The following is a 72,089-nucleotide window of genomic DNA, read 5'->3' as shown; positions in this document are numbered from 1 at the left end:
TCTCAAACCCGTGAGCTTAGGCAATCCACCTGCCTCGGCCTCCCAGAGTGCTAGGATTATAGGTGTGAGCCACTGCACCACTGCCTTACATGTCAACATTATTTCTTGTCACTCCAATGTCAGATATTTACTTACATAGCTTTTTCTTTTGAGGATCTTACTCCTTAATCTATGAACTGAAGCTATGGCTACCTATTTGTGGATTCTATTTAATTATGTGCAAATTATCTGTATGTATTTTTCCAAGAAGAATATCAAATGGATGTATCGGATTCATTAAAGGTCATTGATTATAACAGAAACAATTGCTCTTCTGAACATTTTGAGATTGATATTTAAATCTTATTCTGGAACATTTTGTAAACTGTTTAAGGTCAGATATTCTTTTATTATGTGTGTTTAAAAAATCCTCATTTACAATCACATTTATCTATCTTTATCTTTTTTGCTTTTATAGTCATACTTCAGAGATATTGTGGGTTCAGTTTTAGACCACTACAGTAGAGTGAATTTGAAAGGGGTCATACAAAATTTTTGTTTTCCTAATGCATATAATGTTATATTTATATGATACTATAGTCCATTAAGTGTGACATAGCATTATATTTTTAAAACTGCATAATGAATAAATACTTACTTCCTAAAAAAGTTGCCAACTATCCTCTGAGCATTGAGTCATGATTTTTTTTTTTTTTTTTTTGCTAATGGAGGATCTCAGCTTGATATTGATGGCCAGTGACTTATCAGGGTGGTAGTTGCTAAAGATTGGGTTGGGTCTGAGTATTTTTTAACATAAAATAACAATGAAGAATAGCTAATGGTAATTAACTTTTTCTTCACAAAAGATTTCTCTGTGGCATACATTGCTATTTGATAACATTTTACCCAGAGTAAAACTTCTTTCAAAATTGGAATCATTCCTTTCAAATTCTGTCACTGCTTTATCAACTAAGTTTATGGAATATTCTAATACTTTGTTATTTCATCAGTGTTCACTGCATTTTTACCAGGAGTAGATTTTGTATTAAAAAACTACTTTCTTTGCTCATTTATCAGAAGACACTTCTCATTCATTCAAATTTTATCAAATTATGTTCCAGAGAACTTAATCCTATTAAGAACAGAAAAAATGAATATAAGTAGACATAAGAAGTGGGGGGAAATGGAGAAATCAAGGCATAAGCAGAAGGACTTATTTGAGATAATTAGAGAAATTGTAGAGGAATGATATTTTTATCCAATCTCTTGAAATATATCTTTTCTAGTTAATAGTTAAATTTCATTTAACCTTGATTACATTTTTCTATTACTATTTTCTAAAAGAATTTTAATTTCAGCTAAATATATTAGCCTCATACCCTCACAATGGATAATCTCAAATGAATTTATTCTATAACCCATGTTCAAACTTACTTTTATTTATAAAACATGATTGTACTTTTGCCTTACTAGTTTAAAAAGATATAATACAACCTCAATGAGAAGAGATTTTATACATTCTGCAAATATACTCACAATATTTTCCAAAGGTCATGTGCATATATCATGCCCAATGTCAATCACTCATATCCCTAATGCATCAAACATTAAGCAACAATCCTGGTGCCATATGGAAGTTTGTTCTCTCTGGATCCAACGTGAAAAGAGTTCTGTTTTATTTCACTTTTTTCCTGAACTTTAAAATCATAAAGGAATACTTAATGAACTGGAGTAATATTAAAAAGTAAATAAATAATATTAAAGCACACATTGTACTTTATAAAAAGAGGTGGATTTGGTTAGTTTGTATCCTAAAAATGTTATTTATTTTACAAATTTATGGTAGAGTAATATTGGTCATATTTATTCTCTTCCCTCCTTTGGAAGAGAATAAGTATGATCAATTCTGTATGAAAGGACAGTAGACTCGGCCATATGCATTAATGGAATGTGAAAGGAAATGATGAGTGCCACCTCTGGGCACACAAGCTTTAAGAGCTGATATATTTTTTTCTTTTCAATTTGTGCCCCAGATTAAAGAATATGTGGAGTAGAGACATGACCAACTCTTAATAGATATGTAGCTTGATTGAATCTTTATTGTTTTAAGTCACTGTAAATTTCATTTTATATTTATTACAACACAACCTAAGCTACCGTGAATTATAGTCATATCATTATTCTATCCTCTCAACTTTTCCCTCATGGGTACAGCATTCTCATGTCCTCCACTTCAGTAATTTATTCATGAATACTAACTCTGATATATGCCTAGTGTTAAATGCTACAGCCCACAGTTAACGCTGAAGGAAATGGTTTAATGGTGGTGGTTATCTAAGTCCTTGTTGTATAGTACAAATATGTACTGAGCAATTTCCCTCCTGCAAATAATAACTGTTGGTTGTTAACTGAATGCTTTGGGTACTATGGACATTTTAAAAATGTTGATTCTTCCCAACCATGAACAGGAGTAGATTTTTGGTCTTCCATTTGTCGACATCTTCTGTTATTTCTTTTCTTAGGGTTTCATAGTTCTCTTTATAGAGATCATTCACATCCTTTGTTAGATATATTCCCAGGTATTTCATCTGCTTTGACACTACTTTAAAAGGAATAGAGTCTTGCATTATATTCTTGGCTTGACTACTGTTGGTATATATAAAGGCTACTGATTTGTAGGTATTGATTTTGTATCCCGAGACACTGCTATATTCCTTGATCACTTCTAAGAGCTTTGTAGTTGAGTCCTTGGGGTTCTCCAGGTATAATATCACGTCATCCACAAAAAGCTAGATTTTGACCTTCTCTATCCCCATTTGAATACCCTTGATCTCCTTCTCTTGCCTGATTGTGATGGCTCAGACTTCTGGTACTATGTTGAATAGCAGGGGTGACTATGGACGTCCTTGTCTAGTTACAGATCTGAGTGAAAAATGCTTTCAGGTTTACTCCATTCAATTTTGGCTATTGGTTTTCTGTAGATGACCTCTTTAAGTTTAAGAAATGTCCCATGTAAGCCTTAAATGTTCTCCTCATGAAAGGATACTGGATATTATCAAAGGTTTTTCTGTGTTAATTGAGAGAATCATATGGTATTTGTGTTAGATTTTATTGACGTGGTGTATTATATTTATAGATTTATGTGTATTGCACCAACCTTGTAATCCAGGGATAAAATCAACTTGATCATGATGTAGATGTTTTTGATGTGTCATTGAATTCTGTTTGGTGGAATCTTATTAAATATTTTTGCATTGATATTAATAAATGATACTGTTCTATAGTTTTCTTTCTTTGTTGAGTCCTTTTCTGGTTTTGGGATCAGGGTGATATTCATCTCATACAGTGTTAGGGAGAATTCCTTCATTATCTATTTTTTGGAATAGATTATGTAATGAAGGTACTAGTTCCTCTTTGAAGGTTTGGTATAATTCTGTTGTGAAACCATCTGGTCTCAGGCTTTCCTTTTTGGGGAGTTTTTTTATAGTTGATGCTATTTCAGTGCTTGATATAGGTCTATCAAAAATTTCTAATTCTTTATGGTTGAGTTTAGGAAGGTGGCATGCTTCCAGATATTGGTCAGTTTCCTCCACATTTTTGAGAATAGAGTTTTTTGTAGAAGTTGACAATTGATGAACACATAGAGAAGTTTTTGTATCTATATAGTATCTGTTGTTATTTTCCCTTTATCATTTCTGATTGATCACTAGAGATTTTTCTTTTCTGTTTCTGGTTAGTCTAGCCAAATGTGGAGGCACCATGGTACCAGACTTCAGATTATACTACAAATCTATAGTGATCAAAATAGCATGGTACTGGCACAAAAACTGAGATATAGATTTATGGAATAGAATAGAGAATCTGGAGATGAACCCAGCCACATAACTCATTTGATCTTTGCAGTTTTTGGCTGGAGCTGAGTTTGAACCCACCACCTCCAGCATATGGGGCTGGTGCCCTACCCCTTTGAGCCACCGGCTCCTCATTTAATCTTTGATAAGCCTAACAAAAACATGCATTTGGGAAAAGAATCCTTATTTAACAAATGGTGCTGGGAGAACTAGTTAGAAGACTGTAGAAGACAGAAACTGGATCCACATCTGTCACTACTAATAAAAATTTATTCTCTCTGGATAAGACATTTAAATTTAAGACATGAAACTATAAAAATACTAGAAGAGAATGCAGGGAATATATTTGAAGATATTGGCCTGAGAAAATGTTTTATGAGGAAGACCATCATGGCTATTGCAGCAACACCAAAAATAAATAAGTGGGATTTCATCAAGCTAAAAATCTCCTGCATAGCTAAGGGCACCACAACCAAAACAAATAGCCTTTGGAATGAGAGAAATTTTTTGCATGTTATGATTCTGAAAAAGGTCTGATAAGTAGAATCTACAAGGAACTAAAATTAATCAATAAGAAAAGAGCAAACAACTCCATTTCTTTGTGGGCAAAATATTTGAACAAAAAATTCTTTGAAGATGACAGATGAATGGCCAATAAACACATAAAAAACCGCTCACTGTCTGTAATCATCAGTGAAATACAAATCAAAACCACTTTGAGATATTACTTAACTCCAGAATGATTAGCCTACATCACAAAGTCCCCCAAACTGCAGATGTTGGTGTGGATGTGAAGAGAAGGGAACACTTCTACACTGCTTGTGGTATTGCAAATATAACCTTTATGGAAAGAAGTATGGAGAATCCTTAAAGAACTAAAAGTTGACCTTTCATTTGATCTTGCAATTCCATTACTAGGTATCTACCCAGAAAGACAAAAATCATTTCACCACCAAGACATTTGTACCAGAAAGTTTTTTGCAGCCCAATTCAATAATTACCAAGTCATGAAAGCAACTCAAATCCCCATCAACCCATGAAGGGATTAACCATTGTGGAATAGGTGGACCATGGAGTACTATTCAGCCATAAAAAGATGGTGACTTTATATCTTTTATGTTTACCTGGATGGAGTTTGAACACATTTTTTTAGTAAAGTATCTCAAAAAATAGGAAAAAAGTATTCAATGTACTCAATACTATTACTAAACCAATATATAAATACTTATATACTCATATGAATGATAAAAACAAATATAGTCATGAGTGGTGCCTGTGGCTCAACAGAGTAGGGCGCCAGCCCCATATGTTGGAGGTGGTGGGGTCAAACCCAGCCCTAGCCCAAAACTGCAAAAAACAAAAAACAAATGAACAACAACAAAAAGAAAGTGTAAAACAAACAAACAAACAACAACAACAACAAAAAAAAAACAAATATAGTCTTGCAAGGGGAAGGGGTGAGGACAGGAGAGGTGTAATGGGGAGGGAGATTGGTGGGAGGAGGGAGGGAATTTGGGGGTATCTCATGTAATGTGCACAATGCAAGGGTTTATTTCAAAATATCTAAGAGTAAATTGTAAATGACTTGCCACAAAAAATAAGTAAGTGAAGTGATGGCTACATTAATCAATTTGATTTAAGCATTCCACATTGTATATCAAATCATCACATTGTATCCCATAAATGTATAAAGTTATGATTTTAATTGAAAATTGATAAGAAAAAAATAGAATTTCCAAATTATCCTAAAATTTAATATTCCAAGTTGTCCTTAAAGTATATTGCAAGAAAAAGTACATATTTTTTTCTTTTTTTGTGTTTTGACCCTTCTATCATCATGTCTAGTATTCAAGAAGAAATACGACCTAAAGGACTGATTATGGATAATCAGTTTTTCACATGAAACTTCTGATTTTCAAAGACTGTCATTAAGCCTTCTTTTTATGATCACAATTTACAGTTTTTTACATGAAAAACTAGCATTTATTTTGTCATTTGGACTTGTAAATTCTGACCTAGAATAGTATTAATAGATGTTTTAATGCTTATGGTTATACCCTTAGTAAAGGTTTTATTTTCAGTCTAATCTCATTCAGCTTCATTAAAAATTCCAATAACAACTGTCATTAATACAGAGAAATAAAAAAAATCACTTATACTACATTAGAAAGTTACTATTATATGTAGATTAATAAGGGATAAATCAAAGGCAAATAGACTCTAAAACCTTCTATGAAGTTTATTTTCATAAATCCAGCTAAGAACGTATATTTAAATTACAGTATGATAAGTCTGATACACTGTTGGAATATAAAGTCCATTGGGTTGAGATCTGATTGACTTTCCTCTCTGCAGGATGCTACAAAAGAGTGTATGTCATATAACTGCTTAGTAAATAGTCATTGAAAGAATGAATAAAATGGTCTTTACTTAAAAAAGTTATTATTATATGTGGCAAAAAGCATCCCTATACAAAGAAGGAATAACACATCTTTACAACACTTAGATAAATGAAAATTAAAAAATAAAGGTGAGGTTGGGTGCAGTGTCTGTACCTGTAATCCTAGCACCCTGGGTAACTGAAGCAGGAGGATTACTTGAGGTCAGGAGTTCAGAGACCAGCCTGAGCAAGAGTGAGACTCCATTTCTATTAAAAATAGAAAAAGGTAACCAGCAGTTGTGGTGGCCACCTATGGAGGTGGAGGCAAGAGGATAGCTTGAGCCCAGGAGTTTGAGATTGCTGTGAGCTGTGATGATGTCCCTGCACTCTAGCCTATCTCTATGAAAAGAGAAGATAATATTAAATATATAAATAAATAAAAATGAACAAAAGAATTTATCTCAAGAATTAGTTAAGGTCCATGTGCAATTGAGACGTGGTGCTAGTGGAACGATGAGGCTGTAAAGATGACCTTTAAATGCCCTGTATAAGTGAATGTCATGAGTGGGGTCTTACAGCAAGAACCTGTGTGGGGAGTTATACTGGGGTATTCAGCACTGGAAAAACTCAGAGTGAAATGTAAGCCAAAACAGAGGATATTGCAAAATGCTGGTGAGGACATTAAAAATTATAAAGATTGAAAGGCAGAATCAAAATCAAGCTGGGAGTCAGGGCAAGACTTCAGGATTATAACAATGAAAGTGCAGTGATAAGAGCAGTCCAGGAAGACCTGAGGAAAGTTTAGATCAAACGCTAAAAATAGCATGAGAGATTTCATAATTTCCTCCTGGTGGTTGTTAAATGGTCAGTCATCCAGGGCTAGATTATGAACTATTTTGTTGCCAGATTATGGAATTTGCATTTTACCTGAAGTACTATAGAAATTTTAGCTGGAGAGTGACATGATTATTTTTGTGTTTTATAAAGGTCACTCTGATATCTGTGCGGAGCATATAATTAAGAGTGGTAACAAACTTGGAAAGAGAATTCAGACTTTACTGGAATAATTAAATTAAACCTTTTAAATGATCAAAACACTATTAACGTCCAGATAAATATATAAAACTTAATCAACAAAAAGTACAAGAATACCAGCTGTAGAAATCGAATCAACAGGCTTGTTAATGTAAGCAGTTTCAGTGTACATTTAAAATCAGTAATGCATACATAACTTTATTCTATCTTTGGCTTACCCTAATTCCAACTCTGACTTACAAATAGCTTTCAAGTTGTATGCAAAATTAATACTATGGAAGATGGTCTGAGAATTTGTTTCACAGATATTCAAGCCCTTTTAATATACATATATCTCAAATTTAGGCTTATATAACTGAAGTGTCAAGGACTCCAAACCATCCATGGAGAAACGGCCTCATTTCAAAAATTACTGAGTTTTCTCTTATATTAACACAAGAATGGCTTTCTTTTGCTTTTATCTACTTCTTCTTAGTTCTTGGGCTAGTATTTTAAAAATACTACTTTACAAATGAATCTGTTGCTTTCTTCAAAGAAGATAAAATACTTATTTTTATGTTTAAATAATGTCTAGTGCTTATAAGCCCCTAGCTGACCTATATATTTAAATATGTCAGAAATAATTCCCAGTCACAATGCATAATAGTAACAGAGGGAATAAGGAGTTAGGTAACAAAAAGTGTTTATTTCTGATCTCTATGACTGCAAGCAGTACAATTTTCAAAAGTTTTATAGTGGAGAAACAAGTGTTCATGCTGATCTCAACAAATCTTAATTAAAAGTTTATCACATTAACTTCTTCTTTAATTCTATAAGAAACTGTGACATTATAACATATCCCACTTAGACAATAAATGGGTATAAGCCAGTTATTTAAAATAAGCTATGTTATTTAAAAAATAGAAATAAAGCACCTGACTTTCAAAGGAAATATTTTACTCTTTTTGTTGTAAACAATAACAAAAATTTCAGTAAAGTAAGTGAAATATTAATACATATGTCATAATTTAAGCTCTTATTTTTATCTTTAATTCCAACATCAAAACCTCCTTGTGTACTATAAAAATAAGAATGGACCTCATGTTCAAAGCTAAAAATGAGAATTGCTACCATGCCTTTTCCATAAAATCAATATGTGTATTTGTTAGGGGTGTCGTTAAAGTCACAGTAGTTCTTGTCTGAAAGCTGAGTTAAATAAGGCCACAGCTTACTCATTCTAATTGTATAAATGTTAGAAAAAGCAATAATTGCCCACTTTGAGAAATTTCTTTTAAAGTTCACATTTAGAAAACTTAATTCACTTTTCAATAGAGTTCTACAGTAAATTGAAACTATCTCATTTGAAAATACAATTTGCACAGGTTTGCTTCATTTCTCCAAAAAGATCTTTCAATACATTATTCCATTCAGTAATAGAGGAGATAATAGGGTAATAAAACAATTGAAATTTAATGAAAATCTATGAGCAAGTTCTCTAATGCCATGGAATATTTTCTGCTTCCAACAATACAATTTATAGTGTTATAATCAGTGTTTTTATGATTCAATGACTAACATGAGTTAATAACAAATTTAATAAACACAAAATAAAAATGTGCCATTTTTAACTTTCAATGGAATTATGTGTATTAATAATGAAGTGAAAAAATATTCATTTTACTATTGGATATGAAATTCTAAATACACATACATTATTTTAGGACACATTTTGAGCTTAACATTTAAGATTGTGAACTATGTGAAATGACTTGTATTGATCTAAGTAGAAATGAAATAATGACAAACTTAATACCAAAGTTGAGGACCAAAGACAGAATATGATGTATTTTTCTTCTTAGTATTGCTTGCATTATTTCAAGAGAAAAACTCTTCAAAGACTCATTCATTTTTCTTAAGTTTTTTTGGGGGGATGAATAAAAAATCTGTGTGAATAAAAAAATGAAAAATTTATGTTATTAAAGAAAAAGACTAGTTACATAAGAATGCAGGATGCTGTAAATAATATACTCTGAATTATTTATCTTGGCCAACACTATGGTTGAGTTCTAAGCTCTGTTAAATCATGACTAAGATAGATCCCAGGTGGGTTCATCTACTTGGGTAGTTTCTGTCTTTGGTTGGAGCATATAGATATTTATTTTTATGAGAATTATTAATATGTTAGTGCTTAAGTCCACCTGTTACTGTCTTCCTTTTGTTTTATTTCCCATTCTCTCTTCTTGCTTTCCTGTGGGTTTCTTAAAAATTTTTCCCCAGATATTATATTGATTTGATTTGATAGATGTTTTGAGTGTTATCTCTTTGTGTAGTTTTTGTACAGTTTTTTATGACTATTGCAAGATACATATGTCACTGTTTTCAAAAGTAGTTACTACTTCAGTAAAAGGATAAGATAAAATATTTAAAAGTTAGTGAGGTAAAGAAATCAAAACCACAATGAGATATCACCTAAATCCAGTAAAAATGACTTTTTTTTTCTTTTTTGAGACATTATATGATGACTGAGCCATATGTTGATATGTTTCATGGACAACCATTTTTTTTTCTTTAAATGTAAAAGTAGCTCAGTCTGCATGCATTGTATCATGACAGGGTAACTCTTATATGAACAGTTCCAAATACTTTCTCCAGTCCCTGCTACTTAACTCAGCAATTTGTCAATTGTGGAAACTTGTTATTATGAACATGTCCTACTAAATAGCCCACATGTTAATAAGTCATAAGTTATTCGGTTTTCTTAAATCTAAATCTTATACAGAGGAAAAGAAATACTTTTACATGTCCCAATTTATTTGAAATTTCAATTTATTTTTTAAATTATTTGGACTCAATCTGATGCCATAACTTTGATCTAAATCTTCTGGGTTATCCAGAAGCAGAAATGTTACAATCTTTATGTGTTTTAACACATAGATTTTATCACTTTAATATGATAATGGGTCATTCTCCACTCAACCACTGGCAAACCATGACATTTTTACAACCCTATTACCTCTGCAATACACTTAAATTTGATTTATGGGTACTGTTTTATGGCATGTTTGTCCTTAGGAGGCACTGAGCAATGAGAAAAAGAATATTAATGTGATTGGCTTTCAGAATAAGAAAATCTCAGCATTCATAATCTGTAGATGTGATACTGACAGCACAAGAAAATTATCAAATTGTAAAGCAAGAGAAAATCAGCATTTAGCTCATTCAGAAATGTAAATAAAAATGGCTAACAGAAACAAAGTGAAAAGATTGATGATTTAGACATAGCATTTTTATAAATAAAAATTAGAAATACATAATAAAATTATATATGACAGAAATCTCATATAAAGTCAATGTGCTGCATAACGACATTTTGGTCAATAACATACCATATACCATAACAGTCCCATAAGACTATAATGTAGTAGTTTCACTTTATCTTTTATATTTTTAGATACACAAATATGTACTCAACATTATGACTCAATTACCTACAGTACTGAGTACAGTAACTGTAACCTAGAAGCAGCAGGTTATACTGCCTAGGTGTGTAGCATGGTATACCATCTCGGCTTGTGTAAGTGTACTCTAAGTTCACACAATGACAAAATCACAATGTCTTTATTTTAAAGGGAATAATTTATTGTGGAATGTCTCTATCCCTTTAAAATGTAAGATGAATTTGAAAAACTTTATATGAATATCCATAGATACATTCTGTGTATGTATACACAGACAGAAATGGTACATATAGGTATATCCCTACAAACTTTAAAAATTAAAATTTTAATTATATTTTATCCGTGTGATTATGTAATTGATTTTTGTCTTCCAAACAGGACTAACATCACAAAGATAACAAACATCTATAACTTGCTTGGAACTTTATCTCAGCAGATTACCTCAAACCTGCTAGCATTCAATGAACACCTGATAACTGAGCAAATGAGATGAATGAATGTTCACATATATGGTTGGCAGTATATGAAACAGATTTAGAAAACAAAAAAGAGATAGATCTTTTTCTACTACATCTTTCTGTTTGTTTAAATAGGACTAGTTAAAAATGAATTTTAGAAATTAGAGATCATGAGAAGCACCTGTGGTTCAGTGGGTAGAGTGCTAGCCCCATATACCGAGGGTGGCAGGTGTGAACCTGGTCCCAGCAAAACTGTCACAAAAAAATAGCTGGATGTTGTGGCAGGTGCCTGTAGTCCCAGCTACCTGGGAAGCTGAGGCAAGAGAACCACTTAAGCCCAGGAGTTGGAGGTTGCTGTGAGCCGTGATGTCACAGCACTCTACCGAGGGCAATAAAGTGAGACTCTGTTTCTATAAAAAAAACAAAAAAAAGGAGAGAGAAAGAGAAATTGGAGATCATTTCTATGAAGTGTTTTGTTTCATTTAACAAGGTGTGAGTACGTGTGTGATAGTGCGTACATGTGAGTAGATATATGTATATTGGTGTAGATCACGGTGTAGACTTAAAGAAAGAAATGTGTACCCATATGTACCTACACACACACATACAGGTAAGTATGTATGTGCGTATATGTGTGTATGTGTATTTTTTCTTCAAGGTTACACAAACAATAAAACTGACCACGTCTACTTTGTCTTTTTTTATACTTTGTTTGCAGAAAGCTCAAAAGAAATAACAGGATCCAAATACAAAATTGCCATCAGGATGTATAACCTAAATCTGTGTGACTCTCTGCCCCTCGAATTTTTGTCCGTATTCTACTTTTACTTCCCCATCTGTTTAAATTTTAAAATATTATGTGCATACACATATATACATGTAATAATGATTTAACAGTCAAGTAGAAATAAATGCTCTCTTGTTTCAGTTACATTTTACCCACAATAAGAGTGGAAATCACCAAGATAGAGATGATAGAATGTAGACTGCTGTCATCCCTTCTGCTGTGAACCTATTTAACTGCTATTGTCAATATTTTTTAAAAAATAACTACATGTATATTCATACTAATGATTTATGTTGTTTAAGTATTAAAATTTCCTGGAAATCCTGATTTCAATGAAAATACAAACTACTCTTCTTTTTAATACCATTCAGGGTCCCAATTTAGAAAATGTTGCATTAAGAAAATATATTATTTTTATTTCATTTTTTATTAAATCATAGCTGTGTAAATTAAGGCAAGTATGGGGTACAATGTGCTGGTTTTATATACAATTTGAAATACTTTCATCAAACTGGTTAACTAGCCTTCACCTCATTTTCTTAGTTATTGTGTAAAGACATTTATATTCTACACTTAGTTGATTTAATATGTACCTTTATAAAATGCACCACAGGTGTGGTCCCATCAATTAACCTCCCTCCAGCCATTCTTTCCCTTCCTCTCCTCTCCCTCTCCTCTTTCCCTTTCATCTTGGGCCATAGTTGGGTTATAGCTTTCATATGGAAGTGTGGGTGTTTATAAATTTGTTTCATAGTAGGACTTAGTACATTGGATACTTTTTCTTCCATTCTCCACTTTGCTAAAAAGAATATGTTCCAACTCCATTCATGTAAATATAAAAGAGGTAAAGTCTCCATCTTTTTTAAGGTTGCATAATATTCCATGGTGTACATATACAATTTATTAATCCGTTCGTGGGTCAATGGACACTTGGGATTCTTCCACAACTTAGCAATTCTGAATTGGGCTGCAATAAATATTCTGGTGCAAATATCTTTGTTATAAAGTGATTTTCAGTCTTCTGGATATATACCTAGTAGAGAAATTGCAGGATTGAATGGCAGGTCTATTTTTAAATCCCTAAGTGTTCTCCAAACTTCTTTCCAAAAGGAACATATTAGTTTGCCTTCCCACCAGCAGTGCAGAAGTGTTCCCTTTTTTCCACATTCATGCCAACAACTATGGTTATTGGATTTTGTGATGTGGACTAATCTTACTGGAGTTAGATGATATCTCAAAGTAGTTTTGACTTGCATTTCTCTGATGATTAAGGATGATGAGCATTTTTTCATATGTCTGTAGGCTGTGCACCCGTCTTCTTCAGAAAAGTTTCCATTCAAGTCCCTTGCCACCCTGAGATGGGATTACTTTTTTTTTTCTTGTTAGTACATTTGAGTTTTCTGTGGATTCTGGTTATTAAACCTTTGTCAGAGACATAACCTGCAAATATCTTCTCCCATTCTGAGGGCTGTCTGCTTTCTTTGTTTTGTTTCTATGTTTTTGGCTGTGCAGAAGCTTTTTAGTTTGATGAGGTCCCAGTAGTGTATTTTTGATGCTGCTTCAATTGCCTGAGGGGAGGGGGGGTTCCTCCTAAAATATTTCCCCAGGCCAATTTCTTCAAGGGTTTTCGCTGTACTCTCTTCTAGTATTTTTATAGTTTCATGTCTTAAGTTTAAATTTTTAATCCAGTGAGAGTCTATCTTAGTTAATGGTGAAAAGTGTGGCTCCAGTTTCAGTCTTCTACCGGTGGCCAGCCAGTTCACCCAGCACCATTTGTTAAATGGGGAGTCTTTTCTCCACTGACTCTTTTTGATTGGCTTATTGAAGATCAAATGATAGTAAGTAGCTGGATTCATCTCTTGGTTCTCTATTCTGTTCCATACATCTACATCTCTGTTTTTGTGCCCGTATCATGCTGTTTTGATCACTACTGATTTATAGTATAATCTGAGGTCTGGTATCGTGATTCCTCCTAATTTGTTTTTATTTCTGAGTAATGTATTTGCTATTTGAGTTTTTTTTTCTGCTTCCATATAAAATGAAGTATTTTTTTGAGGTCTTTAAAGTATGACAGTGGTGCTTTAATAGGGATTGCATTAAAATTGTATATTGCTTTGGGTAGTATGGACATTTTAACAATGTTGATTCTTCCCATCCATGAGCATGGTATGTTTTCCATTTGTTAACATCTTCAGCTATTTCTTTTCTCAGAGTTTCATAGTTCTCTTTATAGAGACCTTTCACGTCCTTTGTTAGGTAAACTCCAAAATATTTCATCTTCTTTGGCACTACTATAAAAGGAACAGAGTCCTTGACTATTTTTTTAGCTTGACTATTGTTGGAAAGACTACAGATTTGTCAGTATTGGTTTTGTAACCTGAGACATTGCTGTATTCCTTGATCACTTCTAAGAGTTGAATCCCTGGGGTTTTCCAGATATACAATCATATCACCTGTGAAGAGTGAAAGTTTGATCAAGATTTGCACAAGAAACTCTGGGTTTATGCCTCTTCTTGCTACTAAATACTTGTTTTGCTTTGTATGACTAATTGTATGGTCACATTATTTACAATAATTACTATTTATTTTATGCCTTAAATCTGTCATTCTATATTTTCTTGCTAATACATCCAGATTTTGTAGAAAATTAAGCAGCAAAACTAGGAAAATTCTCCTTTCAAAGCTACTTTTTCTTAGGGGACACGTTTGTACCTCATCACACAAGTACATTTTTCTTCCAGAATAATATGTCTATATCTATGTCTACCTTTCAGGGATTCTGAGGTTACAATGTAGCCACAGATAGCACTGACTTTCACTGGATCCAGAAGCATTTTTTATTACTGTCATAAAATAATGGTATAATGTGAGCCAAAATTATTTAAAACTCTTATATATGTTTTAAAATTAGATCTAATAATATTACTGTTTTGTCATACATAAACACAACAACTTTTTTTGGTCACAAGGAAAGTGTAACAGTTTTTTAGCTTATATGAAGCTATTGTACTCTAGCCTGGGGGACAGTGAGAATCTGTCTCAAAAAATTTAAATTTAGAAAATCAGAGAATAATTTAATAAAACTACAAAGTATCAATTGCCCTAAATTAATCAACATTGACATTTATTTTTTGGAGTATTATATAAAATTTAAATAACTTTTCTTCCTTTTTAACCTCATTCGCTCTCTATCTTTCCTCAAATCAACAACCATCATTAAACATTGCAGGTGTCTGTCCAGCAAGTTTATCTTCGTACATTTAATACATAAAGTTATACACATAACCAAATAATGGTCACTATTTACTTTTGTGGTACTTTTATTTACTCATTTGCACATTTATTTGTGCTATTAAATAGTTAGTATTTTATTACTTTAACATTTCTGATATTCCGTTGTGTTCACTAAGTTTCCTTTTCCTCTTTTATTTCTTATATTGGTTTGAATGTCATTCATTGTATTTCTCCCCTGTAGTGGTTATGTTAAAAATTTGTAATGTCCATACTTTAGTCAAGGTTGCACTCATTTTACCAAATTTTAGATAAGGACCTTAGGAAACTTTAAACCTGATCAACTACTACATGACGAATTATTTAGTTGTACACCCTACATATTATTCATCCTTGTTTACAATCAGTATTAATTTAGATATCCCAATATTTGTCAATTTTATTATCTTTCATTGTTTATAATAATACTTTTTCCCTCTGAATTCTTTCTGTGTACATTTGTTATTAGCTACTTTAGCAAAAATCTCTGGGCATAAAACTATTTTGTTAGCCTGAAAACAATTTTATTTCTTTTCTCATGTCTTGAATGACAATTTTTCTTGGCATAGAATTCTAAGTTTATTACTGTTTTGTTTCAAAACTTGTAACATATTATCCATATGTCTAGGAACATGGTGTTGCTTTTGAAAGTCTGGTGTGCTATTTTTCTTGATTTACTCTGCCCTATGCCCCCAAATATTGCTCATCATTTCTTTAGTTTTTACAGTGGCACCTAATACATATATTTTCTTGACCAAATGATTAACTTAATCATTTGGGAAGATTAGATGACTAGATTGATGCTGAAATCCTGTACTCAAGAAACACACAAATCTAATGTGAGAAGTAAAGGAAAATAAAGTTTTGCAAACCAGTGCAAAGATGAATGGGCCAGAGGAGAAATGTGGGGAATTAGGAAATAAAACACACAAGACATAAAACATAGAAGAGACAAAGAAGGGATTGAAAGGACTGGAGCAGCTGAGACTGCAGCCAGCACTGAACCATGGAAACAGCTTTATTACATTGTATCTAAATTAGGTCACTTGTCTTAAACAACATTGCTAACCAGAGAGAATTTAGGCAAAGGGATATTTTTATCTATGCAAGGTTTTACCAGATAGAAACTTTATCAAAAGCAGTTTTCTTTTGTTTGATGTGATTTTATTACAGGGGGTAAAGATTAACCTTAGGGAGGAAAAGCTTCTATGCTTTCCAGCAAAAGATAAAAGGGAGAAGGGGCTGCGTGACTTCTGGCAGAGGAGAAAAGCGTGATGTTGTTGAGAAAAAAATGTTGTCGTTCAAGGAGGAGAAGTATCTGGGGGTCTTTCCCTGAACATCTCACCAGACGGTGGGGCCTTGCCACCTCACAGCCCGAACTCCACAATAAGGAATACATGCAGCTATGCAAAACTACAACTTGACGACTTCATATAACTCAGTCCTCTGCATGCACACAAAGAACAGCAAGGAACAAGAAGACAGCAGCTAGAAGGAAAATGAGGTTACAGGAACCTTAACAGCATCGAGTTCTTTGATGACCTCCAAAGAGGTGAAATCTGCCCAATTATAGCACTTAAGAAATTTCTAAAAGGGAATAAAATTAGTCAAAATAAATATTGGACATAGGAAATCAGATGGGAATAGGAGATGTTTTCCCTATAATATCACGTTTTTGTCATGTTAACCAAAATATCTCATGTTGAGTGGTCAAATTAGTGCCCATTAAGCCTAGCAGATATTCATGAAAGTTATACAAACATTGTCTATGATAACATCAAGGGAACATGACGTAATTATTGTTAGCTATCTTCTTCACCTCCAAGAGCTCTTTGATACTTAATTTCTCAATTTATTTCACAATAAATTGTAAAATCCTGAGTTAAAATATAAACTCTATGAGGGGAAATAGTGTCCAATCAGTCTTTGTATCCAAGTGTGAAGTTTTGTGCCTGAACTAAAGTATATAAACAATCTATATTTCTTTAAATTAATTAAACCCAGTTCTTTATCCTTCATCCCCTGCACCTCAGTGTTTTCTGGAAAGGAGGGAAAATTGATTATGTAAATAATACTAAGCAATTAGTGATATGATAGAAAAATGTGTTAATAATTATAAAGGACAAATGTTGCCTATATAATATGTGTTATATAAGATTTTATTAAATATGATAAATAAAAATGAAAGAAAACATGAAACTAAGGGTTGGAAGAAATGGAAATCATTTTAGTTTGTTTTTTTAAATTTCTAAATTTTATTATTCTCATTTTTAAATAAAGGTAACAATGTTTCCCTGTGTAAACTCTAAAATCACTGTGAGAAATTACTTTGTAAATTATAATATTTTTGGCAAGTGTTAACTTAGACCTGTTTTGCAGTTTGCCTGGCAATATTATTTATCCATGACAATTTGCATTTCAAAAAGAGGACATCTGTAGCAGGCACTGCTTAACTCCAAGTTTCAAATAACTAGACATTTATTGAGAGACACATATCTGTGTGCGTGTGTTTCTTTAAGGCCAATATTGTGGCCATAATATGGTGTAATTGGTCTTGTCACACTCCTGTTTAAACCCTGCTTAGAAAATGGTTCTACTGGGCGGCGCCTGTGGCTCAGTCAGTAAGGCGCCGGCCCCATATACCGAGGGTGGTGGGTTCAAACCCGGCCCCAGCCAAACTGCAACCAAAAAATAGCCGGGCGTTGTGGCGGGCGCCTGTAGTCCCAGCTACTCGGGAGGCTGAGGCAAGAGAATCGCTTAAGCCCAGAAGTTGGAGGTTGCTGTGAGCTGTGTGAGGCCACGGCACCCTACCGAGGGCCATAAAGTGAGACTATCTCTACAAAGAAAAAAAAAGAAAATGGTTCTACTTTCCTGTAGCCATTCTAGAAACCCTGCTATAATTTAAGGTGATGTTGGAGAAAGTGATTCTCAAATGTTAGTGTTTATTGAACTGCCAAAAGGGCATGTTAATACTCACATTGCTGCCCTCCCCTTTCTGTAAGTTTTGACTCCACAGATTTGGGATAGGACTGAAGTATTTCCATTTCTTCTAGTTTTTAGTAGATATTGATGCTGTTAGTCTGGGAAGCACATTTTGGGAACCACCATTTTCAGGCAAACATGGCCATGTTGATAAATTAGCACAAGATAACAAGCATTAATTTGGTATTTCATGGCAACATTGTGAAGTAGGCATGTAATTTCTCTACATTTAAATAGCTCACCTAATGTCTCATAGCTGGTAAATGACAAAGCTAACGTTTGAGTCCAGGAAATCTGGCTCCAAATTTCACATGTTATCATGACACTAGACTGCTTTCAAGCAGAAGCAACATTTATATGAATAAACCTCTACCTGAATCTTTCTCTCATGTGCGATTTATCCTTCCTGTCATATTCAGCTCAGCTTTGCCCCTGGCTTCAGATTACTGCTGAAGTGGGTTCCTTCTAAAATTTTACTGAATCTTTGTTACCTGCCTCGGGCACTGGATTTTAAGTCACACATTAAAGCTGGTTGTGATCAGAAAATTATTACTTCCCGAACTGGTCTCTAGTCTCCATTCCCACTGTGTGCTATTTCCTTGATTCCAAGGAATATTATGCTCATTTTCTGCCATTCAACTGTGTGTCCTTTTTGCTTGTGATTCCAAGACTCTTTTCCCAAGAGCCCATGTTTGTTTGATGTTTCCATGCATGCTCTTTGTCTAACTGATAAGCAGTTACTTTTTTTCATATTCCTAAGCCCTGTGTCATTCCCATGAAACCCACATCATTTTCTGAGGTAGTTGTTGGGTACTGATTCTCTGAACTGCAAATTCTACCTGCCATCGTCAGAACAGTGTGGCTGAGAAGTGTCATAAAAAAGAGATTCAGGTATCAAACTGCAAAAATATTAAAATAGACATGATGAGGGACACCCAGTTTCTCTTGCCTCATTTTCCATTTTCCATTTATGTTCCCCATCCTTTAATTTACTTGCTGCCTTTGAACTGTGATAGACCACATTACTTGCCCCCACAAACTCACTCAAAATGAGAAAAAAGCTCCTAAAAAGACTTGTCTTGTAAATTATCAGGATGAGAATGTAACAGTGACACCAAGAAAAAGCTTGAAAATTGGAATAATATCCCACATGCAAACATTTCAACCACAAGGTTTTCAGAAGTTACAGATAAAAACAGCTACCTGAGCCATATGACCAGCACAAGGACTCTTGTCTCCTCGTCCCATCTCCTTCTGTAAGGAGGACACCTGGTATCATGAACATAAGTCGAATATAACCTTTAAGCTTTTCTTTGAGTCACTTAAATTATTTGTGTTTGACAAAAGACATTACATTTTATTATAATTCCAAGATACCTATTTAATAACTGTTTCAACCAGGCAAATTAACCAACACTGACAAGTTTTCATTTCTACATCTTGAAAAATATAGGTTAAATATAGGTTGATGGAGACATTATATATAAAATACCTGATGCATGATTTCCTTTACCTTTTATTTCCTCATTATTAACTACATCATAATATAATTATGTGACCATATATGAGGTGGCCATAAAGTTCATGTGCAATTTAAAATAGTGCCCAATTTAACATTGTACCCAAACTTCATGGCCACCCAGCATTTTTCTGCTTACTGGATTGTGTGTTATTGGAGAACAGAAGAGAATATTTATTCATTTGTTGTAATAATCACCTAATCCACATATGGCATGAAGAACAGATGAAGGATATTATAATGTTTTCTGAATAAATCTATGAGTTACGGGACATTAAGTTATGCCCCCTTAAAATATTACCAGCACATATACAAAATCATTTAATAAATGATTGAAACTACCAATGTAGATTTGTGTTCCTGAAATAAACTTACATAATATATGTATTGGGAAGAATTCCAAATGTTTTATTCAACTTTTCCTTTTCCCTTCTGTCTCTTTTCATAGTACAAAAACTCTTTGTGATAACTATTTCCCCACCTCTGCACTAATTTCCCACATGTTCTTTCTTAAACTCATCACTGCCCGGACAAGCCCACAGTCATGAAGAGAAGGAAGGCGTCATTCCAGCACACAGACTGCAAAGGAGAGAGTCAAAAATGTTGCAGCAAAACTCTTTTGCCTTTCGCTCATTCCTCTGGACAATCTCACCTCTCCTTAAGCTTTCAGTTACTCTGCATATAAATCTTGTGTGTGTGTGTGTATCTCTATTCAGATTATTTCAAATTGATTTTTCTAGTGCTCACAGTCCTCCTGAATTACTGTTTGAAACTTCTGATTTGCACAAATTCTTTGACAGTGTAACCAACTGTATTGAATCCATGACTATCAAACTTTGTATGCCCCAAACTAAACTCCTATTTTCTTTCAAATGTATTCTTCCTTAGAATTTACTTTTTGTTAAGAGCATTATTCCAGGGACTTGGCTAAAATGTGGTGTCGTCATAGTCCCTAAACAATGTTCATTAATCAATCATTAACATAATCTACATATTCTATTTCATTTATGTATCTAGAATCTGCCACCTTCACACAGGTCTACTACCTTATTTCAGACCTTCATAATTTCTAACCTGATATTTTATAATACACTCTTCACTGGTTTCCTGCTTACATAAGAAGATAACTTTATGCTATTTCTCAGTGTCCCTTTTGGAATTACCCTGTGTTACGGTTATATCCATCTACTTAGGATTTTCTGCATGTCTCACACCCTTCGATAATGTTTGCCTTTTGTGTAATGTCCCCGCTGCTGGGCATACTTCACATTCACACTCTGCTGGGAAGATTTCTAATTACCCTTCGAGACTCACATTAATGTCGTCATTCCCTGATATCTTTCCTTGTACCCTTGGTAAGATCAGTTTTTCCTCTCTCTGAGAATAATCTGTACATACATCTACCACGGAACCTACCGACATGCATAATCATGGCCTGTTTATGCTTCTTTCTCCTTCACCCAGCTTGATGGCTCCGCTGTTCTTTGAGGTTCTGGTATACATGAACCACGTATTGTTCAATTTTTTCCCCCTAGGGGAAAGCGGGTAACTTTCAATGCAGTAAACTTTAAATTAATGTTTCCAATGTTTTTTTGAATGCATAAATACATGCCTGCTTTTCTATTCTAAATGTAATTTGGTGCAAACGGTGAATCTCTTGAAACTCTGAACTTTTTTTTAGACTAAGAATGTTTAAATCCCCTATGTTATAGTACAGTATTACCTCTCTGAACGCATATTCCTTCCCATAAGCATAACAAATGGTCATTTTCAGGAAGAATTATATTAATGACAACTTTACGATCATTTTTAAGTTTTTCAGATTTTTATATTAATAAGTTTTGTATGTTAACACCTTTTATCATAATTAGAATCCCATATGGAGTATTATTAATATTTCATTGTCAGAAAAAAAATTTCACTGGAGAAAAGCAGCTTCTTCAGGTTTGATATATACAATTATATTCTTTAGTGTTGAGTTAGACTTCATGCCACTGGAAAATAGCTCAAAATAGTTCAGAGTCACAAATGAAACTATTTATTTACATGCCCAAGAGCCACTTTGCTGGGCACCAAGATCTGTGCTGCTCATGCTGCTGTTTTTGACTGGCGGCACCACTGCCTATGGCCTCATGGAGGCTGCAGCTAGATGGCATTAAGTTCAACAGGTATTGCCAGTCCCCAACAGGAACACTGACCTAACACTGACCTAACACTGTTCAACAGTTAGAGAAGACTTCCAGCTGCTTTGCAGAGCACTTGTGTCCTGTACATTCCTGGGCACTGTCAAAACTGCTAGCTGCCCTCAATCTTCCTTTCTTTAATGTACTGAGATGTCTGCTGAGCACCAATGAATGGCCTCCTGGGAATGATGTGTCTATGCCCAAGCACACCCTCTTGGGAGTTCAATTGTTTTAAGACTGAAGACACCAGAGCTGTTGGGTACTGCTAGTTTTCTAGACATTATGATGCTTTGCTGGAGTTTTCTGGATGCTCAGGAGATAATGTTCTCTGGAATATTCACTGTTCTGAAGTGGAGCTGTGTCTCATAGGAAAGTACTAAAATAAGCAACATAGACCAAAATAAGTAGTGTTCTTTATGCCACCACCTCCAGCAGTTCTGTGAATAGATCGTTGTCTTCTGCTCTTCCCTCACTGCTTCTCAGACTCTGATATAAGTTCTTACAAGCCTGCGTCAAGAGACATGTTTAATTTTTAAAGCTCACTCCAACAAGTATCGATCAGAATGGTGTTTGCTAAATGTTGGTTGGTGACACATCCTCAATCAGATAAATTAGGAAAAATATAGCATACTTTAGATCTATTTATGAGCATTCCCTCTCTCTCTCACACACACATCCAAATACAGTAAAATCCTATGTGAAGTGTGGGATTAGGATTAAGAAATTTCATTGTTTAATTCATTGCATTCCATGACTATTTTATCGTAGGATACTGTGTGCCTGTGTGTGTTTGAACCAATCAGTTTGAACCATACTGCTTGAGTTAGCCTCCTGTAGAAATGTAAAAACATGGACTAGAGCTTTTCCATGGGGCCTCATTGTCTTGACAATTTACTAAGCCTAATCTCTCACAGAACCATAATTAATCTCACTCACCTGGAAAAGACTTCTGAGAATTTCATCCCACAATGTCATTACCACTTGTTAATAAGGGTAGTTTAAATTTAAATACTTTCACTGGTCTTTTCTCTGTATAATTTTAGGTGTATAAATATATACATGCACGCACACATATGTTTGTGTATATATTCTCTTAAAATGTGCACACACTTATACATGTGTGTGTATGCATGTATGTGTAGGCATTCACATGTATGTGCATATACAAAGCATGTTCATATGTATGTGGTCAAGTGTATACATTCACATAAATACAAGCACACAAATGTGCATTCTTACACATGAATATATGAACTGTATCTAAATAGTCACATACAACTTTTATTCCATGGGGAGATAAAATAATAAAAGTGATTATTTTTCTACAGTTAATTATAGCTTTGATCCTGTACACCAAGTAAAGACAAAACAAAATCACTATTGTGATAGTGTTTTGTTTTGTTTTTTTTTTCCTGGTTAATATCATGTGGTTGAGAGACTACAACTTTGGCCCATTTAATTTCTCATCCTTTAGTATATTCTTTCTTTTCTCTGCCAAATAGGTATCACATTTTTGGTTGAGACCGTACTTCCTATGATCAAGAAAGAAGAATGGTTTCTTTGATTCTATGCCAGGCTTGGAAGGCCTAGAGTGCAGTCTTTCCACAGATGTCCATTTATAAGATGCATCTGTCCCCACATCTCATTCTGCCAGCTGGCCTGGAGTAAGCTGCCTGGCAGTGTGCACAATCTCAGGCTGCTGGCCAGCAGGCTACAGCATCAGTGTACTGGCTTCTAAACCTCATGGCTCACATCCCTGGGGATACGAGAGGAACTTGAGAGCATTGTAGAAACATTGGTTCCAAGGAAGTCATTTCACATTACATGCATCAGAATATCAAGAAATATTATAAGTTCAACATTAATACTGGATATGCACATACTGGCATGTGTACAGGGGACTATTTCAAAAAATAAATTCATACTATTTCAAAAAATAAATTCATAATAATTCAAATAAATTGTATGTTAGCTGTGTGTTGATAAAACTTTAGCATAGACAGCATCTTGCCATGGCTTTGAGGAAAACATCAAATGCATATGATGAACAAGGAAGGCAGGAATATCACAAGCTTTCAGTCCCAGTCAGACTTGGGCAGGTGGTGTTTCTCCAGGGAAATTTCAGTGTAAGCTTCATAAGATGGTGGGCTCAGCATTTTTAATTTAATTTCTGCCTCTTCTTCTATTTTGCTGAAGAGCCAGAAACCACTGAACTAGAATAAAGTCCAAGGTTACCTTGACTATTCCATTGGCAGAAGCATTCTATAAAAAAAATTCAGGCAGATGGATATTTACGTTACTCCCTAGGTTTCTAGGTATAAATACACTCTGTCTGTATTCTCCTTTAAGTTTGCCAAAATTTTCTAAAGATTATGTTTGAGAAAACTTACCTTTATCTGTATCTCACAGGGATATTCAGGTGATGATTCAGTGATGTCTGGTTACATATCATTCCCTCACTTATATGGGACATAAAAGGAACTACTGCACTTTAGGTAATAGCAGCAGAAGCTAAACATATGAACTAAACTGTAAATTTCAAGATCTCAGACCTGTCACCATTCTACATTTTCTGACCCATTTTCAAACATCATACTCGTCTAATCTTCGTTTAGGATTAGCAATTGTGCTTTTTTTATTTGAAGCCTGAGTAAGCATAATATACAAATAGTAAACAATATAAGCAAAACCACAGCTTTGGTACAACAATATTTCCTTTGACACAGACATAGATGTCCTTTAATTTTCTGTCTTGTATTATCTGGCTCAACTATCCCCAATTGCTCAATCTTTCCTTTGTCCAAGAGGTGATTTTCTTTTTTCTTTTTATTTTTTTTTAAATTTTTTTGTTGTTTCGTTTTTCTTCCTGTTTTCATGGATTTTGAATCTCAATGGAAAAATTTATATTAATGCATAATCAGTTGCATTTCAGTTTTCCCTTGTCTCTGAGATGAGGAAAGACAGATGGACCTACTATTATTAGGCATCAATAATAGCTAACCATGTCGTTGGGCAAGCTTCAAAGATAGACCTGGAAAATCTGAAGGCTTACATAATAGAAAATTGGGACAGAAAAATTTTAAATATATCTTAAAATTTCAAACTAAAGTTTGTTTTCTGCATTATTTTTGGATAGCAGGTAACTTGGAATTAAATATTCACCCACATTTTTTTTGTTCTCTATAAGAATGACATGAGGAAATGCTTTGTAAAGCTTTATTTTACAGAATAATTTGCTGCATAAAACTGATGGATGTATTTTATTTTACATAAAAGGCCATCAGGAAGTGACTAACCTGTCATATATTTAGTGTTTTCAGGGTAATGGATAAGACTACCTTCTTAAAGGCAAGCAAACCTTTCTTTGTTGTTAAAAAAAAAGAATTCTCTTTTATTGAACATTAATGAAGAACTCCTAGTCTGAAAAAGATGGTAAAATCTATTTTTTTCTGCTCCTCACCACACCTAATTTATAATCACAGCTATAAAGCTTGGAAATATCAAGAATTCCTCTCAAAGGGAAACTTTGAAAGATGGTAAAAAGTAGGAGAACAGATTTGAACCCCATGTCTGGAAGACAATAAAGCATCAAATTGTCACCTTTACTCACACCCAGCAGAAGAAGGCTGCATATAAATAGTGTTTCCTGACCCAGAACATAAACACAAATGGAAGTCCTGATGGGCTCATTCCTCCCCTGGATGAAACAGGAGTCGCTCTACAACATTAAGTATGCCAGCACAACCTGGAAAGAGGATTATTAGAGAGACCTATCTAAAGTAAGTGGCCAGGGAAAGTAAGCTTTTCCTTGCCAGGCTTGAAGATTCTCCGTATTGCCGAGAGACACAGAGGTAAGTGAATGGAACAGGCAGTGGGTACTGTGCCACAGCAGCTGGTTCAACCCAGCAAGCCTCTTTGTCCCTGCGGGCCTGAGAATTTCCCCTCATGGCAAGAAATGGTGGGATGGTTGGACAGAACCAGCAAGATGGACCCACCAAGACAAGTAGTCAATCCTAGAAGTCTTGTTAGGCTTGAGGCCTGAAATTATCCTCCACACCAAGAGACATCTGTCGACCATTCTGTGGGAACCCTTTCTAGTCCTGTAGGCCATGCCAGAAGAAATTAGTGGAAGCCCTAGCAGCATCAGATAAACCAAGGAGATCAAAATGCTTTCTTAAAGCCTGAAAAGTAAACTGCCTTTGGAATCACAGCATACAACAGTAGGCTATAACCTGCCTGCTAAACTGAAACAGGTAGCTATTTCATAAAATAAAAGATTTCAACGGGGACTAGAGTTTTCTGATATAATAGAAAAATATTGAATATACATAGAAAACCACACATCATGGCAAGAACCATGAAAACCACAACTGTCATGAGAAAACAATGAACTGATACAAACACTAAAGCAAATCATATGTTAATATTATCTGCCAAGGAATTTAAAGAAGGCTTCACAGAAATATTTTAGCAATCAATTTCAAATTTTCTGTAAACAAATGAAAATATATAATCTTACCTAAGAAATAGAAGGCATATAAAAGAAGCAAATGGAAATTATAGAAGTGAAAATTACGATGATAGAAATAAAAGCAAAACTTGGCAGAGTGAGTTTAATAGCAAAATGAAGATAAGAGAGAATAGAGTGAGTGAGCTTGAGAATGGATCCATGAAATTTACCAAATATGCACAACAGAGAGGAAATAGACCGGGAAAAAAATGAACAGAGCATCAGGAACCTGGGTAATAACTAAAGGATAACATCTTTATGATCTGAGTACCTGAGAAGAGGAGAAAGGGAATGAGAACTAAAGAATATCCAGAGAAATAATGCCTGAAAACCTCCCTGATAGGACAAAAGACATAAATCTGTAGATTCTAAGACCTAGGTGATTTCAAACTCCATAAACCCAAGAAATTAGCACACAAGACATACCATAATTAAACTTCTGAAAAGCAAAGAAAAGGAGATGGTCTTAAAGGCAGCTATGGAGAAAGAAGGAGTTACCTATAAGGGAACACCAAATAAAATGACAATGATTTCTTATCTGAAACCAGGGAGACTGGAGAGAATTCACACAGTATTTTTCAAGCTCTGCAAGAGTCTATCTGTAAATTCTATATCCAGGAGAACTGTTGTTCAGGAATGGAGAAGAAATAAAGACACTCTCAGGAAAAGGAAGATAAAAATATAATATGTAAGTAGTAGAACAATTCTTAAAACTAACAAAAGTGAATTATTTACAAAATATGAAATGATAGGCTCGATGCCTGTAGCTCAGTGGCTAGGGCACCAGTGACATACACTGGAGCTGGCGGGTTCGAATACAACCCGGGCCTGCCAAACAACAGTGAAAACTACAACAACAACAACAAAAAATAGCCCAGGGTATGTGACAGGCACCTGTAGTCCCAGCTACTTGGGAGGCTGAGGCAAGAGAATCGCTTAAGTCCAAGAGTTTGAGGTTGCTGTGAGCTGTTATGCTACAGCATTCAAGTGAGGGCAACATAGTGAGACTGTCTCAAAAAAAAAAAAAAAAAAAAAAGGAAAGGAAAGAAAATATAAAATGATAAAGGACAAAATTTTGTAGCACCGTAAAAGAATAATAATGATGGCAAAAAGTAGGGACATTTGTATATAAAATAGACTATTCCTTCTCGTCATGATTTTTATATATGTTATGATTAAAACTAAAACATCTTACATCTAGGTTTCTTTTTTTCTTTGTTCTCATTTATTTCTTTTTTCCTTTATTCAGAATATTGGGGAATGCATGTGTTTTGTTTACACACTTTGCTTTTTTGTACATATTAAGTCAAACTTACAAGTATGCCCTTCTCCTAGACAGTGTGCACTGTACCCAACAGGTGTGAATTTACCCATCCTCTCCATCCCTCCCGCAGCTTTATTTTCCTGGAGATTTACTTCCATATGTGCACCTAAATGTTGATGGAGTCATTCCAACTTGGTATTGAGTACAAGTGTTGTTTCTCCATTCTTGTGATGTTTCACTTAGCATAATGGTTTCCAATTCCACCCAGGTTGTTACAAATGATAGTAGACTGTCTTTTTTAATGAAATAGTACTCTATAGTTTGCAAATACCACATTTTATTAATACATTCATGTATTGGCGGGCATTGGATTGTTTCCACATCTTCGTTATTGTAAATTTTGTTGCTGTAAACATTTAAATGCCAGTGTCTCTTTTATAAAAAGACCTTTTATTCCTTTGGGTATATATGAAGCAGCGGGATTACTAGATGAAATAGTAGGTCTAATTTAAGTTTTTTGACGTATCGCTATACAGTTTTCCATAGAGATTGTACTCATTTGTAGTCCTAGGAACAGTGTATAAAAGTTCCCCTCTCTCTACATCCATGTCTGCAACTGGTGTTGGGGCACTTTTAAAAATGAGTCATTTTTGGCTGGGCATGGTGGCTCATGCCTGTAATCCTAGCATTCTGGGAGGCCAAGGTGGATGGATTGCTTGAGCTCAGGAGTTCGAGACCAGCCTGAGCAAAAGCAAGACCCCATCTCTACTAAAAATAGAAAACCGGAGGCAAGAGGATCACTTTAGCACAAGTGAGAATTTGCTGTGAGTTATGACGCGACAGCACTCTACTCCATATTTTAGTACTTAACCAAGAAAGAGAGTAATATATTCTAAATTCAGTAACTCATGAAAGTAGTATATATTTTATTTATACTTATTACTTTTAAAAATAAACAGGCATTTATATAATATGTCAAAATTTATTTATATTGTTAATACATTATTTACTTCAACTGTTCAGCTGAAAAGTAGTATTTGAATAAGATAATATGTTAATTTTTTCTGTTGAAATAGTGTTTTTACATTTGAAAGTGTATCACTTTATTAAAATAGTGCATTCCTTGGGTGGTGCCTGTGACTCACAGGAGTAGGGCGCTGGCCCCATATAAGGGAGGTGGGGGGGTTCAAATCCAGCACCGGCCAAAAACTGCCAAAAATAAAAAATAAAACAAGTGCATTCTTTTTATATTTAGCAACAATTATAATTTTCAGTCAATTACATATTTGGGAAGCTATCACTTCCCATATATCTGCACATAACCTACTTTCCTGTTGATGTCATAATAGGCTGTATGTATATAATTCAATTAGAATGCTTTTTAATAATTTTATTCTTTACTTAAAACCAGCAAGGTTAGCAATGCAATTGATGTAATTTGTTTAACCAAAGGATCCAATTAATTAGATAAGATAAATAAAATAGTTTACCATTATTGGATAAAATTACTTGATTCTGGAAAAGTTGTGTTTTGCTTTTTGTTTGAGCGTTGCTATAAAGCTCATTTATATTCAAAGGAGAAATTTGTTACTATATTCCCTCGATTCTGGTAAACTACTTTCGATCTTTAATATTTAGAGTACAACTTTTTTAAATTCTAAAATGATGTCTGGTTATTTTTAGTATTTTTTTCTTTATACATCTCCAGTTTAACTGGAAGTCAACATTATATGGGAACCACAGTGAACATGAAGCTCATGTTGGTTTTTAAGCAATTAATAATAAAACTTCCATCTTTGACCTAGGAATTTCATGTCCATTGTCAGCATCCTTGAAACTAAGTCAACCTAACTTGTTAGTTTGAAAATAAGGTAAAATTTCACACCCTTTGCAGTTCTTGTAACAACCCAAGTATAATTTCCTGAAATAGTCATTCTCAGAGGAGAATAAATTAAACAATTGTGTTAAAATGCACACTATTAGTAAGAGATACATTGAGTATAATGATTGCAAATCCTGCTATAACTTATAAACAAAATATAATTTTTTTTAAATATAGTAAAAGAAAGGTTGGACATGTCATAGTAAAACTAAATATTACATTTTATAAATATAAAATTAATTGGAACTGCATAATTATCCAAATTACTCTACTAAGGGCAGAATTCTATAGCTTTATGATGTTAATACCATAAGTTATCAGAAGAATTATTTACCTTGGTAGTTATATAAAGGGAAAGAAACATTAAAAAAGCAGGGATTTTTTGTTTTGGCCTTTTTCAAAGAAAATTATAAACTGTATATGCTAAGGTAGAAACTGTTACTAATTAATTAATATAGATTTCCCAGTGAATATATCCTAGGAAATTATAGAAAGTTGACACTTCTATTTATCCCCAAACCCTGTACCTATTATGATGCAGTATTGCAAAGACCTATGATTCATTCTGGCTCCATCATTTTCTTTAACAATCGCTTGAAGATATTTTCTCTCCTATTATTGCCTGCATTTTACTATCATCACCCAGAATTCATGTTAAATTTCTAACACCCAGGACCACAGAATATGACTGTAAATAACAATCTTTAAAATAGGTTAAAAGAAAGTCACTAGAATTGGCCCTTCCAATATTACTAGAATCCTAAGAAGAAGAGATTAGGATATAAATTTACATGAAGACTATATGAAGACAAAAAGAGAAGATGGCCATCTACAAGCTACACTACACTATATTATACTATACTATACACAGTGTCTTTAATAGGTAATGTTGTTCAAGAAATGCCACTAATAGAACCCTTTGTTGCTCCTCTAAGAATTTGAATACCTTGCTGATTCTCAAGGGGAAAATCCTAAGGACGAATAACGTGCATTCTGCTGCTTTCATCTGCTGACAGTTATTGAAAAGAAACATAAATATGTGTCTGGAATAAATTTATCAGTATAAAGTCATAATTAAAAGTAGATCAGGGATGAACGTGATTCTAGCATTTCCCAAACTTACCACATTTCATTAATCAAATCACCTACTTTATTTTAGCTGCAGATTTTTCATCAATAAAATGAAGCTTCTTTGTATTTTACTTTCCCTCATTCATTGGCAGTACAAAATTGGTAATAGGTGATATCTGTCGACTATTGTACCTGAGTATCTTTTGCTCTCAGCTTTTCTATGTTATTTTAAATGTGATTGAGGCGATCTTACATCTGAATTATTGTCATACTCAGTTCAGTAACTTTCTTACCTCCAGTTTCTCTTTTCTATCTCATTTTCCTAAAAAATTCAGATGATTGTTACAAAGACCTAACTGCTCTAGTTTTTGAACTCACATGGTCACATCAGGCAAAATAGCCATTCTTTCTGGAAAAAAAGAAGGCAAATCGAAAGTTGCTATCAGAGACAGGCTGATTTTTATTAAAAATATATACTCTCTTCTGTTTTATGTTCTTTCATTTAATGCTAATGTTCTATTTAATTGTGGATGGTTGGCTTCATTGTTTCCCCTGATTGCTGGCTGATTATTTCACTAATTTTACTTCCCATTTGATTTCAAGTCAGTTCTATCACATAAGTTCTGATCCCCCAATAGCTGATAAGTTTAAAACTGCTTTATTGATATTTTCCTTGGCCTGTGAACTTCTCAGAAATTCCAGTGTCAGGTGGGCAGGGTGGCTCACATATGTACTTCTAGCACTCTGGAAGATCAAGGTGGGGAGATCTCTTGAGCTCAGGAGTTCAAAACCAGCCTGAGCAAGAGCGAGACCCCATCTCTACTAAAAAAAATTAGATGAGTGTTGTATCAGGCACCTGTAGTTCCAGCCACTTGGGAGGCTGAAGCAAGAGGATCACTTGAGACCAAGAGTGAAGTTGCTGAGAGCTATGACACCACAGTACTCTAGCCTGAGGTAACAGAATGAGATTCTGTCTCAAAAAAACAAAGTAAAAAAGATAAAACCAGTGTCATTCTACGTTTAAATTTCTCTTTACCTTAACAAAGGGTATATCTTCTGTGCTTTCCTGTAAAACCAAGCCTGGCAGTTTTATCTTTGACCTTACATAATAAACCAATTCTACATAACCAGTTTCTGAACTTTCTGAATATCCACCTACATTATTATAGCCTGCTACTCTCAAGCTTCAAATATCTATTCTAGTAGCACATTAGAACCAGCATCATATGTCTTGTCATGTTGTAAAGTCCTGAGTGATGGGAGAAGACTTCTGTATCAAGAAATCAATCACCATTGAACCTCATATTCAACTATCCCCTCCCAATAAAACACTGTTAGGTTCTGCAAAGTAGTGAAAATTTGTACAGTTAAGCCTCTGTAAGTTGATCACCCAAGGGACTGTAACACACTGGTCAATGTAAGGAGGTGGTCAACATAAGGAACTAGGCTTACTGTACTGCTGTGTACATGTGGTGCATGTCCCATCTATGAAAATTAGTTTAACCAATGAGATGGTCAATGTAAGGAGGTGGTCAATATGGAGATTCTACTGTAGTTGGTCTCTGTCTTTAGTTACTGGTAGACATCTCTTAAAATTCTTGTGATTTCCTCACTAATAGAGGTAATAGGTGCACCTGTTTATCTAATATTTGGTGTCTGACTCCAGCCTCCAGCTCCTGATGGAGAGCTCTTAATAACACGGAATAACCAGGGTAATAGAAATATCTATTATTATTATGGAGCCGCACATGGTGGGCTACAGGTTGGGTATTGGTTACTAGAAAGACCATATAATACCTTATTTGAGTTTAATCTTTCTCTCCTAACCCCCAGAAAAGAACTGCTTTTTTTTTTCAAGTTGGTTTCTTACAGATCACATGTATTTGAGTCTTGCCATTTTAATTAGCCTTACTGTCTCCAATTTTTATTATGCTATATACCTCATTTATATTCGATATGTTTTTCAATATATCTAGGTTAATGTATACCATATTATTTATTTTTCTATTTATTCCCTCTGTGTCTTATTCTTATTTTCTTTCATGCTTTCATTTTTTAGCATTTTAACAAATTTATTCACTTATCATCTATGCTCCTTTATTTTTTGTTGATTTGTGAATTTGTGTATTTAAATTTTTAGTCTTCAAATTTTTCTTCTCATATGTTCTAGGAAATGTGAAACATAATGGTGTCCATCTTTCTTTCCTTTTGTACCTACAGCACATGTTGTTTTACTGTTTGCTTTCATATTTCTGAGAAACTTCACAATGCATTTTTTATAGCTTTTGTCCTTGTTAATGTATTAGAATGTTAAGAAAAAATAAAAAGTATTTTGTATTTACCCACTTAATTCAGGTTGCTAAAAATTCTGAGAGAAAATATTGTATATTTTCACATAAAATGAAATATTGTATATTTTCACATACACGTGAAAATGTGATGCATTGGAATTCATCAAAATTAAAAATGATGAACTAGCAGTTCACAGATGCAAGTAATATTTACTATATTTAACAGAATAATTATGTCTAGAATATTAAATAACTTCGAAATGTCAATAAGGAAAAAGATGCCCTTATAAAAATGGGAAAATATTATAACACTCATTTGACAAAAACATCAGGTAATTACTATTAATATAAACTATCAGTCAATATCATCATTCATTTGAAAATTCTACTCAACAGTTCAAGAAGTTCTGCTATATACGTCCAGAATAGCTAAATTTAAAAAGAATGGCAACTTCAAATTCTGGCAAAGATGTGGAAAAACAGAATCTGCACACATTACTGGTAGTAATTTATTATGTTGCAAATATTTTAAATAATTTTGGCATTTTTTTCTTAAATTTAAGCATATACCTTTTCTAGGACCCATCTTGATAGCAATTCAAGACAAATGAAACGTATCTCTACAAAAAAACTTGACAAGCACATTTAGAGTAGCTTTGTTCATAACAATCTAAAGTAGAAATGAACTAAACATTCATTTAATAGGTGATTGGATAATAAACATGTTTTTATTCAAGAATGACTCACCAATAAACTGGGATAAGCAACAATAACACAGATGAACCTCAGCACCATTATGCCCAGTGAGAGAAGTCAGATACTGAAGTGAGCATACTGTGTGATCCTGTGGATCTGAGGTTCTACAACCCTGCAGCTGTAGCTTTGACCAGGAAGAAATACTGGAAGCTTTTGAGTTTATGTAAAAGTTCTACATCCTGATAGGCTTTTAAGCTAGATGACCATGTGCAATCATCAAAATTTATTGAAATGCACATTCAGTGTATCTGCATGTAAATGTAAATACATCAAATCTCACTGGAAACAAGTCACTGGAGTGTTCTATAACAGAGTAATTTATTTTCCTTCACCCTAATTTTGTCAAAGCATAAGTTTGGAGATTTGATGTAAACCATTCTGTACTGATAAATTTTAATAGAAAATTTTGCAGCTGCCCCCATTTTCAATGAAGCCTCGCAATGAACCACAGTAATTTTATAGTGGCAATGCCTGAGAAAGTTGTAGGAGACATAGAACTATTTACCTGGGCTATTAGTGGGGCTATATGCACATTCAAACTATCCTGTCTATTAAAAAATCCTTTAGGATTTTTCGTCTCCTCAACTGGTTGCACAGGGCAGCAACAAGCCATAAGTATGAGCTGAGAGAGGGGGTTAAATTGGGTGGGGGAGTTTTTGATATCTGTTAATGCAGTTTGCTTACAATCTCAGATCCTGCTCATGTTCAACTTTTGATGTTGCATTTTCATCTTAGGAAAGATTGCTGCTGGACTTATCCAACTTTATGACTGAGCAGGGTCAATAGGACCATGCACATGGTGGGAAGGTCCAGACCCCTGGTCACGTGGTGTCCCATTGTTAAATGTTCTGTTTCTACCAAGGCCTAGTAATATACCAGGAGATTTTCCCAAGGTGTGTAAAATTCTTTGTGGCAGACTGCATGATTTTTCTATAGAACCCTTGGAGATTTCAGTATAAGTTTTCCACTGGAGATTTCCATGAACTTCAGACAGCATTTTCCCCAGTAACAATGCCGCCAGCAACACAGGTACTACTAAACTGAAATAGTAGCCAAGCTGGTTCAACACAGCCTGGACCTGCTGCAGGACTCATCCTACATAGGCACCATCATCTTAGCTGATAGGCTGGGAGTGAAATGGGATGTTTGCAGAACCTGAAGAAGCCTGCTAGGCACTGTTCTTCCTTCTTCATAGTAGGATCACGAAGACGCAGTGAATTATGTTTTACTTCAAAGAGATTATCTAATGCTTGTAACCACCAACTCTCAGAAACTTTTGCCCAAGTGTCAAGTTTCTGAAACTTTGCAGGATTTATCATCTACTATTTGGTGTTTGGGTGTGTTACTATGGACTCCAGCATACCAGTCACCTCCTGCTTATTCCAGCAAATAGTATGATGTCATCCATATACTAGGTTAAGGATGTTCATGATATTGAAGTAGTATAGAATGGATCTTTTGTAACTGTTTGATGGCAGCACACAAGAGAATTAACATCACCCTGACTCAAAGCTATGAATGAATTGATTCTGCACAATGGAAACTTTTTAATGATCTTTCCTAATTAGAATAGAAAACAATACATTTGTCAGATAAATGGCCACACTTCATGTTCTTGGGCAATATTATCATGTTCTGTACAGTAGCTATGTTTTGAATTTCCAGTTGTTTAATTTCCAGTCATCTTTCCTGGATCAACCTGGTTTCCACAGAAGGAAGACTGGTTATTGATATGTTGATATGATAAAAATACTGTTTTCATATTATTTAGATTTTTAAAGGTGCTGTTTATATCCCCCATTATGATCCCCTCTGGGAAGTAATGCCATTTTTACTTACCATCTTCTCTAGTGGGAGGAATATATTTAGAGACGTCCACTTGGCTTTCCACATGAAAATAGCTTTTATTTCACTTCCCAAAAACCCAGACTGAAGGTTATGCATTTAAGGGGCAGGGGAGCTGGAGAAATTACAAATAGGTCGAGTTGTTGAAACAGGGCACTTTATCTGGACTTGTATTTGTTACCTAGCCCCTATCTGCTCCTACTGTAACAGGGCATAATGTTGATGGTTTGGATTTCTGGTTATCAATGTCAGTTTAGGCCCATTGTGCAAGATCTTTGAAATTGCTCAATATTTCTCTTTCTTCAAGATAAAATTCAACTGAATAGATGGTGAGTAATAATTACAAGGTGCAGTTGCAGCAGTGTTGTAGGGCTGTTCTTCTTGGGAACTGGGCACCTATTCAATCAATTATTTCCATATCTGAAAAGTGACTCAAGTTCAGGAACTAGAAAAGTGACCATGACTTACTGTTGGGGATATAACTCTCAGCTTCTCATTCCTCCATTTGTGTCTTCTTCCTCTTGCAGATATTAAATAATACCTTCGTGTGCTTCACTTTCTTTTGTTATCTCTCAGAAAGAATGCCCTGTTCTGTTATTCGTCTCCAGAACTCTCTACTGGTGCAGCCATGGCAGATACCCCAATCTGCCATTTGTATTATAATTGCAGCACGATACCTTCTGACAGTAAAGGGCTGCCGCCTGGAGACCTGTCATATCCACTGCCGTTAACATAGCAGTACTATGATTGCTAATAATTAATTGCTAATAAGCCATGCTCCATGACGAACTTGCTACTATCAGCTCTAAAGAGAAGGGCCAAAACTGGACTTCATAAAGCTGTCATCCCTTTCATTAATGCATTCTTGATGGCTTTGGGGGGTAGTGTGTACTTTGGGCTCCACCACAAATTTACATCTAATAAATCTTCTAACCTCATAATATGACTCTTCCATCTGGCATGTTTCTCTGAGCCTTATTTTTCCTCTTGCTCTACCACATGTCATGGAAAATCGGGCACTTTTAGCTTTTCAGAATGGGCCATCAAGTCCAAGCTTTTAAAAGTTATGTTAGGAGTGACTTTCTACTTTCTCTGAAATCCTATACCCTAGAAAAGTATAACCTTGTCCACAAACTCTTACTGGTTGTGACAAATGTTCCATAAAAATGTAAAATGTTAACAAGAAAAACTGGGTCATGGTATGAGAATTATCTGAAAAACTCTCAAAGCATTTCTTCAAATATAAAAATTTTCTAAAATAAAATTTTAAATATTTAAAACCCCTAAAAGAGTTATAAGATAGATTTCATAGGAACTTTTATATTGAAAAGGTATATATTTATTTAATCACTGAAAATATATTACATGAGATGGAAAAACTTTTTGAAGGGCAAGTCCATAACAGTGTTGTATCATTTTAATTAAGCCTTTGTGATGCTTTAGTAAGTTGGAAAAGAGTTCACTTCTAGTTCTGAGCCTTTGTGTCAAATATATGATTAAAATTTCATCCTGTTGAGTTCTTCTTTATATTTTCCTTTTACTTTCATTGCTATCCTTTATTATAAAACAAAGTATGTTGATTAACTGTTGAAACTGTTAAAATTTGAAAGACACAGAAATCAGGAAATTCTAAGTTAAATTGTCATATCAACAAATTAAATGTTGCTGAATTTCCAATTACTTCATTTTCAGGACATTAGGGCTATAACCTTGAAATTGCTTGGAATAATCGATCCTTTGCTGAATATCTTGTTAAAATACAGGAAAATGAGCTTTCTTCGCTATGTATTATATGCATAATTGGAGGTATGTTTATGGTTTCTGAATATGATGCTGTAAGGATAATCACTCTGAATTTTTATTCTATGCTGAAATGCTGGTAGATATAGTGACAACTTTAACAATACTTTCTTATTTTTGGAAAAAGATTTTGAAAAATCAATATTGCCTAAGGGTATGATTTGCATAGTTTTTCAATACCTAGTGACCTTGGTAATCAGTGCGATTACTTAAAAAATTGCTCTTTTTTTCAGTTCAATGTCTTATAAAGAAAATCACTAACCTGTTGATGAAAACAAGAAGATTTATTTTGAAAACATTATTCAGCTTGAACCTCCCTCTATAATGCTTTTTTTTTTTTGCTTCACTCAGAATTACTTTGGATGTTCTGCGTCTTTTGTGATTTTTTTTTATTTAAAAATTGTGTGAAAACTAGTTTGTGAATCATTGAATCTGGTTTATGTATGTTAGGAGAGAGAAGAAAGTATTTAATTGAAAAAACTTCCACTGAGCAATTACTATAGATTATTCATTAAAACAGTTTTTGAATAAGTAAACGACATAATCTTGTTGATCTTAAATAAGTCTCAGTTCAGTGGAGAAAAGAGAAATATAGAAAAGTACTTCAAGTTATTCTCATTTTTGTTCCTGACTGAAAATTACTCTGTAAGGAGAGAATAGCACATCCTTAGAAATATAGGAAAACTGAAGAAGAAGGATAACGTCTGTATGATAGATGGAGACTACAATAGGAAGCAGACTGAACCAACATTTAATACACCTGCTTTGCCTTACCCAGAAGTTTAAACTTTCTGTCTATAGAGAATGCAAGACTGTTATAAGATTTGTGTGGCCTAACAACATTATAAATCATAAGAAGTTAAGTTTGGTAATTGTGAGATAATAAATTATGCAATTAAACACTAGAGGCAAATATATAGGTATATATGTAATACACACACACACATAAAGTTGGAGCTTATTGCTAGAAGTCAGGTGAGCAATATAGAGATCCTGTATGTAGAGAATAGAAAAAATAGTAGAGAAAAAAATAAAATAGGACACCATCCCAAAAGGTATTTGGGAAGAAAACTGAAGAGGCTGTAATTGTGGAAACAGAATATGAGTGCCTAGACAACCACTTTGGAAGTTCATCTATCTGTACCAGTTAGAAAGCTGTTGTCAACTGTGTTCAATTTGAACTCCAAGTCTATTGGCATATGTTTTTTTTTGTTTGTTTTTTTAATTTCAGAAGATTATGGGAGAACAAATGTTTTGGTTGCATGAATTACTTTTGTAGAGTCTGAGTTAAAGTTGTAAGTGTGCCCTGGATAGTGTGCACTGTACTGGGTAGTGATGAAGTTACTCCTCCCATCCTGCCCCCTTCCACCTGCTTGCTTTCCACTGAGTTTTCACTACAACACGTGCATGAGTGTTGATAGATTAGTTTCCGTTGAATAATGAGTACATGTGCTGTTTGTTTTTTCATTCTTATAATACTTCATTTAGTAGAATGGTCTCCAGTTCATCCAAGTTTTTACAAAAAGTATTAATTCACCATTTTCTATGGCTAGATAGTACTCCATGGTAAACAGATATCATATTTTATTCATCTGTTAAGGTACTGATGGGCACTTGGGTTGATTCCAAATCTTTATGATTGTAAATTTTACTGTAGTAAACATTCGAGTGCATGGAGATTTTTGATGAAATGCCTTTTTTTCTTCTTTTTTCCTTTGGGTAAATATACAATAGTGGGTTTGCTGGATCAAATGGTAGATATTTTAGTTCTTTGAAGTATCTCCATATGATTTTCCATAAAGGTCTTGCTAGTTTGCAGTTCACCAATAGCATATAACTGTTTCTTTCTCTCCTCATCCACACAAGTAGCTGTCATCACATTACCCTGATACCATGAATGTCACCAAAATGTGTTCCTTTCAATATTTCCTTAATCTTTGGGTAAAGAAAAAGTCATTGCGGGCCAGATCAGGTGAGCAGGGTGAGTGCTCTAAATGGTTATTCATTTAATGGATAAAAACTCCCCCACAGACAGTGCTGTGTTAGCTGGTTCACTGTCACGATGTAAGAGCCATGAGTTATTGGCAAAGATTTTCAGCTAAGATTTTCCTATTTCTTCATTGATGTGTACTTGGACTGCTATGCTTCTCACAATTAACTGATGATTTTGATGTACAATTCAACAAATTTCTGCAATGTTTTCATCAGTTCTGCTCATTACTGGCTGCCCTGACCTCTCTTCATCAGTGATGCATTCTTTTCCCCTCAGAAAAAAAAGTTTAATCCATTTACACACAGCTGTTATTTTCATGGCATTATTCTCATAAATTTAGACTAACATGTCCCTGATTTTACTTCCACTCTTGCCAACTTTGACAAGAAATTTAATGTTTGTTCATTGCTGTAATTCAAGTTCTGACATTCTTGCAATATTACACAAAAAACACTCAACAACAATAATGAATACCACTCAACAAGACAATGTCATGTGCGGCAACTGTGAGTGTGAGACACTGATATACCAAGATTATGAAAATATACCGAGTTGTTTGTACAGTGCTGCCAATGTAGGTTTTCAGTGACAAGTTTGTGAACTTAATTGTGAGACCTCCTGTAATGCAGATGTGAGTACTTCCTGCAGGGCAGGTCTGGTCTTGACAGATTCCCTTAGTATTTGCTTGTCTGAGAAAGTCTTCATTGGTGGTGCCTGTGGCTCAAAGGGGTAGGACACCAGCCCCATGTGCCGGAGGTGGTGGGTTCAAACCCTGTCCTGGCCAGAAACTGCAAAATAAATAAATAAATAATAATGAAGAAGAAGAAAGTTGTACACAATAAAAAACTCTAGGTTGGGCATTATTCTGTTTGTGAAAACTGAGAATGTAGCCCCAGTCCCTTCTGGATTGTAGGGTCTCAGTTGAGAAGTCTGAATGGGTTTTCTTTTTTTGTAGAGACAGAGCCTTACTTTATGGCCCTCGGTAGAGTGCCATGGCATCACACAGCTCACAGCAACCTCCAACTCCTGGGCTTAAGCGATTCTCTTGCCTCAGCCTCCAGAGTAGCTGGGACTACAGGCGCCCGCCACAATGCCCGGCTATTTTTTGGTTGCAGTTCCCGGGCAGTGTTTGAACCCGCCACCCTCTGTATATGGGGCCGGTGCCTTACCGACTGAGCCACAGGCACCGCCCAGTCTGATGGGTTTTCGTTTGTAAGTTGCCAAAGCTTTCACCTTATGCTTCGTAGGAGTGCCTGTTTCAGGTTGACTTTCACCATTCTGATGCCTGTGTGTTGTGATGATTGCCTTATGGTGATGAATCTCTAAGGGGCTCGTTGAGCTTCTCAAATTGAGAAGGGACACTAAGAAAGGAGCTTCAAGGGAGATTGAAGGAAAACCAGGCCTGCTGAACCTGGAAGTCTGGAGGGCCCCTAAGGATGTAGGTGTGAACTAACCTAGATAACCAATGACCAATAGAAAGAGACAACCAATGACCAATAGAAAAGGGCAATACTGCCTGGAGGTGCAGAGAGGCCAATGAAAGACTTGCAGCCAATTTCAAACAGAGAGGTATTTAATACACTCGCAGGCCTTTGCATCTCTGCAGCTCCCTCACCTTCTCTCCTTCATAAGAGGGGTCCACTTCCAACTCTCTTTGAAAGTTTCCTAAACTTTCTCTTTGTTCTTCCTAAATAAAAATCTCTTTGCTACCCTGAAACTTGTGTAAGTTACTTTTGTTTTCTACACACCCTGCCTGTGCTGCTCCAGTTTTATTTTCAATTTCTATTTATCTTTACTTTCAATTACTGCTGGGCCTTGGTTGAACTTTCTAGCTTAGCCAGTAATTGAACCAGGTCAACTGGGTTTGGGGAATCAGCATCTCTGACCCCCAACATGTATGTCCAGATTTCTTCAAGATCTGGGAAATTTTCCTCAAGTAGTCCCTCAAATAGGTTTTACATCCCTTGTGTATTTTCTTTTTCTTCCTCAGGGACAGCTATGATTCTTATATTAGGCCTTCTTACATTATCACATATTTTTCACAGACTTTGTTTATTCCTCTTATTTCTCTGTACTTCGTTTTGACTGACTGGCTTAATGTTATCATCTAGATCTTAGATTATTTATTTTGCTTGATATACCCTATTCTTAAGGTTTTCCACTGTGTTTTATATTTCCTTGAATTTTTTATACTTGGAAACTTGACTTGAAATTTTTTTTAATAATTTTGGTTCTTTAGTGAAATTTTCATTCATTTCCTGCATTGTTTATGTGGCTTCTTTGTGTTTGGTTTCTATTTTCCCTTGTATTTCATTAAGCTTCGTTATAACCCATATTTGAAGTTTTTCATCAGTCCTTTCAATATTCTCATTTTGACTGGTTTCCACTAATACAGAGTTATTGTTGACTTTCGGAGGTGTCCTTTCTGTCTGGTTTTTCATGATTCTGGAGTTCTTTTGCTCATTGCTTCTCATATGGTCTCTAGATTGAGATCTGGGGATACCAAGCCTGACTTAACCTGTCTCTGAATTCCTGAAGATCAATTTCTGACCACCAGGGAGAAGAACGCTGGTCTTCACTTGCCTATGGGAAATTTTAGCAGGTTTCAGAAAGCTCAAGGGTTACCTCTAACTTGCTATTTTCTCCTCTTTACAACAGTGTATAATGAGTTAGGTCCCCCACCTTAATCTCTGAGATGCTGGGTGGTACTTGTGAGAATGAATCAGCTCTCCTTGTTTGCTTGAGTTGGAAGGTGCTATTCTTAGCTATAGTTTGTCACTGATTGAAGTTCATGGGGAAAAGCCAGTTGTTTTTTTGTGCCTGTGGTAAGCTCTGTTTCCTCAGGTGGACTCACCAATGCCCCAAGTTCTAGGAGGGACTCTATAGCTCTCCAGTGCCTTTATTGCTTGATTTCTACTCTCTTTGAGGTGGGGAAGGAGCAAGGTCATTATGGTTGAATTGTGAGAGCCTGAAAGGCTTTGCAAAGCCTCACTGAGGTTCAGAGGTTGCCTTTCCAGCCACTAGAGGGAGCTGCTGGTATGAAGATCAGGGCCATCTCTCCAAACTTGTAGGCTGTTCCTGAGAGGGAAAATTAACCACTTGAGTGCTGGGGGTCCAGGCCAGGCTCTTTCTAACTTTTCCAACCAGTTCAGTTTCTCTGCAAAATGGGGTGAGCATCCTCCCTAATTGTCATTCCCTGGATGCCTACAGTACTATACCATCAGATCAGTCATTCACTGCCCCGGACCTCCCAGCAAGCTTCTTCAGAGTCTGGGAGTCTTACTAGTGTGTGTCTCCGCAGAGCACTGGGTGAGGATTTTAAAGGCATCCATATTTGCACCCTGTTCCACCACAAGATCCCTAGGGGAGAGAAGTTGGTTTCACTGTTCACTGGGGCCCAGGAAGAGGCATACTCCCACCTGGGTGAAGCAGCCACTTGTGAGATACTTGGTTTAAACTGTGCTCCTCAACGTAGTGATTGTGTGGGGATCCACTGCTCCCATTTAGTTGGAGTGCCTGAGGCATTTGATTGCCATGAGCACCAGAGACGCTAGGCGAATTCATTCCAATTGCCTCTCCTATCAGATATGGTGGTTCGCCAGCAGGGCTGGGGAGAAGGGTACACCCACAGATCCCTGTCCATCAGGACCCCTCTGAGAGCATGTATAGTGAAAATAAGACGGAATCAGTCAGGGCGAGATGATGCAGCTGGTCTGGCAGGTTTAAGTCCTACATGACCTCACTTCACGTCTTTCATCCTCCTTGTTTTATAAATTTGGCTTTAACCTAAAAGTGTACATCTCGGGTAGTTTAGAGTAATTGATTTAGGTGATTAACTTTTGAATTGGAAGGTTGTTATATGGCTCATGGGTTATGTCAATTATTGCTTATTACAGGTCATGGGTTATGGGGATTGCCGTTGGTTAAGATAAGTCTTAATTACTGTCATTTAAGATAAGGAGTAGTAAGGTTCCTGCTTTTAACTTTTATGTATAAAACTGTGATTTTGGAAGTGGAAGAACAATTTTGCAGAGACTACTGTCACTGCTATCTAGAATTGCTGGCCATCTGACAAAGAAAATTTGATGGACTCATCCCCATCTCTGCATCTTAGCCGACAGTGACAAATGGCCAGACCCTCTTGGTCCAGTAACACCTCCACGTTCTGGTGCTGGATATGTTCATAGGGGCTTCTTCGCCACCTGAGTCTGAGACCAAGGACTTTGTCCTGCGTCTCCTTGCATCACTGTCACATTCATGGGGCACCAGGTCTGGGCTCCCTGTCTAAGCCACCAGGACATAAATCCACAGAATCCCGGGAGGTAGGAAGCTCTCGAGTTATGGTAGTCACGCTGTTTATGGCAGGCTTGCCTGGGTGTGTGCCCACATCCTAGAGAGCCAGCTGCTCATGTGCTTCTTAATTCAGAGTACTCTCTCCCATGGCAATGTGTATGGGAGAGGGGTGCAACTACCAGCTGGCCCCAGCTAATGCCATAAACAGAAGAGGTGCAGAGGTGGAGGTGTCCAGGTGTAGGAAGACAGTGCTCCAGTGCCTCCTGTCACTCTTCTGTGTGGTATCCCTGCTCATCCCACTTTTCCTTTCAACCACCATGCCTGGGCTCCTGGAGGGTGGCAGTGCCTCCAATACATTTTGTTTCAGGGTAATGGCTGAAGGCATGGGAAAATCTCCCTTATCCTTTCACTGGACTCTGAGCCTCTCTGTTTTTTTTCAGTGCCTCAAACTGCTTCTTTCTCAGTTTTGCAGGTTTTCTTGGGTCCCCAGACATCTCTGTTATCTGTCTCCGCAATCTGTCCTTGAGCTGCGTCTGCCCTCAGTCCAGTATTCTACCTTCCAGTCAGGAAGTGACAAGAAGTGATGTCTCCAAGCAGCCATCTTGCCCCCTCCTATTTGTGTTTGTTTGTTTGTTTCTTTTTTTTTTTTCCAAGACAGTGTCTCACTATGTCACCCTCAGTAGAGTACAGTGGCATCACAGCGCACAGAAACCTCAAATTCTTGGGCTTAAGCGATTCTCTTGCCTCAGCCTCTCCAGTAGCTGGGACTATAGGTGCCTGCCACAAGGCCTGTTTTTTTTTTTTTTTGTCATAATTATCATTGTTGTTTATCAGGCCCAGGCTGGGCTCAAACCCGTCAGTCTTGGTGTATGTGGCCGGCACCCTACTCACTGAGCTATGGGTGCTGAGCCTTGTGTGTGTTTCTTAAAGACATTTTTGCAGCAATACATATATAGTGACTCTCAATGATTGTATAATTTGTTTAAAGGAAATTAATAAAAATTTTAGATAGTTTGTCTGTTTTAACTAGTATACATGTTTTTTAACATTTGAATTCATTTAATATCAAAATTAAAATTCTATTTATTACAGTGCACCAGACTGAAGCATTTGTAATAATTTATTGAACGTTTACATATATATACAGTATTTTTTTAATTTTGAAAATTAAGGCTACCATATGTGAAATTTTTCCCATGAATAAAAAATAAAATTTTTCAGCTTATGTCATAATTTAAGGATATTGTCAAAAATTACTTATGTATTATTTAAAAAAACAAAAGTACCTTTCACATAACACAGCATTAAAGAAGTTTTACTAACTCAGTGAGGGGATATACATACTTATACACACAAATTGGGAAGGAAATTAGAAGGTTATCTACTATAGGATGTCTAAGCGATTTAGAATAAAACAGTTTTGGGCAAGGGCTCATGTGCCTGATGTCAAATAGAAGATTCATTGTTCCTGACTGATAGGCTGAAAACTACCATTGTGATTTGGATATGTTTTTAGGTGAACTAATGATATTGATACATGTAAGTATATCATAATGTAATCTGCTAGGAATGTGTAATATACTGAAAAGTTTCTATGAAGACATGGGTGAGAACCTTGATGTTCAATTAATACATATGTGAACTGTGTAAGTTACTTAATTTTCCTGAGAAAGCTTTTCAGAAAGTTTAGAATCCCATAAATAACTTAGTATTGGCAACTAGAAAAAGCAGTCCATAATATTATGTGAAGCTTCACAGAAAATTTTGTTAAGCAGTGACCATTACCATGCATAAACAATATTGAAGTTTCAGATAATTCTACAATGCCTCTGTTCCTATGGCCACACATTCTAATGGGGAACTTAACTGGACTTTGTTTCAAAATGTCTTCTTTAATTTCACTACACATTGTGTTATCTGCAGTCTGTTAATCATGTCCTAGATGATGCATATTCTTAAATTTTGTAGTTATTATTGCTGTCATATTTTAAAAGTTGACTAGAAGCCAAAATTTTCTCAGATCTGTGAAAAATTCCTGAATTATTCGGTTTACAGTTCTATGGTCACCATTTGTGGATCCACGGGAATTTTCCCTTTACATTTATACTTTCATATTTAGCAACATTTTCAGGGGAAGATGTATGGATTTCTAGGTTTTTATTTCTGTACACCTCTCTCTTCTTTAGTATTCTTTCCTAAAAATCCAGCAGGCTCAGACTTTTCAAACATCAAACCCCGGCTCTTTAGCTCAATGAAACTGCCACGTTTTGCTTATATTACCCCCCAACCCTGAAACACACTATACCCCCTGTACTGAATTACACAAAGTCCTTCCAGGAGAAAGCTACAGGAATCCCTGTTCTAGCCTTCTGGCTGTCTAAAGTTTGAAATCATCTTTTCTTAAATTTTCTTCCTATTTGGAGAACCTCAAGTCTAATACTGGTTATTCCATTGTGGTCAGACTCACTTTCTGACTTCGCTGTAAAGATTATCTTTGTGATTTTTTTTTTTTCTGAAGTCTCTTTGAACTGATCAATGTAAATTTTTATTTGCTAATTTTTCTGTATTTTATGAACATATTGTTCTGAGTTACTTAAAATTTTCTGCTAAATACAACCTCTGAGTCATTTGTGCATTTACCACTGTTGTTTATATTTCTTCTTCTTGTTAATAAGTCCCTTCATATGTCTGGTTAAATTGGGTTTTACGTATGGGTTTCTTCATTCATATGTTAAGACATTGAGGAATTGATAATCTCCAAACAGTCAGATACTGACTTTTGTTATATTTAGTTTGCAGTTTTAGAAAGACTAATATATGATTGGTTCACCCCTTTTCCTAGTTTCCCAATCAGTGATACTCTTAGTTTTTAATTGCGTTTACAGGTTTATTCCTCCTCAGCCCTGAAATACTAGAAAAATACAATTTCTCCCTTGTTTAGTCCAATTCTCCAGCTTTCTGATCACTGAATTTCAAAATCTGACAAATTTCTTGAGGCAGTTCTCCTTCAAGAAGGTGTTTTCTTAACTAATCCTTGGGAGACTGCAGACTTCATTCTGCCTGTCCTTTACCTACCTTTCCAGCCTCCTATGTATTTTCACAACTCAGAAAATGACACATAAGGAAACCAGTAAGTTTTTATGCCACACTTTTACAATTGACATTTCAGTCCTTTGCAACCACTAAAGGATTTTTTGGTATCTCTAAAGCCCATCAGAGGTCTTTTTATATCAAACCAAAATTTCAGCTGATGCCTGGAATTAGCAAATGTTCAAGGGAAAAAATAGAAATAGAAACTTTTATTTTATTTTAATGTCCTTTATGAATACACATGCAAAAATTCTCGATAAAATCCTAGCAAACCAAATTCAGCAGTACATCAAAAGAATTAATTTACCATGACCACGTAGTCTTCATTCCAGTTATGCAAGAATGGTAAAACATACATAATTATAAAAACACAATTTTTATATTTATATACATAAATAGAAGTAAAAACAAATACCATATGATCTTCTCAATAGACACAGAAAAGCATTGATTTTATTTATTTTTGAGACACAGTCCCACTTGGGCTTAGGTCATTCTCTTGCCTCAGTCTCCCAGTAGCTGGGACTATAGGTGCCCACCACAAAGCTCATCTATTTTTGTTGTTGTTGTTGTTGTTGTTGCAGTTTGGCTGGGGCCAGGTGCGAACCTGCCACCCTGCTCACTGAGCCACAGGCGCCACCCTTTCAAGACTTTTTATTGGAGTCCTGTACACACCCATACACATACACATGCAATATGTATATTTGACTTAGTTGGTTTAGCCAGGTATAACAAAAATATCATAAACTGTATGGCTTATAAACAACAGAAATTTGTTTTTCAGAATTCTGGAGGCTGAGAAGACCACCATCAAGACAGAGACAAATTCATTGTCGGGTGAGGGCTTGCTTTCTCATAAAGAGTGGCTTCCTGCTGCAACATCCATGGGGGAAGGAAAAACAAGCTCCCTTGGACCTCTCTTTTGAGGACACCCATCCCTCATGACAAAGCCCTTACGACCTTCTCACATCCTAAAGGATCCATCTTTTAATACAATCACATTGGAAATAATTTTCAACACTGTACATTATGGGGAGATAAAACATTCCAATCATTGCAACATTGTGCATACATACATGAACACACATGTCTATATACACTAGGTATGTGTCTCTGTACATGCTCAAATTTTATTTAATATTGTGTTCCCATTGACTTGACTGAGAATTGTTCTCTAGTTACCTAGTTAGCCATACTACTAAAATGAAGACTTTAATTTAATTGACATAATTTATTCAATAGGTACCATTATTATAGACTGTAAAAGTTCAAATAATCTAGATTGATTAAATTGTACATTATTTTATTTTTATTAAATATTTGAACACACAATTAGTCTTACTTCCTACTTTATGTACATAACCTTTATATTACAATATCTTGAATAAACTAACTCTTGATTAAAAGTTGTAAGTGCTGGGATAAAGAAAGAATAATGTTGTTTTTTCCATCATTTGAAAGTAGTTTAATTCAATTTAATTCTTGCCTTTGAGTATCAAAAGCATAAAGCTGAAGGTCCCCGAAAAATATGAGAAAGCAGAATTGACTGGTACTTTAAACAAGCCGCCTAAAGGAAAAAAAAAAATGTGTATAAATGGCTTATAAGTTGTAAGGATCGTGGTGTCAGGTAAGGTATTGTAGTTCAAGTCATAATGGAAAACCTGCTGGAAGCTGGAAATTTGAAATTGGTTTTCCAAAAGTGTAAAGTGAATGCTATTTCATTACAATTTGGCAGTAAACCAGAATAATATGAAAGTATTATTGTTCCTCATGCTAATCAAAATTCAGACAAAATAATAGCTCCATGCATATGGGAATTTTTATTACAATGCTGTTTAATGATGTGCTTGTTTCTAAGGCATAGGATACTATTTATTATGCCGCAGTTTCAAATAATGTTCAAAGAAAGCTTCCTTGAATCAGATATTACACACAGGAAGAAGGCAGCATGGGACCCTAGCTTCAGCTCAGCTTTTAACACCTTGAAAAACTGTGATTTAAAGTACAGTTGTGTTTTCTCTATTTGCTATCCTTTATCAAGAATTTAAATATGCACACAGAGTTGCACTACAGTTGAAATGTGAAAAAATTTATGCATTATTTAATTATTTTATTTGCTACAGATTTATTTTATAATAGATAAAATTATGGCTCCAATGCAGATATTAAAAAAAAAACAAACAGATATCAAAGATGTTGACTCATTAAAGGCTGAGGGTTTTAGTGCCACATTAAAACCCTTCCAAAAACATTAAGGAAACTAGTTCATTTTATGCAATGTGAAGATAAGGTTTTTGTGTTAGTTACGATACTGGGTAGCATCCAGCATGGCCATAAGTCATAATTGATGGGGGTTATTTCTTCCACTAGAATGAAATATTTTAGCTTTTCTATTTCATAAAATGTTTATCTTTTCCACTGAATTTTTTGCATAAAAATACCAGTCAAAAGTAAGAGCAGGCCAGCATTGAACCAAAAAAACCTCTCAGTAGCATCTCTTGCCTATATTTATACTTTTCATTTACTTTATAAGCTGTATCTTTTCACTGTGTTTTCTATCTGAAGGTTTATATTTATGTACAGTAAAATTAACAAAATTTGCATTAAGTGTATGTCTTGATAACATTTTCATATCTTTATGTCCAATAATTTACAACACATTGCACATATTTAAGGTGTCAATGAGATGACTTTGACGTAGGCACATGTTAAGTCAGCAATCACCATGAATGCAATAATAGGCAAGTCTGATACCCCCAAAGCTTCTCAGCTTTTGTAATTGAAAGGGGGGCTTACTAATAACCTATCTCCTCAAGGAAAATACTATCAGACAGAAAGTAGGAGGAAAAAACCTCACAGCACATCATCGCCCTCTTCGAAGAGGAAACTCACCACACAAGTATCCTTTGTTTAATTAAAATTCCTACCTGGTAATGTCTAAGAGTTGTTCTCAGCCCTGAAGAGCCCTAATTGGACAGTGGGAGTGTGAGCTCTCTGCCTCAGGTCTTGTCAGACGGATTCCAAGGACTCTGACAAAGCGAGCTTCACAGAGAAAAAGAAAGAAAAATAAATGTATAAAATTAAGAGCACTGGAAACAACTCTATAGCTGCCTCTGTTATCAGTTTGCTAAAGCAGAGGGGGCAAAAAAGAGCCGTGTTCACCCTTTAAGAACTCTGAGCTGCTTTTCCTCAGGTCCCAGCATCTTCTTTCTGCCTTTTTGACGTTCTTTCTCTCTCTCTCTCAAATAAATAAACTTTATACTTCTTTCTATCCTCAACTCTGTGTGAGAATTCTTTCTCCACGAACCATCAGCACCTTGTGAATTTTCACCCTTCCAGTAACTTACCCTGATACTTCTCAGGTGTGAAATACTAAGATACAGGCCACACACAAACATATGGATATCTAATTATTTCACCATCATATGTTCATCCATATTATTAATTCACCGTCATATGTTCATGAATTGCCTTATAACTTTAAAAACAATAGGTAATAGTACATGCAAACATTCATATCTAGTTTATCTGTGCTGTTGAACTATCTGTCTATCTTTAGGACTACATTATCTTAACTACTATAACTTTATAAAAAGTCTTAAAGCCAGGTAGTGTTAATCTTCCAAAATGTTGTCTATTAAAGTGTTTTGCCGTTCTAGGCCTTTGTACATTTCTATAAACTTTAGAATTTTGGCTTGTTTCTAAAAGATGAATCTAGGTAGGATTTTGATTGGGATTGCTAGAGATCATTTCTTGGAAGAGTACTTAACTTAAAAATATCGAGATTTACAACTTCTTAATGCCATTTAGTTAGGTCTTCTTTTATTTCTCTCAGGAATATTTTGTCATTTTCAGGGTACAGATGATTTCCATCATTTTCAGATTTATCCCTAAATACTACACATTTGGACTCCACTGTAAATGTTATTTTAATTTTATTTTCTGATTGTTCATTGTCAGACAGTTTTTATTTTCTTTTGATTGACAAAAATTGTGTATATTCATGGATACCCAGTGATACTTTACATATAATGTACAGTGATCAGATCAGGGTAATTAGCATACACATCAGTTCATACATTTATACTTTCTTTGTCCTGGGAACTTCACTAACATCTTTCTATGGGAAACGATGTTAGTTGTGTTACCTACAGTCATCCTACAGAGATATAGAAATGGCACATACTCCTCCTGCCTAACGGCGATTTTGCATCATTTAACAAATCTCTCCTTATCTATCCTTCCCCTCTACCCTTCCCACCTTTAGCATACTTTTTTCTACTTTTCACTTCCTTGAGATCAACCTTTTAGTTTCTATTAATACAAATTAATAAGAACTTGCGGTATTTAATTTTATTTCTGTATATTTCACTTGGCATAATGTTCTCCCAGTCCATCTATGTGGCTGCAAAGGGCAGCATTTCATTCTTTTATGGCTGAATAGTATTCCTTGTGCATATACACCACATTTCCGCATTTTCTTTATTCATTCATCTGTTTTTGGACACCTAGGTTGATTCCATATCTTGCCTGTTGTGAATAGTGCCGTGATCAACATGGGGGTGCAGATACCTCTTCAATACACTAATTTTTTCCCCCTCAAGATAAATGCAGAGTAGTGGGATTGCAGGATCATATGGCAATTCTATTTGTAGTGTTTTGAGGAACCTCCACACTGTTCTCCACAGCAGCTGTACTAGTTTACATTTCTCCAGATCCTTTCCAACATTTGTTGCATTTTGTCTTTTTATAAAAGTTATCCTGGCTCGGCGCCTGTAGCTCAGCGGCTAGGGTGCCAGTCACATACAAGGGAGCTGGTGGGTTCGAATCCAGCCGGGGCCTGCCAAACAATAATGACAACTACAACCAAAAAATAGCTGGGCATTGTGGCAGGCGCCTGTAGTCCCAGCTACTCAGGAGGCTGAGGCAAGAGAATTGCTTAAGCCTAAGAGTTTGAGGTTGCTGTGAGCTGTGACACAATGGCACTCTACCCAGGACAACAGCTTGAGACTCTGTCTCACACACACACACACACACAGAGTTATCCTAACTGGAGTAAGATGCTATTTTATTGTGGTTTTGATTCGCATTTCTGAGATGATCAGTGATGTTGAGTATTTATTTTTTAATATATTTATGGACTTTTTTTGTTTACTTCTGTTAAATGTCAGATAATTTGCCCTTTTTTTTAAATTTGACTGCTTTATTTTTTTGGTTTGTTTTTGTATTTGTCTCTTTGCTAATGAGATGTTTGAGTTCTAAGTATATTCTGAGGACTAGACCCCTTGAAAATGAGCAGTTTCCAGATATTTTCTCCCATTATGTAGATTGTCTTTTCACTCCTGTGATTATTTTCTTTGCTGTACAAACCTGTTGTAGTTTGATATAATCTCATTTGTTTATTTTTGTTTTTGTTGCCTGTTCTTCTGAGGTCTTTCTTATATACATAAAAATTTTTCACATATCAATGTCTGGAAGAATTTCCTATTTTCTTTTAGTAGTTGGATTGTTTTGGAATGTATATTTATGTTTTGATCCATCTCAGTTTTTTTTTTTTTTTGTGTGTGTGTGTAGAGTTACATATGAAGGTGCAGTTTTGTTCTTCTGCATACAGATACAGTTTTCCTGGCACCCTACCATTTTCCCACTGAGTGTTTCTTGCACCTTTGTGAAAGTTCATTTACTGTAACTGCATGGATTTTTTTCTGGATCCTCTATTATATTCCATTGATCTATGTCTGCTTTTAGACCTGTTTCACGGTGATTTGGTTACTTGTACAAATGGGTCTTGGAGTGTTGTACAGTGGGGTATATTGGCTTTGATTCACTCTAGTGATGTTATAAATTTCTCAGTGGCCAAAACTGAAAAGTTATGGTGAAGTAGTGAAGATCTGCTGTGGGTGGTCTCGCTGAGCTGTTTCTCAGTTTCAGAGTGTATGAATGCACACAGTAGGTTAGCCATCTTGGGGTCTGGCTGACTGAGCTTTGGCTCACAGGTCTATTACTCTGACCTAAGCATAAGGAGGCTCAACAGGCCTGGGGAGTGTTTGCCAGGAGTGGGCCACAGGGATGCTTTTCAGGCTCTGGATGCATGTACAGGGCTACTTAGCCAATGTGGGAATGTGCCTATTGGTAAAAACCTTTTGGGCTATGGGATGCGGTCACACAGCTTCTTGGCTGGCCTGGTTTATGTCTGCTGGAGTGACTACTGGAGCTCTCTCTTCAATTCAGGATAGGAATGCAGAGGTGTTTGGCTAGTCTGGGGATATCTTCTAGGGAGGGCCCATGGACTGCTTCTTAGGCCTGAGATGCAAGTACAAGGCTGCTTTCCTGGCTTGAGGCATGCCTGTTGTTTTGACACATTCAGCTGTTTCTCAATTCCAGGATGTGAGTGGATAACCTTTCAGCAGGCCTGGGGCTTGTCTGTCATGGGCAGGCACATAGCTACTTCTCAGGCCTGTGCCATGACTTTATGGTTGCTTAGCTAGCCTCAGAGTGTTTCTGCAGAGGGTGGCAGACATGGGGGCAGGGCTGTCTGCCTGGCCTTCACACATGACAACCAGAGGTGGCTAGTAAGGCTGTTTCTTAGGCCCAGTGTGTGGATATAGACATGCTTGGTTGGCCTGAATGTAAATCTTCTGGTGCCCCCATATAAAGCTTGGAAGTCACTCCTGACTCAAGGCAGGTCTGATCTGGGTAGGGGCAACAGGCCCCAGGGCTATTACATCCATGCTGCCCTAGATTTTGGTCTCCACAGGTGATTCCCTAGGCTCCCCTTGCATTCTACCACTCTCCCTTTCACACTCCAGTTAAATCTTAGCTGTTATTATATCTATCTTATAGGGAGGACGAATACCAGGCATCTGCTGATGCCACTCTGCTAATAGTTACAAATGATAATCAGATTATAAAATTAGGCTCTGTAAATAAGAATGTATGCGTGTGTGTAAACAGAGGGTGTCAAAAATGTATACAGATTTTAAGATAGAAAAAACTAATGCTATATTAAATTTGTTTTTTTAATTTAATTTTTTTTATTAAATCATAGCTGTGTACATTAGTATGATCATGGAGCACCATACACTTGGTTCATAGACCGTTTGACACATTTTCATCACACTAGTTAACATAGCTTTCCAATTTGTAAGATTCAAGTTAACGCTGGACTTCTGCAATTAAGAGATGCAAAATACAATACACAAAATACCAAATGTTATCAGGATATATTATTGTAATTTTTAATATAGTTTTTTCTTTCTTAAAATGTGTATACATCTTTTGGCACCCTCTATATATTCTTTCTAAGTTTTAAAGACTATTTTATAATTGTACTCAATAACACTCAACCTGTTCTCAAAGACAATATATCAAAATATATGGCATATTTTACTTTATATACTATCACAAAACTCTCAAGTTGTACTTACTTTTAGAAAACTAGAATAATAAAAGAATACAAATACCAGCTCATAGGTAGTTATATGACTAGGTGTAAAATTGTCTGTACATTGATCTAATATCAGATCTTAGATATTGATCTAATATCTCACTCTTTCTTTCCTCTTTTTGAAATCCTTTCATGCTGATTACTCACTTTTGGTTCAGTTATCTTTCTTCCCCTTCCCCCCAAACTATAATATTTACTGATGTACACTTTTATATTTTTATCTTTAAAAAATTGGGATTTTTCTTTTTTTCTGTATTAAAAGTGCAAACACATGTCTGTCAGGGAATGAGGAAGACCCAGCCCCATTTCAGGATTTCTCTGGGTGACCCTAGCAAACTGCTCTCAGAATTCAAAGCACTTTGCCAGCCCATAAAGAGGAAGCCAAGCAGCAGTGATAGAGCCAGTGCAAAAAGAGGAAGTTACACAGCAGTGACAGGCAATTAGCAAAGTTTTATTTTATGTCACATACTTACATTTATAAGCAGATAGAACACACCGAAGTTTATAGGCAGATGAACACTCCTGAGAGGAAGACGTGGACCCCTTCCTTGTCAATGAGGAAGGACCCCTTCCAAAATCGTTGCCCTTGTATTTGTTCTCTAATTCCTAGTGTTGCTCTGCCTACTTCTAATGTGTATGCATTTCTTTTACCTCGAATTTTTATTAAGCTGACTCCATAGTATTCTTAACTACCTTCTCCTTTGGAAAGTCTCGAAGATATTAGCAGGGCATTACTTAATCATAGGCTGCTGACTAACTTTTTCTTTAAAAAGTTCTTATTGATCAATCCAGCTGTAGAGCTCTTAGGAGTTAAGCAGTGCATACATTTCAAAACTTTCTAACCACAAGGTTAGCTAGTTCTGTTTTTATTGTAGCCCAGAATCATCTGTCTTCCATCCCCTGTTCAAGCCTAAACTAAGGAACTATCTGTTTCTTTTCTTCGTCTAAGCAATGTTTGCTTTTCTTTTCTTTTTTTACCCTGTTCCTGACCTGCCCCTAGCAATATTTAAATAAAAGAGGGCAGAGACTCAAACAGATGCTTATGCTGTGTGTCCGTATTACACTGTTTCCCCGAAAATAAGACAGTGTCTCCCAAAGATGCACTAGGTCTTTTTTTCAGGGGAGGTCTTATCTTTCCTGTAAGTAGGTCTTATTTTCAGGGAAAAAAGGTAGTATTATTCACAATATCCAAAAGGAGGAAGCAACCCAAGTGAATGTTGACAAAAGAAAGGAGAGACAAAAGGTGGCACATACTAAAAGGAAATAGCCTTACAATGAAAAGAAATGCTGACATGGGCTACAATATAGATGAACCTTAAAGAAACTATGCTAAGGGAAATATGCAAATCACGAAAGAAAAAAATGTGCTGACATGTGCATGAGTTACTTTGAGTAGTCACCATCATAGAGACAGAAAGTAGGATGGTGGCTGCCAGGGGTTAGGGAGGAAAGTGAAATGAGAAGTTAGTGTTTATTTTTATTTATTTATTTATTTATTTTTTTGTAGAGACAGAGTCTCACTGTACTGCCCTCGGTAGAGTGCCATGACGTCACACGGCTCACAGCAACCTGCAGCTGTTGGGCTTCCACGATTCTCCTGACTCAGCCTCCTGAGCAGCTGGGACTACAGGCGCCCGCCACAACGCCCGGCTATTTTTTGGTTGCAGTTTGGCCAGGGCTGGGTTTGAACCTGTCACCCTTGGCATATGGGTCCGGTGCCCTACTCAATGAGCCACAGGCATTTAGTGGATACAGAGTTTGAGTTGGAGAAAAGTTCTGAAGGTGGATGTTGGTGATGGCGGCACAATAGAGAAAATACACAAAATGCCACAGAATTGTACAACTAAAATGATTAAAAAGGCAAATGTTATGTTTTGTATGTTTTTCCACTATAAAAAATTATAAGCACAGCATAAAAATAGAATATATTACATACAAACTGGTGATGATACTTTACATGTTTGCACATATTTAGAATTTTAGGAGCCCTAATTTTTTTTTTTCATGTATACTTTAGGGCATGTATGGGGTACAGTTGTCTCAGGATACAAAATCAATACAATGTGCTCATTTTGTATAGAATTAGGAATGCTTACATCACACTGGTTAATATATACCTCATCTCATTTACTTAATTATTGTGTTAAGACATTTATACTGTATACTAATAGTTCTGAAATGTACACTTGCATTATGCACCATAGGTGTGATCCCACCATTCACTCTTCCCTCTATCTGATCTCCCCCCTCCCTTGTCAACCCCCTCCTCTCTCCTTCATTCCGGGCCATAGTTGTAATCTATTCTTCATATGAAAGTGTGAGTGATTGTAAATTGGTTTCATAATAGTACTGAGCACATTGGATATATTTTCTTCCATTCTTTAGATACTTTACTAAGTAGGATATGATCCATCTCCATCCATGTAAACATGAAAGAGGTAAAGTCTCCATTTTTTAAGGCTGCATAAAATTCTGTGGTATACATATACCACAATTTATTAAACCATTCATGGGTTGATGGGAACTTTGGCTTCTTCCGTGACTTGGCTATTATGAACTGAGCTGAAATAAACAATCTGGTGCAAATATCTTTGTTATAAAGTGATCTTTGGTCTTTTGCATATACACCCAGTAGAGGAATTGCAGGATCATATGGCAGGTCTACTTTTAGAATCCTGAGTATTCTCCATACTTCTTTCTAAAAGGGACATATTAGCTTGCACTCCCACCAGAAGTGCAGAAGTGTTCCCTTTTCTCCACATCCACACCAACATCTGTAGTTTTTGGATTTTGTTATGTGAGCTACTCTTACTGGAGTTAGATGATATCTCAAAGTGGTTCTGATTTGCATTTCTCTGATGATTAAAGATGATGAGCATTTTTTCATGTGTCTGTAAGTCACGTGCCTATCTGCTTTAGAGAAGCTTCTGATTTAATACCCTCAAACCCCAGGGACTCAACCACAAAACTCTTAGAAGTGATCAAGGAATATAGTGGTGTCTCGGGATACAAAATCAATACTCACAAATCAGTAGCTTTTATATATACCAATAATAGTCAAGCCAAAAAACAGTCAAGGACTCTATTCCCTTTACAGTTGTGCCAAAGAAGATGAAATATTTGGGAATTTACTTAACAAAGGGCATGAACGATTGCTATAAAGAGAATTATGAAACTCCGAGAAAAGAAATAACTGAATATGTTAACAAATGGAAAAACATACCATGCTCATGGCTAGGAAAAATCAACATTGTTAAAATGTCCTTATTACCCAAAGGAATTTACAACTTTAGTACAATCCCTATCAAAGCACCACAGTCATATTTTAAAGATCTGGAAAAAAATAGGACTTTGTTTTATATGGAACCAGAAAAAACCTCGAATAGCCAAGACATTACTCCAGAAATGAAAACAAATCAGGAGGAATCATGTAAGAGGACTTCAAACAATATTATAAATTTATAGTGATCAAAAGAGCATGGTATTGGCACAAAAACAGAGAGGTATATGATGGAACAGAATAGAGAGCCAAGAGATGAATCCAGACACTTATCATTATTTGATCTTTGATAAGCCCATCAAAAATATAAATTTGGGGGAAGATTCTCTATTTAACAAATGGTGTTGGGAGAATTGGCTAACGACTTGTAGAAGACTGAAACTGAACCTACACCTTTCACCATTAACAAAAATTGAATCTCACTGGATAAAAGTTTTAAACCTAAGACATGAAACTATAAAGATTCTTGGAGAGAATGCAGGAGAAACACTTGAAGAAATTGGCCTGGGAAAATACTTTATGAGGAGGACCCTTGGGCATTTGAAGCAAAACCAAAAATGTATTACTGGGATCTGATCAAACTAAAAAACTTCTGCACAACCAAGAACACAGTAAGTAAAGCAAGTAGACAGCTCTCAGAATGGGAGAGGATATTTGCAGGTTATATTTCTGACAAAGGTTTGATAACCAGAATCTGCACAGAACTCAAACTTATTAATAAGAAAAGAACAAATAATCCCATTTCATTGTGGGAATGGGAATTGAACAGGAGCCCTAATTTTAGATAGTTTAGTCCAGGACTTACAAATATAGTGTTTTTTTTTTTTTTTTTAGAGATAGTCTCATTTTGTCACCCTCAGTAGAGTATTGTGATATCACAGCTCACAGCAACCTCCAGCTCTTGGGCTTAGGCATTCTCTTGCCTAAGCATCCTGAGTAACTGGGACTACAGGCACCTGCCACAACACCCAGCTATTTTTATTGCAGTTTGGCCGGGGCTGGGTTTGAACCCGCTACCCTCGGTATATGGGGCCAGCGCCCTACTCACTGAGCCACAGTTGCTGCCCCCAATATAGATTTCTTTTTAAAATTATAAATAATTTCCATTTTAAACCAGACTTACTAGTAACATTTTATAAAACAAATCAATTTTGTTTACCAATATTAGTATATTGTTATCTCTAGTAATGAAATGTGAAGCAGCACCATTAGGTAGACCAAAATTGCAATCATACTGATGCATAAAATGATTTTGAAAATATCAGAAATTATATATATCTCATATAGGTAAAACATGAATAAACAGAGCAGAAATTTTAATTGGATATTATTCAAATAATCCCAACCTGCTTTTTCTGTCTGGTAGTTGTTTCTTATTTTCTTTCTAATAGGAATTCAGTGTTTCAAATAAATCATCTAAGTTTCTGTTTATATTTATATTAATGAGATGCTATACAAACGAGTCAATGACACAGAATTTTATAAGATCAAGAATCTTCTTCTGGAGCTATTTCTTTTTAAGTTCTTTCTACACAACCCAAGAGGCAGCTGTTGCTCCATAAATTATATCTTCTACCTTTATGAGATTACATTAAAAAATGTTTCTAACATGAAATATTGGCTACAGGGTTAGCTAAATAAATTAAAGATGAAATAAAGCTGTGCTCTTAAAAAATTTGTAGCTACATCAACACTTTTGTTCTCAATTAAAACACTTTTTCACATAACTGATAACAATCTGCACCACTTGATTCAGTGCTGAAATGCTGAACTAGGACTAATGAAAAATAAGATGTTAGAATTGCAAAAGGCTAAAATTAAAAATAATGATCCAATTCAACTCTTCATTATTAAAATAAGAAAAGAGAAGGCAAAAATTATGCAACTACATATAAACTTGCTTCTCTCCTAAGAATCAAAAATCGTGGCTTGCTAGAGCAGAAAATTATCTGGTTCCACTAACCCAGGCAATAGTCTACTGCTCAGGGGAATTAGGATGAATGAAATGCCTCTGTCTTTAGAGAAGCTGACAAACTTCTCAGACCCCACCTGTTCCCACCTGGAAGCAAGCCAAAAATCACTGCTGTAGGAGGGGTGTGGTATAAAACTATTTCTGCACCAAGGAAGAGGGAAAGACTAATTTGGGGCTGAGAATTTTGCACTAATAAATGCAGACACATGTTACTGCCTAGTAGAGCAAGGGAACATCACCAGAGTCAGGAAGTACTGAGAATGCCACATCTTGATTCTCTGATGCAGAGGCTGGCTCAAAAATACCTAGAATTATCTCTCTGCATCCAATGTAAAATTTGTGCTTAGTCAGATGCAGTTGTGTTCTACCACTAGCGAGGAACAAGAAAGTGAAGAGAGATCCTCTTTATGAAGCAAGTGTAGAGACTGCTGAAAGCTGATGGCTGAACAGGAGTATTGACATTATTTTCCAGAGCTTCAGGCCACACACTAGACATACCATAATAGCAGTCTACTGCTGGAGAAATTGAATTGTAGGATTCACTAAATGTTACGATAACTCAACACATGGTAAAACCCAACCCAGGTAAACTGTTGGATACATTGACTTATTCCTTGCCCCTGACCTAGCTAACACCAAAATGAGAATCAAAACAAAAAGAAATATTACAAATATGGACATAAATGTCATATACTCTAATTATATGAAACTACACTTTATTTGCCTACACTTTATAATTTGCATTTTGTTAGGAATTTGGAGCTCCTATAAAAGCAGGTAAAATCAAATACACCAACCACTGCCAAGAGATAAAGAAATCACTAGAATTAGACTAAGAGATAATTCAAATGTTGAAACTCACATTCAAATACTACGAAATAACAATGATCACTATGTTAAGGAGTATAGTAAAGAAAAAAATACTATACCTGAATAGGTGGAGAATTTCAGCAGAGATGGGAAGAGTAAAGGACAGCTTTTATAAATAAATGAAAACATAAGCAGAGAGGAAGAACTATGTCAGCAAGCTAATTACCAGATTGGTCAGAAGTGAAGAAAGAAGTGAGTTTTATAGCAGGTCAATACAAATTATTTAAACTGAAGCACATGGAAGTAAAACAAAACAAAAAAGAAATTTAAAAGACATGAAGAAATATCTCCAGAGAATTGTGTGATAATATAAAATCGACTAAAATACAATTAATGAGATTCCCAGAAGGAGATGACAAAGAGAATGTGAGAGAGGAAGTATTTGAAGAGATGACTAAGTAGACCCAATAACTTTGGAGAACCCCAAGAAGATTAAACTTTAATTAACTTAAACTTAGAGTGATCATACTACTTAAACTACCAAAACCAAAGGGAAAGAAAAAATCTTTAATTCAGCCACAAAAAAATAGTAACACTACCTAAAGAAAAACAAAAACAAACATTACAGCGAACTACTTCTTAGCAACTATGCAAGGCAGAGCCAACAATATAAAAGTCTTAAAAGAATTGCAAAGAAAAAGTCAACCCAGAATTTTATACCCATTAAATATACAGCTAAAAATAACAATTAAAGGAAGACATTTACAGAGAAATATACACTGAAAGAGTACATTGCCAACAAGTCTGCTCAAAAATAAATGTTAAAGGGATTTCTTAAGTATGGAAACAGATGGAACTTGAAACTTCACAAAGAAATGGAGAGTGCCAGGAAAGATAAAAGTGAGGATGAAAAGCCCAGTTATTTTATATTGCTCTAAAGAAAACAGATTGTCTAAATGAAAAAAGAGGGGTTAACTCTATATTGTAGAGATAATATTTGAGAATAAAACGCATGACATTAATACTCCAGAGTGAGGGAGGGAGGGAATAGAGATATATACTTTTAAGATATGTGTGTTGGTATAATATAAATTGTAGGTCATCATAATAAGCTAAAATACATGTTGAAATTCCCAGAGAAACCATAAACATTTTTAAAAGGTGGAATATGTACCTTAATATTTTTACAGAACTTCTAGTTTTTATTTTTAAAGTGGTTGTTGTAGTGCTTTCATATATGAGGGAAGATTGTTTTTAAATATCCATGTTTTGAGAATTAATGACACAAAAATTAACATATTTCTATCTAAAATATATTTTAATATTAGATATTAAAATAATTATTTAAAAATCCACCCTAACATCAGGGCAGTATCTTAAAGTAATATTTTAAGATTAGTATATGTCACATTATTTTTTCATCAAATTAGTTCATTTAAATTCTAGGCTAACAGAATTGAGACCACATAGAGGTCACGTAAAAGAGTTAGTGCCCAGCATGGGCACTATCAGAAGAGCTCTCACACGGAGGATTTCTTGAGAATCTGTGTCATTGCTTGAATACTGCTATGATCTCAAAAACATATTAATACATGTGTTTTCCTATGAATTCCATAGGACTAGAAAAAAGTTATTATATTTTAGTATCTTTCTTTCCTCATAATGTTAATGAATATTTGAAACGAATAATAAATTCAAAAGAATCAATATATGAAATTATTTGCTGAGTTGCTGCATCTGTTCTAATTCTATTTTTTGTGGCATATTTTATTTTTAAAATTTATACTAAATATTTATTTATACTACATTTATACTAAATATTTTCACTTTTCAGATTCCTGACATACTAACTTTCCCCAAATTTTTATCATGTTTCATCCTTCAGTTTTTTCATCTCATAAGACTTTTTCCTGAATGTGTATTATTTCTTTTCTTGTCTTTTCCTTTTTAAAATTATTATTATTTTTTTATTATTAAATCATAGCTCTGTACATTAATGCGATCATGGGGAACCATACACTGCTTTTATAGACCGTTTAACACATTTTCATCACACTGGTTAAAATAGCTTTCCTGGCATTTGCTTAGTTATTGTGTTAAGATATTTATATTCTACATTTACTAAGTTACACATATACCCTTGTAAGATGCACTGCAGGTGTAATCTCACCAATCACCCTCCCTCCACCCATCCTCTCCCCTTCCTCCCCTCCCTCTCCCCCTTCTCCCTATGTTATAACTGGGTTATAGCTTTCATGTGAAAGCCATAAATTAGTTTCATAGTAGGGCTGAGTACATTGGATACTTTTTCTTCCATTCCTGAGATACTTTACTAAGAAGAATATGTTCCAGCTCCATCCATGTAAACATGAAAGAGGTAAAATCTCCATCTCTCTTTAAGGCTGAATAACATTCCATGGTGTACATATACCACAATTTATTAATCCATTTGTAGATCTATGGGCACTTGGGCTTTTTCCATGACTTAGCAATTATGAATTGGGCTGCAATAAACATTCTGGTACAAATATCTTTGTTATGATGTGATTTTGGCCTCTGTGTATATACCTAGTAGAGGAATTATAGGATTGAATGGCAGATCTATTTTTAGATCTCTAAGTGTTCTCCAAACATCTTTCCAAAAGGAATGTATTAATTTGCATTCCCACCAGCAGTGTAGAAGTGTTCCTTTTTCTCCACATCCATGCCAACATCTCTGGTCTTGAAAATTTGTGATATGGGCTAATCTTACTGGTGTTAGATGATATCTCAAAGTAGTTTTGATTTGCATTTCTCCGATGATTAAAGATGATGAGCATTTTTTCATATGTAGACCGTGGGCCTGTCTTCAGAGAAGTTTCTCTTCAAGTCCCTTGCCCGGCCTGCGATGGGATCATTTATTCTTCTCTTGCTTATACATTTGAGTTCTCTGTGGATTCTGGTTATTAAACCTTTGTCAGAGACATAACCAGCAAATATCTTCTCCCATTCTGAGGGCTGTTTGCTTGCTTTACTTACTGTGTTCTTGGCTGTGCAGAAGCTTTTTCATTTGATCAGGTCCCAGTAGTGTATTTTTGAAGCTGCTTCAATTGCCTGGGGGGTCCTCCTCATAAAATACTCACCCAGCCTGATTTGTTCAAGGGTTTCCCCTGCACTCTCTTCTACTATTTTTTTAGTTTCATATCTTAAGTTTAAATCTTTAATCCAGTGAGAATCTATCTTAGTTAATGGTGAAAGGTGAGGGTCCAGTTTCAGTCTTCTACAGGTTGCCAGCCAGTTCACCCAGCACCATTTGTTAAATAGGGAATCTTTTCCCCACTGAATGTTTTTAACTGGCTTGTCAAAGATCAAATAACGGTAAGTAGCTGGATTCATCTCTTGCTTCTCTATTTTGTTCTAGACATCTACTTCTCTTTTTTGTGCCAGTATCATGCTGTTTTGATCACTATCGATTTATAGTACAGTCTGAGATCTGGTAGCGTGATTCCTCCTGCTTTGTTTTTATTTCTGAGTATTGTCTTGGCTATTTGAGGTTTTTTCTGATTCCATACAAAACAAAGTATTATTTTTTCAAGATCTTTAAAGTATGACAGTGGAGCTTTAATAGGGATTGCATTAAAATTGTATATGGCTTTGGGTAGTATGGACATTTTAACAATGTTGATTCTTCCCAGCCATGAGCATGGTATGTTTTTCCATTTGTTAACATTTTCAGCTATTTCTTTTCTTAGAGTTTATCATAAAGATGTATACATTAATATAAAAAACAAAATTCTGGCTAGAATTAGTTCATTTTATACTCTTCTGTTACAGGTGTAATTTTAAAAGATTATTGGCATTAATTGATGTGTGGCTTCTTTTTTCAAACCAAGATGAAACAATAGAGAAACCAGACTTAGTCCACATAATAAAAAACTAAAATAACAACAACAGCAAAATTGAAGTACAAGTTGGAAAAACACTAAAAATCAGGTAAAAACATACAATGACCCCAGATAGATGAGCAACAAATATGGTTACACCACAAATGCCCTGGCATACAGACTAAGGTTTCCAAGCTGCAGCAAAGGGGTTTGCAGGGCCCCTCAGCGAACCTGGTATTTTCTCTGAGTTGAGAAGACAAAGCTCATAATCTGTTAAGACAAAGTGGGTAGAGTTCAGACAGCAGAGAATAGAGTAGAAAGTTACCCAGAAACATGATATATATTTGGTAAAAATATGCACCTATTGCTAATATCTATATTTCTTCAAAATGCAATTGATATTTTAAAGGAAATAAAAACAGTATAACATAGGGTTTATAATGGAAGGAAAGCATATGACAATATTAGCAAAAAGGTCAGGAGAGGAACAATGAAAATATACTATTATAATGTTCTTAAACTATACATGGAATGTTTTAATATCACATAAGGTTAAGCTTTGATGAAGTCAAAATTGCATATTATAAACATAGAAAACCTTAAGCAACTACCATAACTTAATATATATGTATACATGTGTATATATATATATCCACACACACATATATATCACTTCAACAAATACTACTAGGACAATAGAATATTGCAAAAAAGTGAACATAAATCCAAACATCACATTATACACCTAAAATGACTAAAGTGGATCTTACATCTAAATATAAAATCTAAAACTATAAGACTTCTACTAAGAAAACATAGGGTACGATCTTTGTGATCTTGGTGTTAGGCAAAAATTTCTTAAATTTGACATCAATCGCACAGTCCCTAAACACAAATTAATAAATTGGAGTTAATTCATATTAATATCTTCTGCCAATTGCATGATAAGGTTTAGAGAATGAAAAGTCAAATAACACACTTGAGAAACATTTTAAGTCACATATTTGATAAAGTACTTGTATCAGGAATATATAACAAACTCTCAAAACACAATGATAAAATAATAAATCCAGTAAAATGAGAAAAGATATACAATGGCAAAATGCACATGACAAGATGCCAGTATCATTAGTCAGTAGAGTAATGCAAATTAAAAACACAATGAAATATCACTACACCTATTCCAAAAGGCAGTATCTACAAGACTGACCATAGCAAGAATCGGTGAGGAGGTGGAAGAAGGACTTTTATACAATTCTGTGCACAGGCAAGACCAACTGGAAAGGGATAATGATGTCTCCCCCCAAAATGGGATGCTCTTAGTAGAATTAGGAAGAAAATGTTAAGCAATGAGGGGGAAAATGTTGACTCTGGGTTCCACAATGGCCAACATAATCTTACAAGTATGATATCGTTTTATGGGTAAAAGAAAAGAACATGTGAAAACAAATCTTGAAACAGCCCAGCAAAGAGAAACTGTGAAGCTCATCTGTAGGATGCTGTGAAGTCTGCAAACACCTCCCCAAAGAATTCTGTTAAAGACATTAAATTCCAACTACTAAATCAACTATTTATAAAGCATTCCTGGTCGGATGTATACTTCATCCTCCTCAACATCTGTTCTCTACATCGTTTGGGAGAAAAATAAAGGTATTCTCCAAATTCACAAAATCCTAAAATAACACAATCAAAAACCTAGAAAGATTAGATAGAAAACAGAATACTTTTTTATAAAATGTCTTCTCTACTGGGTGCAGTGGCTCACGCCTGTAATCCCAGCACTTTGGGGGGCCAAGGCCAGTGGATTGCCTGAGCTCATAGGTTCAAGACCAGCCTGAGCAAGAGTTAGCCACTACCCCCCTCCCCCACCCACCCACACACACCAGTCTCTTAAAAATAGCCAGGCTTTGTGGCAGGTGCCTTTAGTCCCAGCTACTCAGGAGGCTAAGGCAAATGAATCACTTGAGTCCGAGTTTGAGGTTGCTGTGAGCTGAGACAACACAGCACTCTATAGAGGGCAACAAAGTAAGACTCTGCTTCCCCCCAACAAATAAAATTCTATAAATGTCTTATCATCTGTTTTTACTGACTTAATCACCATTTCAAGATATAATATCAATTAAAAACATTAAATTCCAACTACTAAATCAACTATTTATAAATCAATTAATACTGAAAAAGATGTTCAGTTAAAATTATTTTCATGAATGTAAGTGTCTTGCATATATAATGGTTTCCCAGAAATAAAGATGTCAGTATGATAGGCATGAATGAATAAGACTGGTTTGTCAATGAATTGTATTGGGAAATGAGAATGAGGATCAATAAAGAGGTTTAGTGAATTTTATTTTGCATTACATATTTTTTTTTGTGGGAAAAGACGTCATGTCCCAACAGCTGTTTTATACCTGGAATTTATTTCTATTTCAATTTTTAAAAGATCTTTAAAAAAACCTTTAGCTATCTTCATAAGCAATTCACGGCAGTTATGATTGAAGGGTTAAAGCTTAGGAGATGAAATACAATTGTTATAAATCTATTTAATATCATTCCTGCACACTAATAAGATAATAACATGCTGCCAAGGTTTGAAAACTTTCTGAGTAATTCTAGCTTTAATAAAGCAATCAGAAATACTTTCATTCATCATTAATAATTTGTGACCATTGTCACTTTTTGCCAGAGTGACCGTTGTCACCTTTTGCTGGAGTTTCCTTCTGAGATTCACGCCATAATCATTAGTCCCCTGGCAGATCCCATATTTGTATTCCTCCAAATTAAGCATGAAGGGAACCTGGTTCACAATTTTATGAAAGTAGTACACTTACCCTCTTTTCAGAAAGTAGCAAGAATGGAGATCACACAGAGCATTAGAAATGAATTTATCTCTTGGCCAGAATTCAAAATTTCAGAACTGGGATGATACACAAGGCAATGTGGTATTTTTGTATATAATGCACTTAGTCTAAGTTTTTGTATTTCTTCATCTTCCACTTGTTAGTGTCTTCAAAACTCTCTCTTGCCCTCATAAATGGAGACACATTATTGTTGCTAAACCATCACTGCACTGTTAGTAAGGCCAATACTTGATTTTTCCTTTGATCAAATTAACAAGAATTGTGAACAGAACAGATTATCCTTGAAACTTTCTCTCTGCTTGGCTTCCATGCCTCTCTTCTCTTCTGTGGTTTTCCTCCTGTGTTAGTCATTTCTCAGTTTCTGCTACCAGCTTATCCTCATGTGCCCACTTCTCCCTCCCGTACTGGTGTTTCTGAGGACTTCGTCCTAATGCTTTCAATGGTACAGGCCCTTTTTCCTCTCTCCTGAGCAACCTCATTCCCTCTCAGTCATGTAATTCCACTTAGTTGTTAGTATATATAAAAAGCTAAATTTCATAAAGTGGAAAGCATTATCCTCTTCCCAAAGATAATACTTTTTCATGATTCTTTACCTCAAAGAAAAGAATTATTGTTAAATAAATTGTGGTATATGTATACCATGGAATACTATGCAGACTTAGAGAAAGATGGAGACTTTACCTCTTTCATGTTTACATGGATGGAGCTGGAACATATTCTTCTTAGTAAAGTATCCCAAGAATGGAAGAAAAAATACCCAATGTACACAGCCCTACTATGAAACTAATTTGGGATTCTCACATGAAAGCTATAACCCAGCTACAACTTAACAATAGGGGGAAGTGGGAAAGGGGGGGATAGGTAGAGGGAGGGGAATCGGTGGGATCACACCTGTGGTGCATATTACAGGGGTATTTGCGAAACTTGGTAAATGTAGAATGTAAATGTTTTGGCACAGTAACTGAGATAACGCCGGAAAGGCTATGTTAACCACTGTGATAAAAATGTGTCAAATGGTTTATGAAGTGAGTGTGTGATGCCCCATAATCACATCATTGTATACAGTTATGATTTAATAAAAAAAAAAAAAGAAAGCGGAAACCTGAATGCTAATAGTGTGTCAGTAGACAGAATGAAATTATAATTATCTTTTACTAGTTAAAAAAAAAATAAATAAAATAAATAAAAAAAATAAATAAATAAATAGGTACTTGATCTGAAGAAATCTAGGATTGGACCATGGTTTTTTTTTTTTTTTTTTTTTTAACCCAATCACTCATCCACAGCCAGTTGACTTCAAGGTCCTCTTCTCATGAAATTATAGAAACAGAAACAAAGACTCTAAGCCCTTCATAGAGGACACCACATCATGTATTTCTAAGACTTCAGGTATATTAAAAGGAGAAACAAAGAAGAAGAAAATTAAACAGGATTTCAAAATAGTGTGCTTTAACATAAATGTCCATTTGTAATATGCATATTAATATTACACATTTCATTTGTTATCGAATTATTTTTGTTGTTTTAATTTTAAATTTTAATTTATTTTAATTTTTAACTCACGTAGTCTGATTTCTAAGCCCTGTTTCTCTGTCAACTCATGAGCTTGGAAAACTCACTCTTTTTGGTGAATCATTTCTAATGGAAATATTCACAGCAATGTTCTTATGGTTTATTGTGGAAAGAATATACATTAATACCTTACCATTTGGCACATTCTGTAAATTTTATTTATATAATTGAAAAGTGTTGATTTTCATTATAATGAGTAGATAGGTTTTTTTCAGATCACAAATTCAGTCACATAGAAATAGAGCTTTATTACTTTTTAAAATTTCAAGCGCACAATTTGTTCAAGAGTGGGACACTTTACCTTGCCAAATAATGTTAATAATAAATGCAATAAAAACAGAACTTTCTGGGTGGTGCCTGTGGCTCAAGGAGTAGGGCACCAGCCCCATATGCCAGAGGTAGCAGGTTCAAACCCAGCCCTGGCCAAAAACTGCAAAAACAAGCAAACAAACAACAACAACAACAAAAAAAAAAACCCAGAACTTTCTTAGTCAGTTAAAAATAAACTCAATGTATTTAGAATTCTCTGTATTCTTAGGGGGTCTCCATATTTCAGGTGCTTTGTTAGCCTGGTGTTATTGTGGGAATATGCTGGATAAAATCATCTTCAAACGTGGTTATCCCTCCACACAAGTGTTTGCATTTCTATTCCTAGTTAAATCCTTTAATATATAGGCTGCTATAAGCCATTGGATCTGCTTTCACCACCAAGATATTTTTTAATTCCTCTCTCTCTCCTCTCTCTCTCATTCTCATATCACATAAATTCCATACCCTTACTACAGTATATAATGTTAACCAACCCTTTGCTTATCTGGGCTGCAGAAAAATGATGGTGATTTACTTGGTCCTCATGGCACCATCATTATACACGTCTACCTGTGAATGTCAGAACTTCTTTTGTTGTCTCATCACCATTCCAATCGAAGCTAATCTCCTAAGGGAGAAAGTAGATGGCCTTTATCTAAAATTCTAATACCATTAAGTCTGTTATTTTTCACTTTTATTTTCTTTTTCCCCAATGGCCAGAAAAATATGTTGCTCCTGAGCTCTAGGGAAAGAGAAAGGGCAAATGAGCTTAGTATATCTGTTCTACAGCTGAAAAATTATTTTTAAACTAAAATATAATACTCAATCCTTGTTTTTCTGGTTATGCTCAGAATACTGACTTGTATGACAAAGATCTTTTGTCAAGTTGCTCAAAGGAAAAATATCACCAGATAAAAGGAGTGTCGCAATAGAAAAATTCATAGATTATTATTATGTCATATTAGCATTTTATTACACATTTTATCATAACACTTTATATTTATTTTTCATCAGATTAGAATATAATATTGTTTTAAAGATCTTCATCCTAGTACTATCCTAATCAAAAAACACCCTACTAATCTTCTAATACAACTCTCATGTTTTAGGGCTATATTTTAATTCATTGTAAATCTCTCATACTGTATCTAAGACGCATCTCATTAAAAGAGGAGAAAAAATATATTTAGATGATTTAATTTTAAGTTATTTTTAATACATTATTTCTCTACTTTACTAATAGCAATTATTTATTAAATGTTTTTAAGTACATATTAAAAATAAAAACTTTATTAGTGGAAAATTAAAAAAAAATATATTTGTCAACTTTAAATTGCATGACTTTTCTCCATTAAACAGTTTTCTTCACTTTAGTATGAGACCTTTTTAAAATTGTTCTTTTTCAGCAAACATGTATTCCATTTTTTCCTTTTCTAATATTGAATACATATAAAAGGTTCTATACTGAGAATTGTATTTTCATTCTTTTGTTTTGCAGCTAGGCAACATAAAAAATATGAAAATAATGCTGTTCAAAGCATTCAAAGTAACATTTGCTCTCAATTGTAATGTTGGCATTCTTCACAAGTTGTTTGTCTTTGTAAGTACCTCAATGACATTTTACTTTAGGCTTAATATCTGCATTTTTTTCTTTTTTTGTTTTTTGCATATACACCCATGTTTTCTACATGATAAGTGAACTGCTACTGTGAAGGCACTCCGGGGATTTTCAAGAGAAAACGACTTCAGATAATGTGAGGATAACACTGTCTTTCTTTGTAAGTTTGGGGATGATTGTCATGGTCCATCGCATCTCCCAGAAGGTTCAAAGACTTGAGCATTTATTTCCCTGTTCTCACATGGTATTTCACATGGTGGTAGTAAACTATTTTCCTACTTCCAGTTGGATTTCCTCTGAAAAAAGAAGTTAGTATGAAGGACAGAGAGTCATTAGGTTCTTAAATAAAGGTATTTCTCATATGTGAATTTTAAGTCAGTGGCAGCGGCAGCTAAATATAAAAAGAACTTCTAAAAAATAGCAGTTATTTCAGTAGTCTTACCAGACTTCTCTCAAGGGCACTAAAGTGAGGTTGAAAAGTGATAATTTGACATGCTTACCAATGTTAGAGCAGCAAAGCTTTCTCCCTGAAGAGCAGCTAAGCTTTTTCCCAGAGCAGCTTCAGGTTGACTCTAGTGCTCTCTCTCGGGCCAGATTCCTGGCTAACCTATTTTTCAATTCGAAATGCTTCCTTTCTAAATTACTAACCCTCCAGAGAACATCACCACATCAAGAACAAAATGCTTGCATTCATTAAGGATAAAGGAGCTTGTCAGCTAAACAGTGTGACCTAGAACAGAAAAACCTTAGCTTTCTGTGAAGAATAAGTGTTCACTCCGATGTGGTTCTTTGGGATTCTGCTCATAAACACTGAGATGTTCAGGGATTAGAAGACATACTGTAGACAAAAGGGTCATACCAGGCCTGATTTAATGATAGAATCCCATCTATTGCTTGTCAAACATATTTTATATGCGTTTTTCTAGGCATTATATTTTTCCGAACTTAGTCCTATATATCCTCATTTCTCATGAATGTTAAGGAACAGAGATCTTTACACATTTCCCTAATCTACAGAATTATACAGAATTGAAGTGCTTTTTTTTTGGAAGTTGCATCTCTTATATTTATACATAAATCTGAATAGAAAATTCTGGCCTAGTGTGTATAATTGCAGTTTACCTACAGATTTTGTATTAGATAAATATCACTTCTATTGAGAGACCTATGAATATATATCTAGCTCTGTTTTCTGATTATATGATGACTTTCAAAATATTATAGCTGTATTTATATTTAACATTTTAACACCAAATATTTAATGTATTTCTATTTAATATGCTAATAGTAAATGTGTTTTCAATATTTTCATTTGAGACAGCAGACCCCAACCATTTTGGTACTAGGGACAAGTTTCACAAAAGAGAATTTTTCCATGGAAGACAATTTTTTCATAAAACTGGAGGGAGTGGGCAGGGTGGGAGAGAGGAAGAATTCTACAGCCAGCTCCTACAGGCCACAGTCTGTTACCCACTCATTACCTGAGAGGTGGGAACCATAGGTTTAAAGTATTAGAAAATGTTTTAGTCCAATAGAAAATAAGTTCATACCATTGTAATTTTCTAAATTTATCAGAATACAGAAAAATACTTCTGTGATGATCACTGTTGACCATGGACGTACATTCATCAAAGATGACTTTCCCTGGCTTGTCTCCCTCTTTCAGTCAATTTTGTTTTCATAT

The sequence above is a fragment of the Nycticebus coucang genome, chromosome 2 (assembly GCF_027406575.1).
Source record: "Nycticebus coucang isolate mNycCou1 chromosome 2, mNycCou1.pri, whole genome shotgun sequence".
Classification (NCBI taxonomy): Eukaryota; Metazoa; Chordata; class Mammalia; order Primates; family Lorisidae; genus Nycticebus; species Nycticebus coucang.
The sequence above is the reverse complement of the archived record's forward strand: the minus strand, read 5'-3'. Positions refer to the sequence as shown.